Raw genomic sequence first — 71,694 nt, forward strand, 5'->3', positions numbered from 1 at the left:
CGCGTCACACGCCGCGCGCGCGCCGGGGCCCCCTCCCCCCTTCCCCGCTCCGCCAATCCGCGCGCTGCGGCGCCCGGCCGAGAGGCGCCGGCCAATCCCTTCCGCCGGCGGGGGCGGGACTTCCGCCGGGAGCCGGAAGCGGGTCTCTCATGCGAGCGGGTGGTTGAGTCTCGGCTCGGAGACGTTTCGGGCCCGGAGCCGCCGCCGCCGCCCCCCCGCGCCCCCCCCGCCCCGCCCGCCCCCGGCGCTGCCGCCGCCCGCGCCCCCTCGGCCCCGCCCCGCGCTCCGCTCTCCTCCTCACGGCATCCGGCGGCGAGGCCCCGGCGGCGGCGGCGGCGCGGCGAGAGGCCCCGGCGCCCGCGGGAACCCGACAGGAGCGAAAGGCCCCGCGCCGGCGGAGCCCCCCCGCCTCCTCTCCCGTGCCCGCCCGCGTCTCCCCTGCCGAGCCCCGGCCCGAGGGCGGCGGCGGCTGTTGGTGACAGGTGAGTGCGAGGGGCCGCCCGGCCCGCGCCCTCCGGGCGGCGGCGCCCGCCGGGGCCGTTCCGCACCCGCATCTCTCGGTGCGAGGGGACGGCGGGGCCGAACGGGGAGCGACACCTCCCGCTCCGCCGCCCCCTCGCACCGGGGAGGCGGCCGGAGCCGCCATCTTCCCACCCGAGGCGGTTCCCGGGGGAGAGACGGGAGGGAGGAGGAGGATCCCGGCTCGGGGCCGCGGTGGCGGCGGGGGTAGGGCGGGCGAGCCGCCGGGGCCGCTCCCGCGCCGCGGCCTCGCCGCTCCGGGCACCGCGGGTGAGCTTTGCCCCCGCGCCGGCCGGGCCCTGCGGGAGCGCCGCGTGTGCCGCGGGCCGGGCGGGAAGGGGCGAGCGCCGGGGGAAGCCGCCCGCAGCCGGATGGGCGGCCCGGACCCTCCGGGGCCGCGGGCGGTGCCGGCCCTCGGCCCCGCGCTCCGGGCACGCCGCTGACTCTCCCCGGCAGCCGTGTCCTGAGCAGGTGAATGGCCGGCGGGCCGGGGGAGCGCCCGGGCGGCACACGGGCTGCGGTGCCCCCAGGAGTTAGTTGTTGTTGGTCCTTCGGTAGCTGCTCCGGCCAAGTTGTTTTCACTCTCGGTTTCAGTTTGTCCAGGTGCTCGAAATTACTACGTAGCTTTGTCCGCAGTTTAAACAGATGTGCGCTTGCCAAATAGTGTTTGTTGTGTGAGATTCCTGTGTGGCAGATAAGTATAATTATTTTTATTCTGCAGGTAAGCGAATTGAGGCAAAGTGGTTAAGACTTGCCTGTGGCCACAGAGAGAGAGCTGTTTTCAAAACCACTGTTTAAACTTGAGTCACTGTTGGGGTAAAACCATGGGAATTCTGGCTTCCCATTCTGCCTCTTGTCTCTGGCCTACTTCTGTTGGCCTCTGAATCCTTAGTAAAACTGGAGAAGAAATCTTTGTTAAGTACTGCCTCGAGCATTGCTATTGTAAGGTCTGTCTTGTGGTTAAAGTTTTATGTCACATTTATCTGGTTTTTACAGATTGGATAAATTCTCAAAGGTCAAAGCATGTTGTATTTTTTTTTTTCAACTTGCTGGGATTTCACAACTCTTGGGTTTTGATTCTGGTCTGGTAACTTTTTATCAGTTGAACTTTCACTTCTCCCTGCTGATTTGTAAGCATTTCTTCAAGTCAGTTCTCAAGATATGAAGCTGATCAACTTAATCACTCTAGCTATTAGAACGACATTGATATTTTTATATTTTTAATTTTTTTTTGTGGGTAGTGAAAGGGAGGTGAAAACTAAACTGAGGCCTGATAATACACATACAGAAAGCAGTGTCTATTTTATGTATAGTGTCTACAGAAAATCTTATTATTCTAGACATGTTGTCATTTGTGTGTGTATGCTCTTCATACGGAAGCCACGATTACTCCCACGTTTTATGTGTCTTACGTTTTGGGGGAAAATAATCCTTATTCAAACTGAGGTCAAAGTTTTGCTTAAATGAATTAATTGAAAGCATTTGATCTCTTGGATGTTCCTTAATATACAGTTGTATGTAATTGGGTCCTTAAGCACACAAAATGTTCTGGGTTAGATTGAATTGTTTACCTTGTAATTTTTTCCAGGTCTTTTTTACCCTTTTATGCACAAAACCTGTGAGGGAATAAAGGTGTCAGTGCAAGTATGTGCTGCCTTGGTTGCTTTTTGTGGCTGGCTGTAGTGCCAGTATACACATAGAAAGTACAAATGACTGATATGTCTTTATTATATTTATTGCTTAGATATGGGGCTGTATCTTAAATTTGTTTCATTACAGAGCTAAACAGAAGATCTGGAACTGGAGGCAGTTGTGGGGGCTTGGGGATTTTGTTTGGGGTTTTTGTTTCTTTGAGACCTACAGAAACCATGTAGGCACTTTCTGATGATGATGTTTTATTTTGATTAGAGTGAAGTTAAATCCTTGGTTTATTTACTGAAATGCAAAGTCAAAGCAGTCAGGTTTGTCTGATCTCCATGTTCTGTACTGCTCTGTTGCTGCGTCCCTTATTAAGTCTCATATCTTGCAGTGGCTTTGGCTTTAAATCAGTTGAGAGCTTAATTGGCATGGTAATATAAACTCTTTGTTAAATATTTATTACATTACCTCACAAAATGCACATGCTAGACACGGAAAAGGCATGTTTGTGACCATAGTGCATGACAAATCTACAGTGACAGCTTTAAGGTAGCAAAAAAGGAGTTACAAAAAACTAAGTAATTAGGTGTAGATGTGTTCCATCAGTTTGATTTTTTTTTTTCTTTTAAACGAGGTGGCTTTTAGGACCTTCAGCGCTATTAATGTTTAATTCCATGGCGTCTGTATATATTCATCAGGCATTCACCTTCTCGTAAATTAACAGGAAAGGCACACAAATAAGCACATAAAGCACTTGACTTGCCTTTTCTCATGCCTGTGTTGGAAGAAGCAGGTTTTGCAAAGGCCTTATTGATCTTGAAGAAGAGCACCCTTGCCTTGGAGGTGGCTGTGGAGGTAGCTCACAAATGCAGTGTCAGGGGGGCTGTCGCTGGCAGAAATAGATGAAGCAAGCAAAAAAAAATGTATTCTGGAGTCTGGAGAACATTCAACTTTGGGAGTGTGATTTGTTTGTGTGTGCATGTATGCACGCCTGTGAGAAGCTGTTACATGACGTAGTAAATGTGGTTTACAAGGTTCTCTGTTCCTCTCAGCACTTACTAGCAAAATGACGTTTTTGGAGAACAGGTTTGTCTAAGTCTTAGACGTAACTGTAGAAATAATCTCAGGCTGCATTTTTTTTCCTGCATGTAGTCAGTGATACTCAGCTACCAGGATTATTGGAAGTCTCGTGCATTTGCATTCAGAATGGGCACACAGGTATGAGTAGGAAGGACAGGATGTTACAAAACAGGATGTTGTAAGGAAGAAAATTAACCCTCTCCCTGCAGTTTTGAAAGAGGCCATGATGTGTGGAGAGCTGTGTAGAAGGTGAGAAAAGAAGCTACTCTGGTAGTAAAGGCCCTGGAAAGGTGTTTGAGCAGTGTTGTTCTGAAAGCAAGGTATGCACGTCCTGAAATTAACACTCTGATTTTAGTCCATATACAAGATCTAGAGTGGTGGATTTCACCACAGAAACCAGTAATTGAATTAGGGAGAGGAAAATGATGTAAAACTTAAAACTAGCACTACTTCCAAGTTTGTGATCCCTCCAAAAAGAGAAGGCATGCACACACCCTCTTCCCCTGAACTGAAAATGTGCTTTGTCAAAGGCACCAGTTCTAACTGTATTTGCATTTTCAAACTAATGCTTTGGGAAAGCTCTGTTTTCTTTGCCTGTGCATTAACTCCTCTGTGCAAAACTCAGGGAAGGCTACTGTATCATAACAGTCAAACACAAAAATTGCACTCTGAAGCAACTTCTCTGCATATAAAATTGGTATTTCACTGGTTAAAAAATGTTTTGGTACTTTAAATACCGGATGTTTGAAGAAGACCCGCTGCTATTCCAACAGTCTGTTTCATTCCCTTTAAGAATAATGACTTTGACTGTCTAATGATAAAAATGTGTCTACAACCAACAAGTTTGAGGAACTTGTTAGAAGCAGGAGACCAGCAGTTGATTTCTGTTCCACCCGTTCATCTACTCAAGTTCCATAAAAGTATTGCAAGATAGAAACAATTTCTGTTAGTTGGTTCTCAGCTGGTGGTACTTAAATTTTGGTGATGTGATGGGGCCAAGGATTTATAAAATCACTGGTGTTTGACATCTGTGTGTGGAGCTGTTGCATGCCCTTTCTAAAGGAAGCAGGAGCAATACCTGCAGACAGCAAAGGTCCTGTGGAGTGCTCAGATTAGGTGTGACTGTAACACAGCACAAGTGTGGCATTGGGATGGCTGTGACACTGTTCATTCTGTGAGGTGTGCTGCTGCAGGTATTTTGTGTCTGGGTATGTGTTTCAGGAAGAGCAATTAACTCTAAAATTGGAAGTCTGACAGGGGTTACTAATGTGTGGCTCGCTGCTTGGCCTAGAACATTGCCGTGAATTGGGGAAGCGCTCTTTTGACACCCTGATGAATCACCAATTTCTTTGAGTCTTAATCTTTTCGAATGCTCTCATTTACCATGGAGGGCTGGGCTATGCATATTCTGGATCCTGTCAGTCCAGCTCCTTAATGGGTAGTTGAATGATGTAATACAAAAGGAATCAGTTGTTCATAAGCTGAATGGATTGCCACCTCTGCACTTCCAGCAGCTCTGTTGTTATTCTCATAAGGCTGCTGGCATGTAAGGAGCTGGTGTCCCAGAGAGCATTTCCTACAGTGAAGGTTTATTCTGGATTGCCTCTGTGGCCATGTAGAGTTCACAGATGTATTGAGTTCAGTGTACATGTATTTTAGGTAGTGGCAGGTACACACAACTTTGAGTTCTGGACTGTTGCACAAATACATAGAAATACAGATACCTATGGAAATGTATAGACATATATCTACCAGGGTAGCCTGTGATGAATTGAAATACAGATACCTATAGAAATGTATAGACATCTGTCTACCGTGGTAGCCTGTGATAAATTGGACACAATGGCTTTATCTGTTAGGGATTCTTTTCTAAAAATGCCAATATCACTTTCATTATTGGAAACAGCCAACACTGGCAATACAGACTTCAGAAATTACACCTTCAAATGCTATCAGAATTTCACATGTAATATGTTCAGGAATACACTGAATTTTCAGTGTGAAGAACATAAAGTTGTTTTGTCTAAAGCTTGTGCTGGGCTTTTTGGAAGTCTAAATACTGTATCACCTTATTTTGCTTTTAGATTTCTTGTGGTTTTTTGCACAAGTATCTGAACAATATTTTCCTTTTGTATGGGTTAATTCTCTCTCAGCTTCATGCTGGCCCTTCCCTCCTGACTTCTCAAAGTAAGCAACAATGGTGAATACTTCAGTGGTACTATTCATAAGGCAGAGTTCCATCTGTCTTGATAGTGGAATTACAAACTTGCTTAAAACACTGTGGATTTCTGTTATTCTGTTAAAAGTGTTTTTCAGTGTTTCTCGGCAGATCTGATGTTCTGCAGTCTGTTTTCAAGTAAAGTATTTTAGAATTGCAGGATGCCAGTGATCTGACAGGGAAACCCAAGAAACAAAATATTAGTTAAATAGTAACTACGTTGAGGAAAAAAAAATCATTTCATAAATCTCATTTGGCAGAAACTTAATGAAAGGTTTGAAAGCTTTACAGTGATGTCTCTTGGCAGCTTTATGGTTTTGTTTTCGGTCACTGTTGGTATCCATATGCGTATTTTCACAGGTTGTGATGCTGTCACAGGTTGCTCCACAACAGAGTCTGACTGTGACTGTTGTTCAAACAAGGAACTGATGAATCAACAGGCCAATGTCCAAAGTAGCTTGCTTTTCCATACCCTAGTGCTGGGGGTTTATGCTCGAATGTTTGGATGTATCCTCATGGTTTCTAATCCTTGTTCTCGGAATTAAAAAGTAGAGCAGAAGTGAAGAGCGTAGTGGGGCACAGCTACTTTAAGTTCTGAGCTACCTGTATGTGCAGAATTTGCAGTCTTATCTTGGAATTTCATTCCCATTCAATGTCGTTGCTGCTGGACAGAAAGGGACAGAAAATGGTCACCATGTTGCTGTTTAAAGCAGCAAGGCAAACAATTTGGTCAGAATATCATTGTCTACTTTGGCATCTCTCCAGAATCTTGGGTTTGTGTCCCTGCTCACATTTAAAGCTTCTTTTCCAGTTCTTCATAATGAATGTCCAAAAAATTCTGCCATAAAGGACGGGCTCTTTTTAATGAACATATGTTGCAGCTTAGCTTATAGTCTGTTTTTTATGATTATAATTTTCTTAGTTAACATTGTGTATTCTAACTGTCTGGATTCAAGGAATCAGTGGAATTCTTAGAAGGGTCTGTGCCCAGTTATTTTGACTTGCAAGGAAGGATTATTGTCACTAAATCAAAGCTAAAATATTGGCAGTCCATCCTTTAACTATGAGTCAAAACCTGAATTACCAGTAGTTTTGATTACAGTGATACTCTGGGAAGGTAGGGTGCTCTAACTGTGAACAAATGTGCACCCAGGAGGTGATAGTCTGTCATACAGTGTTCTAAAACTAAGCAAGTGTTGCTTCTGGTTTCGGTGAAGCTTGTAATGGAGGATGGTAGCCTTTATTAAAAGAGGAAGTAATACTAAAATGACTGGATTATTGGGGTTAAACTCTATTTTTGGCAAAGAGGTTAATGAAATAATCATTGGCAAAAACATTAGCTTCCTTTTATTTTGCAAAACCTTAAAGTTAAATTATGCTTCTTCTGTAAGTAGTTAAATTTCACTTTAGGTTTGGTCCTGAACATGTTTAAAAACTTGAACTAAAAGTTTAGGTCAATGAATGATTTTCCAGTTATCTGTGGGAAAAAAACAAACAAACAAAAAACCCAAAAAAACCCCAAACCCACAACAACAAAAAACCCCTCCACCAAACCTAAACTAAACCCCAGAGCTTGAGGGGAGTTCATCCCAAGCTGTTTATGTTGCAGAATGACTTTTTATTGAAATAGGCTTTGCGTTGTCAAGGATTGCTATATACATTCGTGTTAGGACAAAAATTGTCGCTGTACCTTTTTGCTTATCGCTGGCATTATCAACATCTTTTTTTTGGTTATATATGCCTCTCAGTTGGACTTTATGTGGGTATAGATCCTTTTCTCTCTTAGTTTTCTCAGGCCTCTTGTGAGGGAAGATATATTCCAGGAGGACCGTAAGGGTTATCCCATTGCTTTGCATCAAATCTTTTCCAGAATTCTAGTTCTGTGTGCATTTGAATTTGAGATCCTTGGTGTTAGATTTCTGCTTCCCTGAATTGAGAGTTTATTGTATGGTTCCAGAATATCATGATAAAGAACTTGGCAAATTTGCTTTGAAGCTGTGTATGTGTCTTAAATAATAATTCAAAGCACTAAAAATATCAAGGGTCTTGGAAATTCCAGATGTAGCTTTTGACCTCTTCCTTAAGTGCAACACTGATTGCAGACTTGAAACATGGAATCCAAGTAATAGCAATATTCTAAGATAAGACTATTAAGATCTGTTAAAGAAGGTCAGATTTCTAACCTCACCCTTGGAACTGCACTAAATGTTAACCCTATAGCTTCAAGTGGTGTTTTTAATCTTGTCTTTCATCATAAAATACTGCATCTGCTTCTGCAACTTTGGAATTTTTCTGAGGAGGATGATGTTCATAAAATCCTGCCCAGCAGAGCTGAGTTAGTTATTTCCTTTACCTTTGCCAAGTGTCTTGCCTGGAGTCCCAGGCAGGCTGTGAGTGCCTCAGCCACTCTCTGGTTGGCAGTGGAGTGAAGAATGCGGAAAACTTAAGAGCTGGTATTGGTAAATCGTGAGGAGGAACATTCAGTAATTGAAACAAGGAAGTTTGTTGTTCCCAGCGTTGCCAAACTGACACTCTTCATGCACAACATTTGACTTTTTCCCTCTAAGCAAGTGCTAAACCTCCTGGAACCTGTCATGTGTTACAGCTTTTGAAGATTTAGTGTTTCTTTGAAGACCTGGGAAGAGCCAAATAGACCATCAATTGCTGCCTCTTAGCTTTAAAAACTTGAAACAACTAGTAAAATACTGTAGAACTGTTGTTTTGTTAAACATAATTTATGAAATGGCAGGTCTACTTACAGTGGGCCTGACATGCTGAGATGCTGGTGGGTATGTTATCCAGCAAAATTCAGTGTCTTTCTAGTTTTCAGTCCAAGTCAGGGTTCAGTTTGTCTTAGACTGAAACTGTCTCTCGTAGTGAAAGTGCAACAGTCTCTAAACTTCATTGCTCTGTGTGAGCTCTTAACATGCTTAATTGTTGCTTCCTTCAGCAGAGGAATAGGAAAATTGATCTCATACTTCCCTTCAGTAGCTACTTAAAAGGAAAGCAAACACAAAAAAAAAAAAAAAAAAAAAGAAAAAAACAACAACTTCCCACCTCATTGGTTAAGTGACAGCAGGCCAGTTATGTGGGGAAGGAAGGGAAACAAAGAAAATACATTATTATGCAAGATATTATCTTTGCATAATAGTTCCTCATATGTGCATAAATTCAGAGAAGGTAGGGTAGGATGAGACAGATTTGGTGTCCAGCGGGCCAGAGTAAACCTACCTGCTGAAAATGTGTGTCAAAATAAAGAGCTATAGTTCATAGAAAAAGATATTGGAGAAGTCTTCCACGTGGCTTTTTCTGATAGACATGTTAATCTCTTCCTGTGGTGTCGTGGTTGGCTCTGGGAAAGAGCAATACAGGCCCATTTTGAGAGTTCAAAAGTTTAATGTATCATGTAGTGTTCTGTAAATGACTATTTAAAAATAGTACAGAAATGAGCAATATTTGTGAAATCCAGTCATTAGTGCTAACAGGTATTTGCTCCTGTCCTATCTACTCCAGGGCAAGCTTGAATTTTCTTGCCAATTCAATTTACTGTTTCTAATCAATTGCTCTTCTGCTTTCTGTGTGTACCGAAGTGTTGTGCAGTTTTAGACTCATGTAACATTACTACAGACAAGCAAAAGGGATGATGGTATTTGATTTAGGTGAGGTTTTGTGTTTCATGTTTGTGATGCTTTCCATCTTTTTTTTTTTCATCATTTAACACTTGCATGAAATGACAAAATTAATTTCTGCATCAGTGAGCACTATTTGATATTAAATACTGGTGTTAAATTAACGTCCTGGAACAGTCTCCCTGCTAATTTGTTGGAATAAAGATCTCTGAAGTTATTGAAAAGCTTTGACTTTCAGAGAAAATGCAATTAGCCTATCAAAGATGACCCCAAGCATCTAGAATTAATATGTGTGGAAAGTAAACAATTTTAGCAGCTAAATTTATGCCTATTAGTAAAAATACCAAGACTTTTCTTTGTATTGTCTCAGCTGTGACTTGTGTTTGCAGATCAGAATCCTACAGCACTAGATACAGGAAGCACAGGCTGTTGCTTTGTAGTTAGGAAGTGTAACAGGTAAATGCAGGTGGATGGGAGTGTTACAAGAAATTAATGTGAGCAGTGGATTAGTATAATATGTGATGCCTATGCTCTGATGAGAACCTAATCAGTTATTAAAATATATATTCATTAAAGAAAAAATCCTGCAGAAGGAGGGAGCCTCCATCACCTCTTGCAGTTTCTTTCAGCCCATGTTAGGCACAAATATAAGGGGGTTTATATACTTAGTCATTATTTAGGCTGGCTGGTTTTAGAAGATTATATGAAAAATTTGTCTGCCTCTATGGTTAGACTCATTTAACAAATGTATCCCCAGTGTAGTTTGGAAGCAGAGGCAGATAGGAAGTGCTGTGCAGAGTGTGGGGTCCAACTCCAAGCTTGTTATTCTGTAGCTGCTTTAAAGCATTGTTTGCCCTGTATTTAGCCTTAACTGGTTTTCTGATGATTTCAGTGCAGAGAAGCAGTGGCTTGCACTGGCCTGTCCTTTCACTCTTTAATTCAGTGCAGGCAATTGCAATCTGCTGGCCTTTCTGTTGTGAAGGTCCTGCGGGGATGTTACTGTAGCCTTTACTTTCTTTTTTTTTTTTTTTAAATTAGTGTAGGAACTACCTGTGATGCTTTGTAACAGCAGCTGCAGAGTGATGTGGACCTGAGCTGTTCAGTTCCACTCAGGTTTGCAGTGCTCTGTTCCTCTGGTTTCCTATAGAAGGATTAATGCCACCAGGTGTTCAGCTGGAGGTTCTCTCTCCTCTCCTGCTCTTCTGGTGGTCACAGAAGTAAAGTGCACGTGCAGGCAACCACTGTGTAGTTCTCTTTTTAACTGGAGAAGGGGGTGTTCAAATTTATTCAGATTCTCTTCTTGCTGGTGATGTTTTCTGCCAGAGCTGGGAGGTAGGGAGGAAGTCAAATGATCACAAATATAAGGGAGGGCAGGTGATGGGGCATTTTAGTGGAAAATCATTATACTTCGTGGTATTCACCTAATCTACCTGAGTAACAAGTTCCTGATCTCTTTCCTGAGGAAGTTAAAAGATCTTTTTCATTCAATGTGAGATGTTTTCTGCTTTTTGTAAGCCTTGGTAATGAATGTAGAATGTGTGATTCTACATTCAGCTTATCAAGAGAGAACAGGGTTATGGAGAACTATGATCACAATTTATATTACGTTGGCATTCCACTTTTCAGAATTGTCATGATTTGGCTGAGCTGCTAACAGTTTGACTCTGCCGTTTGTGGGGTTTCTTGGAAAATGCACAAATCAGAGAGTCAAGAGATGAATTTTAATTAAGTGTGGTACTTTTGAAATCATCATCTGATAACATATATCATGATATCTAACATGATAGTTATAATAGAAATTAAATATATATCTTTATGAATAACCTGCAGGGTGTGTGCTGTTAGTCCACTTACAGTGAGGAAAACAAGCTTGTGGCTTTGTGATGGATATGCAACATGAAGCAACTCCTGTTAATTAATGAGTTGGGTTTCTTAATGTAATGTGCTTCAGCCTGCAGTCAGGAGAGTGCTGCTTCAGACTTGGAAACTGAAAACAAGCCATAAGCAAACTGAAAACTGCTCATGACACAATCACTCTTGTCTTCAAGGCACATTCCTCCCAGTGGCTTATTCCTGCTTGGTAGGCACTCCTGGTGTTCTTAAATGGTAAGGTTTTTGTTAGATTATGGACCATTAAACCTCTGGTTTATTGCATTACTGAGGAGGATGTGATCCACAGGATTCTTGGTCATCTCTGGAGTGGTGTTTGAGTGCGTATCAGGTAGTAACGGCCTGTGAAGCTTCTTGGCATGCAGGAAGGCTGCAGAAATTAATTCTGTTAGAGACCATAAGCACATATATTTAAATTACAGTGCATAAAAGGCTAGATACAAGCATGATAAATATAATTTTTTGTTGGTGGAGGTCATCCTGTTCTGTGCACTGTTGACATCGTCTTGTTTGAGATGGTAAGATGTAACTTTACCTTCTTCCCATTTTTCTTCCTCTTCACTGAAAGAGTTTTTCGTATGCCTCTGTGCAGAGTCCTTATCATTTACCAGTATCAGGTTTCTTTGGTATTTTATCACCTTTGTTTAGTAACTTGCTGCTTGGCATCTTTTGAACAGCTAATTACTGTAATGATCTGGATTTCCAGACTTGCAGAGTAATCAGTTCTGGTGTGCTCTTCATTGCATAGGTTTCTGTGTGAGTGAGAATGCTCAGGAAATGATGAGAGTTGTGAATTGCTTGGGAGGCCTAACACAGAAATGTTTCATAGATGTTTAAATAAAGAAATTCAGCATTACTTTTAAATAGTATGATTTACTATTTCAGCCTTTCTTAAAGGAGAGGCTACATTTTATGGGATAATTAATAGAATTGCAGAACAATTTTGGAGGCTGTCAACGTTATAAACAACAGAAGGGATTTTAAAAAAACAAACTTGTGAAGTAGATGCAGCAGCAGCTTTAAATGATTTGTGCTTGTGTTTTCTGTTGAAGGATGTTAAAAAAGTGCAGCATTAAGGTTTAGGTTCTTCTGACACTGTATTTCTTACTAACACCTGGTTGCCTTGTACATTTTGAAGTGCCTTGAATCTGCCAAGTGTTTGTTGAAGGTTTGCCCCCAGTGCTTATGTCCATGTTCCTCTTCAGGAACCCAGAAGTTGCGTTATTCTGGAGAGTTCTGGGGCATAAGTAATTTTCTTGGCAGGAAGGAAAACTGAAACAAATCCAATGGTTTTTTCTTGGGTTTTTTGAAATCTAACTTTCCAGCCACCATGCTGGCACGTACACTGGATGCTTGTACATTTTGAAACCTTCGTCCGACAGACTTGCATAAATCACTGGGTCTAAACGCTAAGCTCTAGCAGTGAATATTCAACTTTTCCCCCAGCTGTTTAGCTAATCAGCAGTTAAACAAATTGAAAACTTTGTGATGATTTTTAGTAGTAGTGCATTCAAGACTTCCGTAGACACATGCTGTGACTAAATATTTATGTCGTGTCAGCTTTTTAATTGATAAATTAAATGATACAACTTGATGACATTATTCATCATGGTAATATGTGCCCCATGCAGCAGGATGATGGGTCAACTCTAACAGCTGAGAATCTTTTTTCGAAAGTATTCTCAACCAACCACCTGATGAAAACTGAAAGTTTGTATCAGTGCTTATGACACTTAAGAGGGAAACTTCCAGTCTTTCAGGATGAGGGTTTTTCCAGTTTTTCTTGATGACGCTGTCAGTGTAAGTTTAACCATATATCCTGTATCTGAGTTGGCACCTTTACTGGGACTGATTAACTCTTTACATATTACATATGCTTTGGCTATTCACAACGCTGGGGAAACTAATAAAGAAAGGTTAAACTTCATTTAAAGAGGAGCTAATGTCTTAAATTTGTAGCATATTTTTGGAAAAGGCATCTCTTATTTCTCATAAATGTCTTACGTGATGTCTTCAGCAGGTGCTAAAACTTTTCAGAGCTGAGGTCAGAGGTAACTCTGATTCCCTCTGCTGTGGTGTTGTGACCCTTATGGGTACACAAGTGTGTGGTAGATGGTGAGAAAGTATGTTCTCTCACAGCAGAAAGAGAATTTCTGGCTTGCAGCTGGACTTCTGCTATGAGACTCAAGTTAAGCAATGCACCTCTGTTTGGAAAACATTTTAATCTTTCTCATGTTACTGAAGTGTATTTCTGTATTAGCCTTACGAAAACTCTATCTTAATCTGTGTTTAAAGTTTCTAAAATGTTTGCTAGGATGAATTCTGCATAAAGCCAAACTCAAATCTATTTTTGTTTATACTTTTGCTGGAAGAGCAGTGAAAAGTGCTTTTATTGTAGTGGGCTTTTTTTGTTTTATGGTGTTGCTGTTTGCAGGGTGAATGTTAGTTGTCAGCACTTGCATTTGTAAATCTCTTTTTAAGGGCTGATTACTCTGGGCTTAAAGTTGGCATGCAAGATCACAGGCCTAGAGCATTGTTTGGGGTTTTGCATGTTTTTAAATAACAGGTCTATGTGACTGATTTGATTGAGAGAATGCATGCTGCTGCTGCTCAGACTGTAGTAACTCTAGACAGTGGAACAGACTGAGAAAAGCATACTTTGAATATGAATTAGAAAAATTGGAGATATCTGCTAATGAAAGCAGGAGGATTGGGGGCTACAGTCCAGGGAGGTTTTAGGGAGGTCAGCAAGAGCAGTAGGGCTTTTGTTTGCTGTGTAATAATCAAGAAGAGAGATGTCTTTTCCAAACTATTTGCAAGGTTTTGGTGTGTGTGGATGCAGTGTGTTTATAAATACCTTCAGACAGTTGCACATTAACTCTGCCCATGCTAAAATGCAGTGTAAAGGTTAGTCTGATGTTGGCACCACATTAACACACACATGTGGCTTTTGGATGAGAGCAGTCCCAGCTCCGCTTGGCTTGGCACCCAGGCAAGAGTGATCATGTGGTTGTGTGCACTTATCTGTATAGTCATCCTGTGGGCCACTGCTGGTTTGTATCTGGTGTCTTCTGAAATGATGGAATTCTTTTAACTAGATGGTTTTGAAAATACTTGACAGTAAAGAACTATGCTGTCAACTTTAAACCACCCAAAACCCCCACAAAATCCTCAAACAAACAAAAATCAACCCCTCCTTCCCAAACAAACCCCATATCTTTCTATTTGTGAAGGTGGTTGTGGATGTTGCAGTGACAGTAGGCTGTAATACTCATGTTGCTTGACCAGATGGTCACAGTCCCTCCTGAAAATATTCTTGTAACTTCTCAGGTTAACCACCCTCTCAGGTGTCCACAGATCTGTACAAGTGAAGGGTGACTGCCTCCATCACCCCTCAAACTAATGAGGAAATGAGCAATAAGGCGCTCTTGCCCTTGCTGTTGCAATTGCTAGTTTTGCAGATGGAGCAGTGTATTACAGTTTTGGGGAAAGCAAGCGTGGTTGAATATTGTGCCGTTTCTAAAGAAAAATATTTTTACCCGTATTTTAAACTTCTCTGTCTTGCCTATTTGCAAACCGAGTTTGGACTACTTTTGCTAAGTCTCAATAAAATCTAGGCAGTTTCTTTTGGGATAGGTAGTTGTCAAAATAAGTATTTGAACATCTGTAGTAAAGTCAAGAACAGAGTTACTCTCAAGTTGCTGAACTTGACTTATCACTCTGTGATGACCAAATGGTAATGGTCATCATAGTAAATGATCTACTATATGTATGTGCAGAATTGAAATTAATGGGTGCTTCTAAATCAGTGAAACACTGGCACAGGTTGTCCAGAGGTTGTGGATCCACCATCCCTGGAAACATTCAAGGTCAGGTTGGACAGGACCGTGAGTGATCTGATCTGGTTGAAGATGTCCCTGCTTCTTGCAGAGGAGCTGGACTAAATGACCTTCAAAAGGCCCCTTTCAATTAAAAAATGCTCTGTGATCCTGTGATGAAAAAATTGTCATTTGATTGTGATAGCTCAGTGTTCTGCTGTAGATAGTGCTATCTCTATCCTAAATGGGTTTGCCAACTTGCATTTTTCTCTTGAATGTCTCCTCCTTGTTGCTGCAGCATTTATTTATGCAAAGATACATTGAACTGCTGACTGGTAAATTGTATCTTTTAAAGTAGTGGACAAGTTAACTCTTCAGTTGGATGATTGTTTTTGTTGCTGCATTAAAATGCTCCATTTACCTTGTCACTAATTTGGCTTATAAACCCTTGCAAACAGTGAGTCCGTACCTGTGGTTTCTAGAAATACTACCAGCTACTGACTGTGGTTTGTATAAATAAGCTTTTATATGAAGATATATATCAATACAAATGAAAAACCTGCTAAAACATATCCTATGGAGAGCTTTTAACATTCCATGATTCTTACTGGTTTTCTCTTTCTGAAGTATCACTGCCTTTTCTACAGCCTTTGTATTCTCTGACATGACTGTCGTGGGAGTCTGCAGTCATATTTTGTTCTCTAGGAGTCCAATAAGTGGCAGCTCTAGAGTAGAAAAGGTGGCATTAACTTACCAGAGCAGCCCTGCATGTGAAATCATTTTGAAATCTCTCACAGCTGATGGAATTTTGCAACTGAGCACTTAACATCCTGCAGACTTGTAGCAGTGGGATGCATTAAGTGAAGAAAATTGCAAGAGAAGCTCCCTCCTTCTGTGTTTGGGATCTTTCTGTATGCCTTGCCCATTTGCAGGAAGGCAAAGGCTGATCAGTGTTAAAATAATGGGATTTGGAAGGCAGGTTTTATCCTCTTCAAACAAATTCTTTTATTGCTGTTGTTTGGAGTGCCATTTTGATCCTTAGTGATCAAAATTCAACTTAAATATATGGGTTTGACATTGTAATTACTAAAAATAATTTGTTTACAAGGTCAGTAGTATTAGTATGGTGTGTATCGCAACAAATCTGTGTATCTAATGAGAATATGATTATTAGTCTGAGTAGTGCAAACAAAGTTACCTAGAGCTTCAATCTAGACCTGGTCTGTGATAATCACCTTGCATAATCTCATCTAAGGGACTTCTGAAAAGCAGTAGAATGGTATGCTGCTCTAATTGCTGGTGGCTTGCCACAGGAATTTGAAGTTGCAATGTGCCCATTGCAGTTGTGTGTTGTCAGGTTGGATGAGAACTTGTCTATCCTCAGCTGGAATTAATGATTTAGCTGGGTATTTTGTGTCAGATGGCCTGTCAGTGAGTGCTCTAAATGATGTATATGTTGTGGAACTTTACTTTTTGTTTGACAGATTCACATGAATGTAGTTGTTTCCCTTCCTTTATCCATAGACTTACCAAGTTCTGGTGCAAACACTGTACCAGAGGATGGAAGAGCAGCATGTCTCTGGACAGGCTGATCCTAGAAGGGAATGGGAATGTCTGGGATAAGTACGTGACAGAAGGATCCAAAGAGGTACCTTAGCACTGATATGGGAATCAAAATGCTGAGTAGATATCACCATTGCTGACTGAAACATATCTGTCCTTGTGTAAAGTAGTCTTTAGCTTATGAATCTGGAGTTAAGTGTGTGCCCAAGTGTGAACAGCAGTGGAGGTTACATGCAGCAAACATGAATTGAGTAAGGAGTCCTGGGCTCTTTTTAGGGAAAAAAAAAAAAAAAAAGTCCAAAATTTTGAATGGCTAAACACAATTTCTTTAAAAAACATGAACAGACGTGTTCTCCAAGAGGCTTAGACACTTCACACAGTGTTAATGTGTCTACCTCTTCCCCTGCGTGGCTTTGAGCAGCACAGAGTCTGGCTATTTAATACTGCTTTTGAAAAAATGCTTTCATGCTAAGGATGAGTTTTGGTTATTTTATGAAATACGAACATCCTGAATGAATTCCAGATTTTTTTTATAGAACCTGTGAGTATATTTGTGTGTAACACTATGTTGAGGGATAGTGTAACTCTTTAGTTTCACTTTAGTGTGGTTTTTTGTCTGTGCCAGTTCTTCCTTAAGTAGTTTCTATTCCAAAGTGAGAGACAGAGTGTTAGGAAAAGAAACTTCTGAGAATGTAACAGTGACACAGTACATGTGTTTCTTTTGAAAACATATTTTTTGTGCTGACTTCAGATCAATAGCACAAAGTGGTAAGGAACTGTTCATGTAAGCTGAAATTGTTCATCTTCTTGGGGATGTCATTATATTTGTTTCCTCAGCTGTGTGTACAACATACCTTTTACATAATCCTGTAATACAGGTGCTTGAATCATTCCATAGCTGAACATAATAATTTTCTTTGAAATTTTTGGAATATATTCAGACAGTTGTATTTGGCATTTGCTTTTGTCCTCTTCAAAATACAGCTTAAAGGAGGTTCCATGGAAGACCATAATGCCGTAGACTGAAAGAAAGTCTTCTTAACTCTAGTCTTGGAGTCAAGGTAGCCTAAAAGAAGCTTATGTTCCTAAAGAATGGAACAATACCATTAACTTCCATGTGCTGCAAATCTTTACATTTTCATTTTAAGGAGATTACATGTTTGGTGTCACCAACTTGAAGGCAATAAATCTCTCTCATGCATTGTGACAGATGCAGTACTGGAATTTCTGTATGAATAAAAAACTAAAAATGTAAAAAGCATTTTACATCTTTTTAGAAAAGAAAAGATTTAAAAGCCTGATTTTCACACCTCAGCATTTACTTTGAGATTTCATCCTTTAAATTAGCTTTTATTGTTTTTTCAAGACTTTAAAAAATAACAACATTAAATAATAGCATCAAATTTCAAAGCAATGTCAATGTCAGACTTTCAACTCTACTGAGTTTTTTACTTGTTAAATAAAATAAGATTTTGGGATTGTAGAGCGGAAGAACTGGTTGAGCATTACTAGTCCAGCAGAACTGTTGTAACATGCTTCATACATTTTGCAAAGATAAAGTGATCATCAAAGTAGTTACAGAAGAAGGGTTAGTTTGTGACTAAATGCTTTAGTGAGTGGAGTCTGCCGGGTGGTGTGAAGAAGTCATGGTTTCAAATGCAGTCTGAATAATGAAGGTGAGAATCGAGAGAAACTTTCCCAATGGAATTTCCCTGCCCAGTGTTGTGGCAAGTGTTCATCTGTAATCCCAAGGCAGTGACTGGGAGCTGAGTGTTTCTGCAAGGTGGCTTTATCCTCATTTTGTGTTTTCTCTGGACGCATAATCCCAACTGTATTGTGTGGAAGTTCTTTGGACCTTTGGTCTGAATCAGAGTGGTGTGTCTGGAGTGGCTGCAGATTCTCAGGAAGTTCAACAACCACTTACAGAATCTTTTGTCTTCTTCTTTCTGCAGCTTACAAAGGTGACCAGTAAAGTTCTCTCTGAGCAGCCAAAAAGCAGACAGCTCATGACTTCTGATCAGGACACTAAAGTTGTGGCTGAACCGCAGGTGCAGCAAGTACAAGAAGTTAAGGACGGTTCTCATCTAGTAAGTATTATAATTGCATGTTCCCCTGGTGTCAGTGTTGTATGAAATGTGTTTTCTCAATGTCTTACTCAAAATTGTAGGTCAGAGCATTTTAGAAGACAGTTGGCTGACAGACAGCATTGCAGCATTCAAGAGCCAGAACAGAGCTATTGGAGGTGGTTCATTCTCCATACTGACTAGGAACCCCAACTTTGCTTCAGCCCTGTGGGGGAATTTCCATACACTACAAGACATGGCAGTTTGCAGGATTAGGCTATGCAGAAGTTGTATCACCAATCTTGAATTAGGTCCTTGCTCACACCTTACCATGTGAGGGAAATGCAGGGAATGCACTTTGTGTGTATGTGTAATTGAAAAAAGCGCAAACCCATATAAGCAGGAATTTGCAATCTGTAACAGGAATTTTGCTCAGTCAGTTCTGCCAAGTGGCACGTGCTGCTGTTGCTGTGCTGCTGTGCAGGGTCCAGTAAGTGCCTGTATGGGAAGCTTTTGGCAGATCATGCAGTAGATTGTACTGTGTGCGTATATGTTGTAGTAAAGATAACATATGTCTCCAAGAAAATTGAAGACTTGATTTTTATTCAAATATATTCTAATTTTTGTCTTTGTTAACTGTTTATTGGGAGGAATGTTTCCTCTTGGGACATCTTGAAGGGTTTGGTTTCAGTATTTGTTCTGCCAGGAACTTTGCTTGTGCTATGCTAAGCAGCAGATACTTCCTGCTTCCAACTTAGCTCGAAGCAAGCACTAAGGAGCATTCTGAAAAACTTGTGCTTTTCTTTTCTAAGCAAGCTAGTTCACTTTTTGTTTGTTCCTCTCTCCCTTTTTTTTTTTTTATTCTGAGATCTCTTCTCTGTTTTGCATTTTTCAGACATGAATTATTACTTACTTGACAGTAGAGGAAAAAACTCAACCTGGTTTTCTGCCATATTTATGAAAGTTGAACTTTTGAGATTTGCTGAGGGGTTTTTTGTTTTGTTTTGGGTGGGTTTTTTGGGGTTTTTTTTTGGGAGGGGGTTTTGTTTGTTTGTTTTTTGGTTTTTGGTTTTTTGGGTTTTTTGGGGTTTTTTTGTTTTGTTTTGATTTTGGTTTTGTATTTTTTTTACCTGTACCCAGGGCATTAGTGCCAATAAACCAGTGTATAAACTTGAATAAGAGCAGCTTGTAGATTTGCTTCAAGAGCTTGGAGCTGTCTATGCATTTCAACAGGTGCATTAGCATTAAAGGCAATTTATCAGTCTTCACATGGATGCTAGTTCTTTTAATTTGGCATCCTAGAATTTTTATTTAAAAAAAAAAAATTGTATCTGAATCCTAATTCCTGTTCTCCCCTACTTATTTGGGGAGAGAGCATAACCATTTCTGTATATTTCAGAGACCTTACTGTTCTTTTAATGAGAAGAGAATGCTGATGTCAATTTAGATATCATGGAGTGTATCCATAGTGCTGTAATGGTACATTTCAACTAACTTATTCTATTGTGATTAAACTTTTTCTTTGGCTGAGTATTTTATCTGAAAAAGATGAGGCCTGTAGCTTACTAGGCTTTAAGTTATACCAATGTGACACTCTTATATGCACAGCATCAGAAGGTCATTCTGTTGTATAAGCATAATTACCAGTATATTCTGTTAACAGTGGTCTTTTCAAAATGGTCCGTTCTGCAATGCCACGCTTACACGAGTGGATTTTTGCCAGTGCTTCAGGACTTCACTTGGGAGTTTTGGGAACAAAGGTTATAGTTGGAGAAAAACTTCACGGAGTGCAGGAGAGAGTTAGCAAACTAAAATCATGAAGACACTTCCATCTTTCCATAAATGTGATAGGAAGGAGAAGAACTTCTGACTATTGCCTTTAGCAAGTACATACTTCAGGTGAAGTGAAAATCACCTGCACTTTCTTGTGACTTAATTATTTTGAGATCTGAGGGCTAGACTGCAAAAAGACCAAGGTGCATGTTTGTGTTGATCATTATTTCAGTGTGTATTTGATCTGGGGCCATACTGCCATGGCACCTAGTGAGCTCTCTAGGAGTCTGTTTTTGATAGACTTAGAAGAAATGTGCTGAATTGCCTTCGCAGCTGTTTTGACTGTGCTATTCCACTGGGATTTCCTGATAGACCTTGTCCAAATGCTTTTGTTCAGGAAGAAAGTTACAGAGTTTCTATGGACAATTTTGATGCACTTCTCTAGATCCTGTAAAAACAGGTATTAGGTTAGTTCATAATCTGACGTGGCTATATGAAGTTTTTTTTTTTTGTTTTATCTTTGAACATTTGCGAAATTTTTCTAATTACAAACAGTCATTCTGTTATTTGGCAAGAACAAAACTGGAAGACATTGTTCTGTATTGTTGAATAGGTGATCAGTAGTGACTAAATTAAAATGCAAGTTTTGATGTGATGGAACTCTTCAGAAATCACTTTCCGGGATTGCTACTTAAAAGTACACAGGTCATTTGTTCACTAACAGTTTTCCAAACCTCAGAGTGTGGGAGACAATCTTTTCTTCTGCGTTGAAGTAGCTATGAAACTATGCTATTTAAAGCATAATGCAGATCAATCGCATGTCTAGTGTGGTTCATTTCTAACACAACCATTCTTGAGTTTGGCTGATTTTAGTAGTATTTAACAGCAGAATTTTAGTAGTTTTGCACACAAGTAATTCGAAGGAAATTGGCATCTTGAGGATCTTCATGGATTTCTTATCAATAGTCCTTAGATTTACACATTGGAGGTACGTAGCTTAGGGGATACTAGCAGATTTTTAACTTTGATGGTTTTCTTAGCTTTGGGAGTTAAATGTGCTATTTTTTCAACTTCTTTAACCTAGAAGTGGTCTTTGTCACTTCAGGTGACATCTGCCAATTGATTGTTTCTATCCTGATTGACTATTACTCTTTCTGAGAAAGCCTTTGTTAGGCTGAACTCGGGACAGTCAGCGTTTAAGAAGCGGTTCACTCCATTTTAACTCGTTTCTGTGTTTCCTTTTCAATAGTAACTTTTTTTGCTGCTAGAAATTAGGTTACTATGAGGGAAGAGGCCAAGGTGCAAATCCTGATCTGGAAATTTGAAAACATGTTTAGAAGGGATTTTTGTCATCAAGTGACAGCAAGTTCTGCAAATTTATGCTCCAGTGCAGGGTATTACAGTGGGGCCATTTAAATTTGCCGTCTGATTGCAATATTAGCATCACCCATTCTTTCCCTAGCTGAAAAATTCCCAGGTGCTGCCATGGGTTTCTGTTAATGGGAATTCAAATCTGTGTGGTACACTGATTTTTGTCAATCTTTATAGGTACTGTAAATACAAGTTCAGTCATACTGTTGTTCTAAGCAGGGGGAAAAATAACTAGAAATTCATGAAAGATGTCAATTAATTTTACTTCCCAAAAATGTTTTTCTTAGGAAGTACTATACAAGGGTATCTCAGGCTTATTGCTGCTTGATTATGTTGTTCAAAAATCCTTTTGCAGCCCATTCAAGAATAAGCATCAGAACAAAAAGGAACTGAGGAAATCAGGTTTACTAGTTTAATACAGGACCATGTGCTCAGGGAAAATTCAGTTTACCATGTAAGCCTCAGATCATTTGACAGTACACAGTATTACATGCAGTATGTGCCCATTTAGTATTAAGCAGCAGTTTATATAATGAGTAGGTGGTATTTAATAATTCAAGAGATCATTACTAGCTTTAAACAAGAAGTGGGAGAATTAGACTTTAAACTGGACATGTACAGTATCAGCATCATGAAGGATCAATGCTGAGTCAGTATTTGCTCTTTCTGTCATGGTGTTCTAGATTGAGGCCATAAGAAAAGTGAATAGGCCATAAGAATAGTTTTATGCATGTAGATGATTTCTAATGCTCAAGTTTAATTATTTGAATGTGTATTTAAACTCTTAGCAGTCCATTAACCATGATCTGTTGGAGGGAAAGTTAGGCAATTTGACAAGCTGTTTCCAGAAGCCTGCAGTAGTGTCACTGCAAAGTCGGTTGTGGTGCTGCTCTTCCCTGCTCCCTTAAGTGGTGATGGCCATGGCATCAGGTGTGGCCTGGGAGTGCAACATAATCACTGTTTCATCAGGGCTTGTTACAATTGCATGGTTTTATTATAGGGAAAGAATAAAGGGAGTTAGATTTCGGTAGGTTGTCAGGACTGTTATGACTTGTGTTACTGTAACTTTAAATTTAGATTGTGTTTTTAAACTTAAGCCCATAAGGCTATATGTGGGATAAACCCTTACTCCTTGGCAAAGAATAGGTACGTGGAGAAATGAAAGATGGGTAAGTATACTCTAGTTAATAAGCATTTGACTTCTTGCCTTCTGTGTAGGTGTGTGCAGGGCATACGACTAAATACCTATTAAAAAAAAGTAATTGTTCAGGTTATGAAAGTGCTGTTTCAGAGCACTTTTGTTTCATGCAGACAGAAAACCTGTTTAGGCTTTGAGTAGATGAGAAATATACCAGAGCTGAAATATGCATGAATAAAGGAAAAAAAAAAAACCAAAACAAAATAACAACATTTACTCCCCAGTCGAGTTGGGCTCTGAAGCAGCAGAGCGTGAACTCTGTTAAGTGCTTTTCAAGTCAGTGGCAGTGTTAAGCTTAGCCAGAAGGTGTCTCGGGTGATGTAGCATAAGAAGAGTGGCATTTTCTGCTTAAATTCATGTTGACTTCTTTTTTTAAAGTTGTGATCCCCCAATAAATAGTATTGAGAAATTTGACTTAATGAATGTGCACTGTAGCTTTAAAATAGAAATTTTCCCTGGAACCCTAAGATAAAAACAAAGAAACGAGTACAAAATGTGCCTTTGCACATGAAAAGGGTATGGGAAAACTGGAATAAGTTTCTGCTTGCCTGAACTGCTTCACCCCTTTTCTTCCCATTAGTTGATAGGAGAAGTGGTTGTTAAGGCACTGGAAAAGTGGACTTTGCCCTGGTCTGTCTCTTAAAGACACTTAGCTCCTCTCTAGAAAGCACGAGGCAGTAATGGTTAGATCACAAAGGGAAAAATCTTGCTATTTATTTACCTGATAAGAGAGTTTTCTGAATAGTTGGGAGCTTTCTAAGTATTATTGTGACTTTAGGCTGACATTAAAAACAGTTAAATTGTTTGCTCATGGCATTTCTTCAAAAAAACTATTATAAGTAACTCCCTCCCCCTTTCCGTGTTCTTGGTTCCAGGGAATGCTAGAGAGAGGAGTGACTTGGCATAGTTTTCAGTCTGGATCCAAGCATGTTGAATAACTTTGTCCCAGGGGAGAATTAAAAAAAATGCAGCAGATGGCAGCAATGATGCATCAGACTTCCTATCCTTAGGAACAGTGTAGCTGCAGGCACTTGGAATCTTCCTGGGTTGGATAAGGGGCAGGGGGAGGGTAGATTTCCTCTGATCTTACTTTACAATTTCAAAGCAGACTTGCTGAAGAGGGGATATACTTCTTAGCCAATTCAGCAATCTTTTATGGTCAGAGTTAATGGAATAAGGTGCACAACCAATGAAATAAATGGCACAGAGTTCGATGTTTGTCTGAAAGAACATTTGAAACAGAATTTAAGGATCTGTCTTGTCTTACACTCTCACATATTTTCGGTATCTTTTAAGTAACAGAGTAAAGTGCTGCTCTAGTTGTACACTCTGTAAGCTCTCTGAAGTGTGGGGTCCAAATCTGAAATAATAGCAATGCATTTGAGAGGTCTGGGCGATGTGAGGTAATGGAAAAGCAAAGAAGAACAGCTCTGTTTAGAGGAGAAAAAGATTGCTGGGTGTTTTCAGCTTTTTTGTTGAACTTTTATATTTGAGGAAACAGAACCACTTTTTATTAGCAACTACAGGAACTTACACTTATAGAAGTATTTCAGTATGTAAATGCATGTGTGTTAAAATGGTTTAGTTGTTCCAAGGTCAGATGGAATTTGTTTATGTACAACAACGAAAACTATACTGAGGACAGACTTCAGGAAGGAATAGCATTCAGTTAAATTACTAATAAATATTTCTGAGTTTTTACTAAAAGAATACACATTTTTTTCTGAGGTAAGGGTAATTAATCCTGTCACAGTACCCATATGAGGTGGGTAAATGATCTTGAGGCCCCCTTCAGTGCTGTAAGACACTGAGGAATTACGTTGGGTTTTTTTTTTTTTTTCATGCAGATAACAAATTTTAAAAAAAGGCTTGGAACAGAATTAGCTTCTGATAAGGTACAATGACTGCTCAATGGAATACATGAGGTCTTATCTATCTTTAGCCTGTTTTTCCTAAAGAAGTAATTGTGGTGTAGGTTCAGCTCTGGGGGAAGGGAGGAGAAGGAGAAAATGGTCCAAAATGTGTTTGATCTACGTGTCGGATTTAAACATGTAAAGCCAGAATGCATTTAACCCTGTGCAGAAGGTGGGAGTCACATTAAATATTAAAATAAGTAGTTTCTGGCACACATGGGCATTGTGAAAGATGTCATTTAAATATTTTAATAATTTGGATGAACAAAACTTTTTAGGAAATTAAACAATAGAAGTTCATAAAACTCAATAATACTCCTAAACAGACTGTAATCTCACTGGAAGGAGTATTTGGCTTGAATATTGCAGTGTATATGATGAAATACTGAAACATTGCTCAGCAACTGGGATTTGGACTTTGAGTGGCAATGACATATGAACCCCTGCATGGTTTTAAAGTGTGCTATTTTTGGCAGTTGGGTGTTGGCTTGTCTGCTCGGTAGCCATAGAAAGTTAGTGTAAAGAGGAAGGTGATTTGCAATGAGAAGACCCTCTGACACTACTTGTTAAACATGGGCTGCTGCTTCAGTAAAGAATTGAGTAACAGCACGAGTGAGGAGAAAACCAACTTGTTACAAAAATCTGTGGAAGAGGAAGCACCAAAGTCAAGGATAAGTAAAACTTTATCTTCAATTTTTGGAACTGTGGAAAGCCAGGATCTGCATACAGTGGGAAGGACAGTTAATGGGGCAGCTGTGACAGTCGGCACTGAACGTGTTTGTAGTGATGATTGCGCAGCGTCAGATTCTAAATCTGGCTTTTGGGGTAGAAAAGCAAAATATTCGTCATATAATGGGAATACTCCCCATGCGAGCCCTAGGAGGACGTATGGCAGACCTTTTAGCTTCTTTAATTCCTTTAGTCACCTCCTGAAAGTCTCTGGTACGTATGGAAATCTGCAGAGAAGTGAGGAAAAGAAAGATAAGATTATTAAAAAAAGAGCACCTAAAAAACCTAAGAATAATGGTCAGCATGTGAACAATATAGAAAATAATAATAGCAATATTAATAATGAAAATGCAGCTGCACAAGGGCATTGCTTGTTTGATCATATTCCTAATTCACATGTACCAGATATCATAGACAAAGGCTTACAGAGTGAAATTTCCTTAAATAGAAATTCTCTGGAGGATTATGCAGTTACATGTGACCATTCAAGGCAAAATGAAACAACAGTAAATGCTGAAGACAGCAAGAGTGACAGCTTACAGAAAGTTTCGAGTTCATATAGAGAGATGCCTCCAACATTTTCCTGTCTTGATGTAGACAGCAGTCAAAATGTCAAAGACAAAGAGTTTTACAGCATTTGTGTTGTAGATGCCGAAGATCTGAAAGGGGATGAAGAGGTGCCAGCTACTGAGCATGAAGAGACTGCAGCAGACATAGATAACTCAGCTGTTACTGATGAAGGAATGTGCACCATGGCACGACCTCTAGACAGAGGGAAGGAATTTCCAATGCAGCAATTGGCACAAGTGGAAGCTATGTTTAATTCACAGAAAGAACTGTTTAAGAAAGAGGCTAAATCAAACATGGAGAAAAAGGATATAAAGGAAGATTGTGGCCTAGACATCCAGTGTTCTTTTGATAACTTACTGACTGACAGGTGTCAGGTGCATAGGTTAAATACTGACAGTATAGTAACAGATGTCTTAAAAGCAAAAGTGCCTGATGAAATCATCCCTGAGAATCAGCAAGAGGAGGTATATACCCTGGGTAGTGCTGCCAGTTGGAATGAATCACTGCATGCAGCTTGTGATCCTGTAAAGCCTGTGGATGCTGCTGGAGAGGACCAATACAGCCCTAATTCAGAAAAGATGGAAAACAGTGAGCTTATTTCCAGTGTATTGTTAAACACTGGAGTATCTAATTCAGGAAAAACTGAGGAAAGTAATCATTCTGATGTACCACTTGTTGTGCCGCTAACTAGGCATCCCTCAAGTGTTGTGGAGCAAATAAATACTAAAGAGGTGGTAGAGAACATGGGGAGTAACTTTAAATTGTCATTAGAGTTACATGAAATGGACAATGCAGGAAAACTTGATGAGGAAGTCTGCTTTCTAGAGCCAGAAAATAAAGTGAACTCAAATGTGGAAAAGAAAACACTTGAAAGAGCATATGGTGATAGCCTAACATTTTCACCAGACTGTGGTGAACTTCACAGCAGTTTTGAAGAATCCTTGAAAGAGGAAGAGAAATGCACGAGTACAGTTTTGCATAGCTGTGAAGCTTTGAACATGACTGAAACTCAGCTAAACTTGGAGGGAGTTTCTTATTTTCAAACTCATAGTAAGGATTGCACTGAAATCAAGGCATCATCTGAAGCTGCAATCCACAGTGGCATGGAGGAAGATATCTGTGTGAGTGCCACTGAACTAAAAAGTAACTTGCTTGAGAAAGCTGGTAACTTGAGCAGAACTAGACCAGGGGTAAGTGATGGCACTGTGACATCTCATGCGTATAACCCAAGCACAGATGAAATGTTCCTAAAGGAAAACAGCCTAGAGTGTCAGGTTCCACAAGAGAATAAAGGTAAAGCATGCAAATATTCAATTTCAGATAACAAAACCAGTGTCTCTTCTGTTTCTGTGGAATGTGAGCGTATGAATAAAGTAGACGTGAACAGCAGACCAGATGAACAACAGGATGTATGTTCCTTCCAAACAGTGGAAAATCAATGGAGTGCAGAGACTGAGTCAGCCAAAATAGCTGGGCATGTACTAGAATCTGTAAAACAGACAAAATTTGAAGGTCAGCTAAGTGAGTCCATTGATAACAAGGCAGAAAATGTAAAACAGAATCTGGATGTTAACATTGCTGATTGTGATAAAGACATCTTCAGCTGCAGTAAAGGCTTGGCTGACAGTCAGAATGCTCCCTCTGACTCCACTGTACCTGCAGCCAAGGACAGTTGTATGTACAGGAGTGTAAAATTAAAAGATGCCACTAAAAATCTAGAAGATGCCAGTAAACTCTTAAATAAAGACCATAAGTTTTTGCCTTTGTTTTGTCAAAATGCATGCTCTCATGAGCATGAGAAATCAGCAGAAGAGCCTGAGTTGTGTCACTGTGCCAGTCCAGAGCCAGAAGTTGGGAACACTCAAGTTTCTGTTGGGCCTTTAACTGAAGAAAGATCAGAAACTCGTGAAAAAAGTATGTGTGATGTAAATGAATGTAATCTTCAGAGTAGTGAAGTAAACCAGTGTGTCAGCATCCATGCAAAGGAGGACCTCACTGGTTTTGGTTTATCAACTGAGACTCTAGAACCTTTTACCAGGGGGAATTTGAAGCTGTTGCAAGCCGAGACTACTGAACTGAAAAACACCAGTTACATATTAAATGCTCAGATGAATGACTTGACCACAAGCTGGGAACAGATTCAGCCAGATCACAAGATTTTCTCAAACAAAGAGCTTGGAGTTTGTGTTGACCCAAAGCAGGTAGACAAATATGCTGCTACTCCTTCATATGAAATACCCCGTGCCTCTCCTGGTGCAGCAGGATTTCAGCAAGGCAGAGAGCAGTGCGTGTTAGGTCTGATGGAAGATGGATCAAGTGACCAGAAGCACTCCTGTGACCTGGACAGACAAAATCCCCACATTGAAATGTGGTCACATTTCATCAATCTTCAGACTGGCAATGCCGATTGGACAAATCAGCTGCTTTCTGACACGGTTCCTTCTGGTAATGGTGAATATCTAGTGGGCTTTTTATGGAATAATGCAGCTTCCAATGATACCATGAAGAGTGACAGACTATGTATAGTTGAAGAAAACTTGCAGAATGAATCTGAAAATTTAACAAGTGCTTCATATCCAGTGGAAACTTACCCATATCATCTGCTAGCACCAGAGTATGCTGGTACATGGGGATGGCACAATAAAGATGAACTTGTAAGTATTTTCCAGAAGTGATTTGCTCTTAAAGCCTAAAGCTGAAGCTAGGAGTTTGACTAAGCCAAGTCAGACTGTGGTTTCATTAGTTAAATAGATGTTATTTTGTCCTGAACCTGATCACTCCCTTTCCTTTGAAAAACTGAATGGTGTACAGAATGCAGAAGTCAAAATTTCTGATGAATTTCTTTTTTCATTCTGTTTACATTGTGTGAAAGTTCAGTCATTGGCAAAGTAACTTGATTGCAGATTCTCAGTTCCTGTTGAACTTAAGATAAACAGTGTGCCAAAAGGAAGCTTGCTACAAACCGTTCTTAGTGCTCTTTAACTTTGTATAGCAAGAAATGTTTGTGGATTTCCTGAAGTTCTTGTTTGGTAGCAATTAGGAAATCTTTTCCTTATTTCTGGAGGTAAGTGGTGGTGTAGAGAGGAGTGGCTGCAGGGGAAGTGAGAGGAAAGAGCTAGGCTGGATCTTGGCTAGCTGGGCTAAGAGACAAGTGAGGATGTCCGGACACAATCCTGAGATGCTCTGTGGACCCTGCTCAGGCAGGGAGGTTGGACTGGATGACCTCCAGTGGTCCCCTCCAGCCTTACTCTGCAGAAGTCAACCTGTAGCAGCTGCTGCTCCTTTTTCTTCCCTGCTGAGCTTCCCTGGAATTGTTCCCCGCACTAGCTGTGTTGGAACAGCTGCTCTGACCTTGCCCAGCACTTGCAGTGTGGGCAGTGGATTGTACTTGAGGCTCTTGCTGTCTCCTGGGGGATCTTCTTATATTAAAAATGGAAACTGATGGATCTTGCTGTCATTTTTGAATCCTTACTATGCAAGTAATGTCAAACACTTCCAGTTTTTGAAAGTCTTCTCTGTCATTCAAGAGATGTGTTTAAGTGAATTTTTTGAAGTTCTTTTATTTTCTGGATATATTTCCTATGCACTATGATAATAAGTATTTGAATGCGTGTGTTTCAGAAGATTTAAAGCTTCATGGGGTTGTGGAGTGCCTGTCTTTAAACACTGTAATGTTCCTAGCATCTGTAAATTTAGAAAGCAAATTTTTAATAAGCCTTTTTAGCGTGTCTTATCATGAGCAATATTCTTTCCCAGTGTAATTATATTGAAACCCTCAACATGTATTCTTGTTATGGAATAACTCAATGCATATTGCTCAAACATTAGCAAAACAAGTCTGATGGTACTCTAAAAAAGTATTGTAGTACATGTTTGCACTGCAGAGAGCAATCTCCCTGAAGCACAGATGTAACCATTTATATGATGGTTGTATATAACCATATGTAATCATTAAATGTGTCCATTTCCAATCCAGGTTAAAAGAGATTATTTTGAGATGATTTAACTTGATCTGGTTACTCATCCTTTCTGTCCTAATGCTCTGTTCCTCCTCTAGAAGTAATAACAGATGTCATGCACGTCTTATTGCTTTCAATTTTCCATATCATTAAAACTGTTACATGTTTATATAATTTCAGAAAAATCCCTCTACTTTTGTATTTTCTTGATTTTTTTAAAATAGTATTTTGAAGAAACTGATACAGTAGCAATATGATCGACATCAAGTAGACATGTATATTAGAGAACTGACTGAAGTCTAGGTCAAGGACAGGCTGAGTTAGTCTGTCAAAGGCAAAGAATGAAATGTTTGTTGTCATTTGCTCTGCTTGGATAGCCTTTTCTGGTAGTTCTTAATCAGGGAAATGAATACTGTGCACAACAATTCAGTTGTGTTTGTACCTGAAATGATTATGGGAATTCAGTTAATATATCCAGATGTGAAAAAACATGAGAGTAAAATATTGAGTTGTATGTCTGATATTGTTATTTGAAATTGAATGTATTTGTGTACCAGATGCCTGCTGTGCATCCCCAAAATGCATAATCAATTTCTTTTTGCAGGAGTCAACCAAGGTTTCTGAGCTAAACCCCAATGCAAAGGTGTGGGGAAATCATATGTTACACTTGGAAGCAAGTGGTGCCACTGATGGTAGCGTGAGCAAAACGTGGGAAGAAATACCTGACCAGCCTCCAGATTCTTGTAAAGAAGGTATGAATAAGAGTTTCTGTCTGTTGCTCAAGAACGTAAAATTAGGTCCAGCACTGTCTCTATTTTAATTTTCTGCTAAAAATTTAAAGCAAGTATGTAAGCACCTTTATTTCAGATTTAGTTGCAACTGTGGTGTGACTGTGATTGTGAAGAAGGCGTTTTGAGAGTGTTTGTGGTGTGTGCTGCAGGACTGGACGCCGATGGCGACAAAAAGCCTCAGAACGCGGTGCTGACAGAGCTGCCGGAGCCGGCCCCAGCTGCTCCGGGCTCCGAGCACACGGACATGAACCCCTTGGCTCTCGATCATTCCGAGTATGAGTCTATGCATGAAACCACCCAGACAGGTAACAGAAAACTAAGATGTGCTTGGACTTACTTTAATAACAAACTAAACGCGTATTTTGAGTTGAACAGTGAGCATCTGAAAACAAAAAAAGCCCCCCGAACTATACCAGTTTTCTTGTTCAATAGATGCATTCTTTAATCAGACGCTAGGAATTCCTGTATCTTTTTCAATCAAACTTAGACATGTTCAGAGACCAGTCACCTCCTGGTTTAAGTCTTTCAAAGTGATGCACAGAATCAAACAAGTGTGTGTTTCTGGTTGGGTCAGGTACTGACTGGGGTGAGATTCACATACAGTTTGTGTCTCAAGTACTAATGTTAGTCTGGGGAAAGACCTGTTTTATACTTGAAATGCTAGAATAAGCAACATTTTAGTCTTAACTTTTTCACACTCTTATTTAATGAACTTCCAGGATTTCTCTTCAGTGCAACTGTTAGTAGCTGTAGTTTATACCAGATGGTATGTTCTAAGAAGCTTCTGGAAACTAGCCTTGAGATTCGCCATGCTTATATTTCATTGAATGGGACAGAAGGTCTGCAAGATGCATGTGGGATTACTACTTGAACTGAGATGAGGGATGGGAAGGAGAAGAAAATGTGTTGGGTGTTTCTTGAGATACATGACAGGTCTGTTCATTGTGCTTAGCTGATTTTGTATTTAAAATTACCAGTATAGCATCCGTAATAGCTGGAAATCAAGGCAACTGAAATCAGACACAGTTGCAGCATCATCCTTGCTTATATTTAAAAACTGAAAGTTCTCATTAACTCTTCTACTTAAGGGTACTGTTGGGCAATATTAAATAATAAATAACTGGCAAACAGAAAATTGTATTAATAGTGCCTCACACTCAAGAAGGGAACACTATTCTTCAGATTATTGCTGGGACTTGTCGTCCCAGTGTGTCCTTTATGTGCCCAAAATAATTAACTTTTAACAGGAGTCCCGTAGTGTTGTAAAGAGCTGAACAACAGGTTGGGTCTGGTGCACTTGATGAGAAGTGACACATGGTCCCTAGTCTGAAATCTGATCTTACATATTTTAGTCATTATTTTTTAAGGTGCATATAATTTTGGTCCTTGCCAGGTTTTGGACAAGAAAGAAAGAGGAGACAGGAAATAGTGGTTGGAATGTGATACATGTATTTCTCAGGTGTTGGCGTTCTCTTCATCAGAGTAGAACATGTGAAGGACAGCATGGTGGGAGGAAATTAGGAGTGAGTTTAGGAAGAAGAAATGCTAAGGAGAGCTGAATAAAAGGATGAAAGTTAGTACAGGGAAGGGTATAGAGGACAATAGTTGGTGTGAAATACTTCTAAAAAGCTAATTTACATTTACATACATATATATTTCCATGAACAATGTGCTACTAAATGTTTTATATATCTCTAAAGGCCGCACAAAGCTTCTACCCTTTAAACACTTCTCCCACTGACCCATTGAGTTTGCTCTCTACTGACATTGATATATTGTGTCTAAACTAAAAGGAACATGAAGTTCCTGTTTTCCCCATAATACTTTGTAAAATTCCACATATAAGAAAAAAATTAATTTCACCTTCTTAGCCAAAAGATTGTAAATTGATTACATGTCTGTTGTTAGTAGATTGGATATCTGCTGATAATCCATAACTATATTTTTGAAAACCTTCTCTGAATTAATGTGTTGGTAATTTAGAGTGAGACCAGAAGTACGGAGTGCCCTCCTTTGCGCTGTTGCCTTGCATTGCATTAGTCAGGGTTTCGTCAGCTAGAAATTGGTTACTTTCTTGAGAATGGAACACAGATCCACACGCCAAGTCACTTCAATATTTACTTTGAGATGTGCTTGTAGCTGTTCTTCTAAAGGAGCTTGAGGTTTTTATTTATTTGGAGAACAGAAGTTAACAACTAAAGTCAGACCTGGTTTCTCTTTTCTGTCTTAAAAGGCGTTGCCATGCAATTTCGGTAGTTGGTAACTACTACATACTGAACATCCATTGAATTTGAAAATTCGTTAATAGTTATGTAGTCAGGAATGACATGATGGCTTGTTTAAAATGGATATTGTGTAATATAGCAGAGCTACTTTTTAATCTGAAGTATTTTAACTCTTAGGTGGAAATGAACAGTTGCAGCCAGAAGGTCAGGAAGATTTACGAGAATTACTGAAAAAGACACTGGAATTCTGTTTATCTAGGTATGTATTTACCTGAATGTACCAAACTGGAGGATGACTAACAACTTGGGACGTATGTTAATCTATTTCTTCGTTGTTACTTAAAACTGAGTGGAAAGGATGAGAATTTGGAAAAAGTAACACACAGATTTCAGAGTGTTGTGATGATGTGCCTCTTAAAGCTTACCTGAAACCTCTGTGCCTAATGGATAAGCAAGCAAATATATGGGTTTGAAAAGAGAGTAGTTACAAGCAATTATAGATCAGGTGAATTTTTGTGATCTTTACTGGTCATAATTAAAACTGAGTAATTTAGACATTTATCAAGCTTTGTTTAAACCAGTGATTTTCATTAATTAGCAAAAATGCTGAAGGAATATGTCTTCTACTACGTGATGGATTTTTGTTTCAAGTTTATTGGACAGAGTTAATCTGTGACATTTCCCTATTTTTTTTTCTCCCAACAGAGAAAATCTTGCCAGTGACATGTACCTTATATCACAGATGGACAGTGATCAGTATGTGCCAATAATGACAGTAGCAAACCTTGATCATGTCAAGAAACTCAGTACTGATATGGATTTGATTGTTGAAGTGCTGAGATGTAAGTAAAAGTTCCTCAGTGCTAGAAAGCATTTTGGTTATTGGTGCAAAACTATTAATCTGAATTTTTCTTCTTTTTTCTTATTGTATTGCAGTAAAATGCCATTATTTTTCTGTACAGCATTAAGTAGCTCAAGCAACTGAAGACCATCAGAGTTACAGGACTGTAGTTTTGTCAAAGCTATTCTGTATTCCAGCTATTGAATAATGATCTGTGCAAATAAGGAATTAATGATTTTAAACTGTGGGGTGTGGTGGGACAACTCACGTGACTGGAGGATCATGATGGATATCTCTAGACTGTTCTGTAAAGACGGGTGGGGAAAGAGGGATGGAGGGGTCTTACTCTTTAAGGAGAACCTCGAATGGATAGAAATCAACTGCATTAGTCATGGAAGCTCCATGGAGTGCCTGTGGACCAAGACCCTGGGGGTTGTTTCTTGCTGTTGGTATCTGCGACTGACCTAAACCAAGACAATAATGCCAACAGAGCAATATTTGTGTCACTTAAGTGAGCTTTGGGTCAGCCAAACCTAGTTCTTACAGTGGATTTCAATGGCTTAGATATTTGTTGGAACAACAGTACAGCAGCTCTTGTCATCCATCAAGTTTCTGGAACGTGCTGAGGACTGTTTCCCCATACAAGTGTTAGATATGCCAACCTGGAATGAGGCACTGCTGGACTCACTACTAAGAAACTAAGAAAACCTGCTTTGTAATATCTCAGTCAGTGGAAGCCTTGGCTGCAGCAATCACAGAACTGTGACGTTTGGGGTCGTGCTGAGCACACTGAGTGTTTCTAAGGTTTTAGATTTTGCAAGAGCAAACTTGAGCTTGCTCAGAGCACAGCTGGGAGGCATTCTGTGGGAAGTTTCCATGGAGGATAGAGGCACTAACTATACTAGTGCTGGGAGTTCTGTCCTGGAAGCACAAAAACATTTCATCCCCTGTAAAGGTAAGGGAAGTAGGTGAATCAAGAGACCCCCTTGGCTTAACTCTGTGCTTCTGAGTCTGCTCATAACAAGAGAGAGGCATACCAGAGATAGAAAAGTCGATGAATACCTGGTGAGAGCTACAAGGGCATTCCCAGGGTGTGCGGAGATGCAGTTATAAATGCAAAAATCTCAGCTCAAATTGAATTTGGCCAGAGCTACAGGTTTTGTAAAAACTAGAAAACATTCTTCAGGCATGTGAATGATGAACAGAGGAAACACTGTCTGCTTGTTTCTTAATGTTCAAAAATATTTGAGGCTCTGCATTGTAAGCCTGCGTTCACAGCATTTTTTGGAGTGCAAAGCTACTAGGTTTGCTGACAGCTAAAATGCATTCTTGTCTTTTCTCTCTTAGCGTTGCCTTTAGTTCAGGTGGATGAAAAGGGGGAAAAAGTTCGGCCAAATCAGAATCGCTGTATTGTGATTTTACGTGAAGTACCTGAATCTACTCCCATTGAAGTAAGTGTTCCCTTTTCCCTTAGGACTTGGAAGTTAAATTTCTTCTAGATTTCAATAAGCACATCACATTTTTTACTACACTTTTAGTTTCTAACAGAGCTTCTTAAACTTAGTTTATTATTAGTTTGTTTGGATAAGAAATATTTTTGATAGAAGAATGTTGCTCACAGGAAGACTGTGGGAGAACCTGTAGTTCTGCAGAGGGCTGAGAAAGTGATAGTGCTGTCTTTGGTAGAGATACATCAATTTCTTGGACTTTGTCTTACCTATATGCATTCGGTGCTCAGATCCTTGGATAAATAGACAAAGATGAAAGAGGATAAGTCTTAGACTAGAAAATGCCACTGTTGCACCTTGAAGCTTGTTCAAGTAAAGTAGTTAAAGCTTTGTAAACGTTTCCATAATGCTAAGGTGAGAGGTGTCAATACGTCACTAAGAATCTCCACTGGCTTGTGGAATGAGTGCAAGACTGGAGAACTTTGTTCTTTGAAAGGTACTTAATGCCACTTTGATGGAGCAGGGACTATGACTGATGGAAATATTAGAAAAAATTATGGGGTCATAATTAAACCATCTTGTATATTCAAAGAGGAGAAGGTGTAGATTCTTGATGATGGGCATATATTTTAGTTTCTCTTCCATTTAATTTTACATGGAAGACTAAAGATTCTGAATGAGTTGCTCCTCTTAAAAACCATCATACAAAAATCAGAAGTACTGCAGTGTAGAAACTGGTAACAAAAAAGTAAGTGGCCTTAATAAACAGGAGCATGAAACAAAATGTCAAAAGGAATTGGAGGGAAGAAGTTGGATGTATGCTATGTACATAGCTTAAAAATAGTGGCTATTTCTAGCTTTCGAATTGAAACACAGCCTTTTAAAAATTGCCTAGCTTTTAGTATTGCAGATTTTTAAAAAATTTTTTTTTCTGTCATCAGTTCATCAGGCTGGATATATTAGCATTGGATGTTCACTCTTAAATGTTGGACAACAACAAAGTTCTGAGGAGTCTTTATTTTCAGAAGAGTTGTCTCCAGTGAAATGTTTTATACATTGTGTTTAAATTTGTTGTGCTGGAAAAATCTGGACTTAACTAACCAAATTTAATAGCCTATGTTTTCCATAAAATTCCATAAAATTTCCATAAAATTCCAGGATGCTGTGGGGCCTCCCAAGTTGTGTTGCCTTTTGATGCTGCTCACCTCAAATCTGTGACAAAACAAAAAAAATATGCAAATGAGTTAAAACAAATAAGAAATCCAGGGTCTGGTTTTTTTCTGTAGAAACTAGCCAGTAATGTTTGAGGTGACATAAACCCTGTTTTACATGGATCTGTAGACATACGAGTTAAAGTTTACCTGCAGGTTTCTGCTGAAAGGGCAGGATTTTCCTGTCCCATCCCATATGCGCAGGTTTTCATGTGGCTCCATGGTTTTGGAGACAGGGGAGAAATAGACATCTTTCTGCACTTGATGCCAGGTTTTAATGTCTTCTGTGGCCTTAATAGCTCCCAGCTAAACTTCTCTTGCAGTATGGCCTTAGACAGTGCTAGTTTGAATTCCTTCCAGTGGGGAGATCAGAGAGAGCTGACACTACTGCAGAGGTTCTGAACTACTCTATTATGTTTTGTGAGCCCAACTGTGCTTTCTCTCTTTCTCAGAGTGTCAGAGTTTTGCATTTTATACTTATGTTTTCTTTTCTCTATCCTTTCCCCCTCACCTCTCCACCTCCTTATCCAACCACTTTCCCCAGGAGGTTGAAGCACTTTTCAAAGGAGACAATTTGCCTAAGTTCATCAACTGTGAGTTTGCCTATAATGACAATTGGTTCATCACATTTGAATCGGAAGCTGATGCACAGCAGGTAACACTGTTTTTTGAAGCATATTAGAATGTAAAAGTAAATAAGGATGATATGAAAGTGAATTGACAGGTCGTAAACTGTATTATGAATGTGTAACAACTTAGAAAAATACCCCAAACTGCCAAAACAATAATGCTTCCCCTTAGGTAGTATCAATTTTTCAGTAACTATTAAACATAACACCTAAGAGGTTTTTTTTATCTTGTTCACATCCCTGTCTTTCTGGCTAAAGCTATGATTTTTTTTTGTACTGAGAGTGTTGATATTTTGGGTGACACATTGAAATGCTTCAATCATAACCATTAAGAGTCTTATTTTAATGCTACTGAAGCACTTAATGATAAGTTAAATGTTGCTAAATGCAGATGATGTATGAGTTTGCTATACTGTAACATTAGTAGGCACTCCAAGAAATACTTTTAGGCTTACCCTGTCAAAATTTAAGTTTCCTTTTTTTGAATTACATTTGACAGATCTAATGATTTCTTTTTTTTTTTTTTTTTCTTTAAAGGCTTACAGATACCTTAGAGAAGAAGTGAAGACTTTCCAAGGAAAACCAATTAAGGTAAACAGAGGTTTATGATGTTAGGTGTGTTTATGCTCTGGGTTTTGTGGTGCTCACTGTGATTTCCAGTATAAATTCAGGTGGTCCATTCTCAGCAGCCATTTGACCTGGAGGTGGGTTTAGAAATGTAGCACATACTACTTGACTTCTCCTTCCCCCCATTTCTGGCGGTGGTATATCCAGCCCAGCATCAGGCAGCAGGGAAGCATTCAGCTGTTCCTGCTGTCCTTGGATGACAAAGCAGTGGCTGATAAGTGTCCAGTAAAAGTTTGAGAGCTGCTAGTTTGAACCATCCTGATTTAATTTGAAAGGCTGCTTGTAATAAATAATCTAATCTCCTTTGCAGGCAAGGATAAAAGCAAAGGCAATAGCTATAAACACATTTTTGCCAAAGAATGGATATAGACCTCTGGATATGAACCTCTACACGCAGCAGCGCTACACAACATCCTTTTACATACCTCCAGTATACAGTCCCCAGCAGCACTTCCCACTGTACAGCTTAATTGGCCCACAGACCTGGTCAGCCACGCACAGCTACCTTGACCCTTCGTTGGTAAGTCTCTTGGTTCTGAAACAGTTGTATTCTTTTCAAAGATGATACTATTTTCTTATTGAGATGTAGGAAACATACCTGTCCTGAAGAGGGGAGTTTAAGATTCCAGTTCTTCTTGAGAAACTGTCCTTCAAAATCCTTACCATGGTGTATAAGATGGATTATTTGAAAATTATGTCTGATCTCAGACTGTAGTGTGATTCTCTTCCTAAACCTTTTAGGTTTTGAGGCAGTTCTTTAGTAAAGACTTGTCAAGTTATCAAGTTATCTTGATCTTCTAACAAGAAGTTAGGTTGTAGGTTAACATGCAGAATTGCCCTATTTGGCACATTCTTAAAGCAGAATATTTTCTGTGCAATAGTAACATCTCTTTTGACAATGAAAAGTAAAATTGCTTTTGCTAATTACAAAAATCACTTTTAAATTGCTTTTTAAATTATTTTTCTAAAGGGGCTGTTGGTAAGGCTTGAAGCTAGAGTGGTAGCAGTAAATCCTTAAATACTCTAATGAGACATCTTCTGTATCCTGCAATGCTGCTTCCATCTTCTGCATTTTGACAGTCTCATCAGAATTACCTTGGCCCCTTTTAGTTGGCCTTTGTTACCCTACAAATTCACGGACAGTTTCCTATAGTGACTGGGAGGTTCAGGCTTCCTAACTGGAGCCTCTTTCTCCCCTCTGGATATGCCTCTTTACTTGTGGCTCAAAGAAATGAGGGGAGCAATGCTCAAAATTAGAAGTTCTTTAGATGTTTTTTTTGGCAGAGGATTAAAGTGTCCTTGAACAAACTTGAGCTAACATCCTCTGTACTGAACCACAGCTAATTAAAAAGTTGGTGTGCTAAACACTTCACACAGGAAAGGGAACCAGAGCCCTTGCAGGGGGAGGCTTTCTGGGGGAAATGAAGAATGTGGACGAGACAAGGTAACACAGAGAGCAGTGTTATTCCAGGAGAAAGCTGTCTTATTAAGCTGCAGTGAATGTGAATCTGCCTGTAGATAAACAAAGCCTGACTATTGCACAGTCTTGCTCTGGGATACTGAAGGAGCTGGATGGGAATGGTATAGAAGATGCAGGTTAATAAGCCACAGGTTCAAGCACAGCATACTCTGTATCTACCTTATGTTATCCTGTAACTAAATTTGTATCCAAGAAAGCTTACTAGTCCTGTCCTTTGGGGCAGACACCATGAGTTTGCCAGTGTTAAAGATCTCATACTTTCTTAGTCAAAACAGGAAATCTACTATCTGCACTTTGCTTTTCACTGTTTTGCAGTGTATTGTCATTGGTTAGCTGCATTTTATGTACATGACTGTAACGTGATGTTTCTTGATTCTTTTGTAGGAAGAGCTATATTTGAATAGAAATCACTTGAGGAGAGCAGGGACCATGAGGAATCATGACACAGCAATAATTTTCATGAGACAGGGTTGCAGTGTGCATGTAGAGACTTGTGTGAAAATACAGCAAAGTTTCTCTATTCTGCTTCAACATAAACGCTACTTTCTCTCATCTCAAATTTGAGATTGAATGCCCTAGTAGTGTGGGCATACCATTTTAGTCCTGAAATTTGAAAATGACAGCACTTCCTTAGGATTCTAAAACTACCTCATTCTCCATCATATACTTAAAAGTATTTGAGAAAATACTTTTTTCCTGTTTTGGGGGGAAAAAAAAAAAAAGAAATTGGAAAGCAAGTGTGTTTGAACCAGTTGACTCCTGTGGATATGCTTTTGGTATTATTGTAAAATGGGGGAAAAATATTTTGTTCCTCCAAAAGAATCACACTTCATTATAGAGAAAGAAAAGTTGAATATTGCTGGGGTCCCTACTATATTCGATGTCTTCTCACTTTTCAGGTTCAGTGGTTGCTTAGTACCTTTGATGGAATTCTGCAGCATTCATGTTGTAACTCTTAAACCAGAAAGCACTTCAAAGTATTATTTTGATGAAACTTTGTTCCTTGAGGAGCTTTGTTGCAGGCCGTTTTTAATGGCTTTTTTGTGAAGCCTGAGGTAGCATTTGCCGTCGTGCATGCTAGGTTAGGCTACAGTAGTTTTATATGATAGCTTTGGGGTTAAATTTTCTTTTCCATTGATTAGTGATTTATCTTGCACAAGAAACCTTTCTCAAATTTAAATGTACCTTTATAGCAAATGGTCTTAATCCCAGCTGTTTCTCACTGTTAAATAGAATGTAGGAATAGTCTTGTTGTTCTGCATTGTAGCTGTTTTCTGGGGGAGAAGACAAGCAAGCATTTGCTGGTGCTAGCAGTAACATTTCTTAAATGAGGCTCACTTAAACATTTAAATAAAAAAGACAAAAGTCTGCTAGTGAGATTGGAGAAATTACTTTGAACATGCTTCAGGTTTTGAGGCATCTTGCTACTACAAGACATTGATATGCACCCACCTCAGAAAATGTTTTGCTAATGTTGTTTCTTTAGACAAGAAGACAGTGTTTCACATGTAGAATAAGGTGGTAAGATCTGAAAAGCATCAGAATTCCACTTGATATCCACTTATTCTCTAGGCTTTATTTAGATTTCACATGGAAGTAGAATGAGGAACTAAAAATAAGTTGTTGGGGTTTTTTTAGGGAGGAATTCACATACAATAATAAGAGAAACAATTTCAGGCCATGTAGATTAGAGGCTCTGACAAAGGAAATATCTCGGTACTCCCAAGTTGTCTGTAGTATGATGTGAAATAGGAGGAGAGCTGTTCGACTTAAAGCCAAGAATTTTGGCTTGATGTTTTTCAGTCCTCTTGAACTGTCATGGGTTGCATATGTGTAGTGCCTGACTTCTCAGAAAAGCAGAAGCTTGAGGTGTTTTTCAGAAATTTTGTAAGTTAGCTACAATGCACCAGACAGATGCTCAGTTGCTGTTTGAGACAATCTTTTGAGTACTGTCCTGCACAGAATACCATAAAATATGGGGTTAAGAAAAGTAATACTCAGTTTGTGTATAATGATGAGCATGCAATACGTTTTTTTAGGTAACACCATTTCCAAATACTGGATTTATCAATGGGTTCACATCTCCAACCTTCAAGCCTGCTGCTTCTCCACTGACAACACTCAGACAATATCCTCCCAGGAACAGGCAAGTTCATTTATCTTTTAACAATACTGTTGTATTATCTGGCACATGGGGTTTTCATCTGCTTATTTTAGTAACACCAGCTAGCTTGAGAATACTTGTGAAACTGAAGCTGGTGCCAAAGGTGAGGCCAAAGGGCGGATGGTGCTCCTGATGTTAACGGATGTAGTGTATCAAAATGTAAATGGGCAGTCTGAAGGCTGAGAACTTGTTTGTTCTGTGATTTAGGGTATTCAGCTGAAATATTCTGAAAGAGGACATGTCATCAGCAGGGTTATTCATATAGCAAAGGTCTAGTTGAAAACAGACAGGGAAAAGGTTAATTTTGATAATTCACATGACCTGTTATAATGAATGTTGATCATTCTTATAAATGAAATAAGTGATAAAGGACTGAAGATCTTGCTTCTTCTGAATTCTGTGAATAGGCTTAGGCCTCAGAAGATCTCTGATAGTGTGCGTATGTTGAAATGACTTTTGAATTTATAGGAATCCTAGCAAGTCACATATACGACATACAATACCCAGTGCAGAAAGGGGACCTGGGCTTCTAGACAGTCCTACAATATTCAACTTTTCTGCTGATCGTTTAATCAATGGCGTCAGGAGCCCACAGACGCGGCAGCCGGGACAAAGCAGGACACGGGTGCAGAGCGCTACCACCAGTTACACCAAGAGGGAAGTGGGGACTGGACGGATGGAACAGACCAGCCTTGACTCGTCCCCTGGCTTAGGGAGAGGAAGGTGAGTGTGCTCCGTAGTTGTCTTCCAAACAGCCGAGTACTGCTGCTTCTGAACGACTCTGTTTAGTGGAGGTGTGGTATTGTGACTGTTCTCAGTGCTGCTTTAAACTCAGACTCTCTCCTCAAACCTAAAATCTTGCTAAGGGCTTCACAGAAAGTGTTAAATACAGAACAAAGGCAAAGCGGACTTGCATACTTTCCTACCAGATGAAAATCATTATTGGTAACTGATGAACAACTTAGATCTGTAAGATCTAATCCTCCATCCTTTCTTCATCTGGTGCAAGAAAGTTTTTGTATATTATTTGACTTTATTGAAGTTCTGCCCAATTCCATTGTTCAGCATTGTAGATTTTACACTTGAATGTGTATTAGCAGTGCTCATGCTTAACTTTTGCAGCTGAAGGATCAGAATTTTAACTGAATTGGACATACACAACAGCAAAGATGATGGATTGCTGTGGAGGGATGAGAAATGGCTACAGGCAACTAAGGAAACTATTGTTATGTTGTTTTAAAAGCAACCAAACAAAAACCACAACCAGCGACCTGGGGAGCTGAAAACTGGCATATTTATAAATACAGTTCTAATGAGTGCTTCTAAAAGTATTATGGGGCTTTGATAGTGGCTGTATTTATGACTCCAAGTAAAGCACATTTTGAGTGACTTACTGAATTGGAAGATAACTCAAGTGTTTTGCAGATGATCTTATTTTAGACTTGTATCATTGCAAAATTAAATGGATATTTTGTGCAAGGGTTGTAATACTTTTCTAAATCTAATTTACCAAATTGTGTTATAACTAATGGATGAAAGTATGATTAAGAATTCAGGAAATATGATTGCTCAAACCATAGACTACAGAAGTGTGCAGGAATAGTCCGTACTTAAATTATATTTTGATGTTTCACCATTGAAGACATTTAGAATAATAAAAATCAAACAAACTTAGAAAATACATTAAAACTGAATGAGAATGCACTGCAAATTTTACAATGCTGCTTGGAGGGGCTTTACCTGAAGCAGGGCTGGGAGCATAGTGCTGAAAATGTTTTGAAGGAGCCTTACCTGGATTGAAAATAGTTATCTGCATTTGAGAAGTTACATTGGTATACAAAAATTTCTGACCCCCTTATTTAGATACTGTAATGTTTTGTCTAGTCCTTATATGTAATCTCTACTGAGATGCGTTTAACACAGGAATTACTTGTAACCAGTATATTCTTACACTGACTTGCATAAGACCTATACCTGTATTTTAACAATAGCTTGCTAGGAATTCTTCCCTAAAACATTTCTTAATAACCTGTGTAGAATGAAGATGGATGAAATAGCATTTGCAATTAATTTCTTCTGTTTTCATTAACCACTTTCCACCCAATTATAGTCAAGGTTCTCATATTTGTATTCTTTCCCTTAGGAAAAACTCATACGGCTACCGGAAGAAAAGGGAGGACAAGTTTACAGTGAGTTTTCATGATCTTATTTGTCTCTAATAAAACTAGGGTAATAAGGCAATGATGTGGATATTACGTGGAGTAGCGGGTGACATAAGTTACGGTAGGAGCAGTTGTGCATCACAGTTGATTAAAGACAACAGCTCATTAGTCACTTGAGTTTACTGAATTTGGTTGTCAGAGATTTTCCATTAATGTAGAAAGTCAGGGAAAAGTTAAAACTACTCTTACAGTAGCAAAAAAATTCCATCTCAGTTTTTGTCAACATGCCAGTGTTAACATTCAGGAATAGCTAAATGGCTGAAGCTGTTCAAAACACTTGATACTTCATTATCAATCATGGTGTCAGTGAAGAACATCTTGTGGCATAACGTGTGGCAGAAATTTTTGTTATGAAGTGGTCAGTTCATTTTCTTAAATGTCTCTTCCAAGTGCCATTTGGTAAGGGTATACTAACACTATTAAAATACTGTGGTTTTGGGAAACTGAAATTCAAGGTTAATACCAAAGTAGACTTGGTACTTGAAAAGGCTGCACTAAGTGTTGAAGAGAAAAAACATGTTTTTATAGGATTTAAGGTGTGATGTGATAAAACCAGTCATTTCTTTGCAGTTCATTTTCGCCACACGTGGCATATCCATGAAGTTGAACCAGGTTGTTTCATTATTCTTGTTACAATTGTAAAGTACCACTACTGCAGGAGCCATAACACTTTCCTAAAGGTCCAGAATCCCTGCATTTATGTGTTTGTGGCTCCTGCTGTTGAGTGGCCTGAGTGAACTTAGATAAAGGAGCAGGAAAGTTTAGCAAGTGATTCCTTCCTTTTGATTGCTTTTAGTTCTCATCAAACTTCCCAGAGGCAGTGAGACCACATTGCATGTAGGATTTCCAGTACTTCTTCCTTTGGCCCTTAAAAAGCTGCTTGAATTTTTAGAGTGGAGTTTTCCTGTTAACTTTTTTTTCTGTATTTCAAAGAACAAGGAAGTGGTACAGGTTAGGTATGAGTGACTGGAGTGAAAGGATCACCTTGGACGCCTCCCTGAGCAGAGTAGCACTTCTGACAGATCTGACTGCAAAGATTATTTGAACTTTGAATGTAAAAACTGGTGGATGTGACTTCTTTGGAGACCCATGGTTCCCTTCTGTCAGCACCAGGTTGTAATTACAGCCTGGGCAGCCAGGTTTCTTCAAGTTTCTTCTGGGCCAAGAATATTTAGTCTATAGTGTCCAGTGCTGCACCTCGAACAGAGGTGAGAGCTGCTGCACACCCACGACTACAAGGAAGCATGCTTGGAAGCAAAAGATTAAAATCTCCCCCCTTTAGACTGTGGAAATAATTTAATCCAATATCCTATTCCTTGTATAATGCTGTAGCAACTAGATAGTGTACACAGGACACCACTAAAACCAGTATATTTGAATGGAGTAGTGCCTTCTTTAGAAGCTTTTTCCTTTTAAAAGAAAAGTTATAGAGTTGTATGCACGTTTGCATGAAAAAGAGCATGAAACTTTCTGATCAGATTGAGGCTATAGACGTAAGCAAAGTACTGAACCTACTAGAAGTCAGCTTGGTAAATTTTATGCAGTTAACTTAAAATTCATTGAAGTCCTCTCTCATCCTGCTAATTTAAGATGTTAATGCCACTCTTAATATTTTGAAGGTTTTAGGACTCAGCTGTGTAACTTAAAATGTAGCATAAAAACATTAGCTATTGCAGAACTTCAGTCCCCTTTTAGAAGAGCAAGTGCTGCAATTTGAACAATGACTTCTAAAAATTTGAGTTGTTCCTCTTGGAGTTTGAGCTGGATAAGTGTAGTCTTTCTCCCTGACCTTTGACAGGTCATCTGACTTCAGTTTTGGAGATTTGCAGTCTCCATTGCTGTAGCATTCTTCCAGGGGGTGATGCTGAGTCAGTGGTAGTGCTGGGTGTTGCTGTTCTTGCCTCTGTATTTTTTCTTTCCCTACTTCCCTCCTGACACACAATTCTGTGGACATTACATATAGTTTGTGAAAAGACCTCAAAGGTAGTCTTGTGTCAGTTGTTTTTGTTCAGAAGCATTGTTCTCACATTCATACTATCTTGACTATATACTGATATTTTCCTTTTCAAAATAGGAACTGTGTCAAAGATTGCTTTGCATTTGGTGTTTTGCAGCAGAGATCATCTTAGCACAGGCCTCAGCACAGTCAAGAAACAATTCTTTGAAAAAAAATTTTGTTTACATGATGTAGGTGAAGTTAATTGGTAACTTCAGTTACAGCATATTACAAAGGAGTTTTTTTTCCTGTGTAAATAAAACTTACAAATAACTTACCAGCGGTTCTCACAAGTGATCTTAAACCATGGTACTTTTAACTCTAAACTGGTCTCTGTAGTGCAGAATAGTTGTGTTTAGCACACAGGTGGGTTTTTTTGCTTGAGAGATTGGTTTTCTTCTTAGTCTGTTTCAAAAATAGTTTTGACATTACCTTTCTATTTTTACACAGTGACAATATAGATTAATATTCATTAGATATATATTGTTATTGTCTGTGCTACTTACAAGGCACGCTGTCTTGCCCTTTCTTCATATATCTAAAAATAAGATTCTTGTTGACTCCTGTCTTTTTATTTAGGATGTTACTAACTGTACATAAATGGGCATTGTATTTTCATCATATCATGATACAAAAACCGATGTGTTTTCCTTTCTGTGTCAGTGTGTCTGTCCTCAGGAAGAGTCAGTGAGAAAACTTCTTACTATGCTAGTATCCCTAAAGCTTATACGTATACTGTGGCATTTATATAATAATTAAATATTTTAAGGGCAGCACTGGAAAATGAAAGCATCTGTTCCTCCGTACTCTGTGGGTTTTTTGGGAGATGAGATGGGGGAGCCTTCTCCAGGGGTTTGCTGATACTAATAAAGTGCAAAATACAGTTTAGAATTGCAAATCTTTTCTGTCATGTAGTGCAGTAACCCCAACATGCTATTTCTATTCCAGAGAGGCCAAACACAGTCTCCACCACCCCCAAAACCTCCATCTCCCAGCTTTGAATTGGGTTTATCTAGCTTTCCTCCATTACCCGGCGCTGCTGGCAATTTAAAGACTGAAGATCTGTTTGAAAACAGACTGTCCAGTGTGGTAATAGGAACGTCAAAAGAAAGAGTGAGTAGTGGGTGCTCATTTCTGTTGGGAAAACAAAGAATTGCATACCTCTTGTTTTCTGATTTGGTGGTTTCTATCAAAAAACTTGGTATAAAGTTGTGGAAAAACTTGTGGGTTTACATGGGTTGCAACAAATATTCTCAAAAAACAGCTCTCAAATGATGTGTTGCTGCCTTCTTCACTTTATATTTTAGAATTGGTTGCGTAATCTCTTTGAAATGGTGTGGAATATGGGCACCAGTGTAATTTAAGTAGATGTTAATAGCAGAGATTAGAAAATATGCTCTTTGTTGTTCATAACTGCCTCAGGCATTTTGATAGACTCAGGTGAAGAGTATGTGATACATTTTCACTCCTGCTTGAAAGTAAGACTTCTGAGTTGTATATAAAGCACTTTAAAGTGACTGAGACAAACTTCTAAGCACTAAAGTAAAGAAGCTGCCTACATAATCTCAGTACACTAGGCGTCATAGCTGGAACTAGAACTGCTACCAAAACCATCTAGATCCCGGTGTTGTCTCGTCATATTGCTCAGAAATATAAAAATACACCAGAATAATTTGGCAACCACTGCAGTATAGATGTAGTAGAGATGCAGCTGAAATTAATGTAAAGTAGCTTTTCATAGATTTCATTCTTAGAACTGTCTCTGCCATGCCATCTGTGAGTGACAGTATGTTCTCCTCCAGCAAGACTCACATAACCCTCTGCACTGTGGAGCGTTCTGGGCTATGAAAGTCTGTATTGGCTTTTTTTGTTAGCTCAAATTTAGCTTGTGTTTTTCTAGCTGTACCACAATTTAAGAAGTTAAGCCCTGGATTAGCAGTGCAAAGCGATGTGTGGTGAACCACCGCAGTCTCTTGCATCTTCTCCTGCTATAGGCTGGGTTTAGAAAGTCTTCTTTGGTGTCTGTGTATCAGAGGTGGGTAGAGGGTGTTTGTTGGTAAAGAAAGGAGGAGGCAGCAGGGCAGCCTGCACCTAAGGCAGTGACTGTACAGGCAAGCCATCTACTCAGTCTCCTGCAAGGGGTAGGAGGGGCAACTACATTCCAGGATTGCATTTAGGGGGAATGTACAGTTCAGAGCCACGGTAAGAGCAGTGTTTACTTACTGTCAGCCAGTACTACAGATTGTAGGTTATTCTTGGCTAAGATCTATTAATTTTGAAGTATTTTACCTCTGTTACTTACGAAGTGGCTTTTGACTATTGTATTTCTGGTTTTAAATACAATTCCAGCACTTGCTTTTAATGCTGCAGCTGAAAACCCTTTGTTCCCCCATTACAGATCTGGTACTTGTTTTTCACTGTACTTATGGCAAAGAACTTAGACTCCTCTTCTGTAGAGGCAGTCTTCATATCAGTCAGGCACTGAGGCTTTATGATACCTGCAGTGCACTGTCACAATAAAAAACATTCTTTGATTTACCAGTTTCGTTTTCCAGCATGCAGGAGTTATTCTGTACCATTGTGTGGAAGAAAGGGATTATGCTACCTTTCCTTGCTGGCATTTAAATAAAGAGTAAGATAACAGCAGCTGGTTCCAAAGAGTGATTGTGTTCTGCTCAAAGCTGTTTGAGCTAACATCAGTCTTGCCAATGTATACGGGCTGCTTTTCACCTTGATCGCAATGTTTTTTCATGTCACTTGATGTGGTACAAAGCACTGAAGTAGAGTTACACAGTGCTTCCCTTGTTTTATATAGATGGGCAAGTCCAATGTATGGAGGCTGAGGGGACTAAACGTCTATAATTTCCAGCTGTTGTTATCCAAGCATCATATATTTAAACTCTTTCCTTACTAATGCTCTTCTAGATGTAGCTCTGGGGAATGGTAGGTAATAATCATCCCACGTTTTGTAACTAAAAGTGCAGCACTGTCAGATCAAGGGCTGAGTGTTTGGGCAAGGAAAAGCTCTTGCATGTCTGCTTGTCTTGAAGCTATTCACACTTAACCATGTAAGTTCTGATGCACTTGGGACAGAATGCTCAGCAGCTTGCAATTTCAAGCCTTTGCACACACGGTTACAATGGATAAAACTACAAAAATTGTTCTGTTATTTCTAAACATCCACCTTTTGCAGTCTTTTACTTTGAATCAGTCTAGGCTTAGATCTTCTGCAGTGGTCTATACTGCCTGATTTTAAAACAATGCCATCAAATACCATTTTCCTTTATAAGAGTGACCATAGGAGTTTAGGGTTTATGCCCTTTTGAATGGTGGCTTGACTGGGGGAAAAGGAGGGTTATCTTGTTTCTTCTGAGCTTATGTTCTCCCATTGCTCCTTCTGCATACCAGAATCTCCTCAGGGTTTAGAGTTTTTTAGGATGAAGACAGGTCAGAAGCAATACAAAGAACATAGCACCCTTTAAAACAAAGAAAATGGTTATAAATGTGAGATATATGTTTTTCAGGATATGAAGTTGTCTTTTCTTATTTTGTGACAACTTAAATTAATACATTCATCTTGAACCTATTTGGCATTTATCTAGAAGCACAGTACCACTTGGCACTAGAAGAATCTTTTGAGCGCTATAGAAAAAGCCTTTTGCTTAGTAGCAAATCATTATATTGGGATGATGCAGAATTAGAGCTTTGAAGAAAACAGTTCTTAGTGCACAGCACTAGGAGACTTCTGTCTTCATAGGCTGCCTGTGGTTATGTGAACAGGTGCAAAGCCTACTTTGTCACCAGCAGGTACAAAATTTCCAGGTGGAAAGAAGTCCAGTCACTAGTGGTATTCCCCTGGGTTCGGTATTGGGGCTAGTCTGGTTTAATAACCTCACTGGTTGTCTGGACACGGGGGTCAAGGGCACCCTCAGTAAGCTCACAGACAGCACTAAGTTGGGCAGGAGTGTTGATGTGCTGGAGAGTGGAAAGGGTAAGGTCTGCGGAGGGTTCTGGACAGGCTGCGTTGATGAGCCAAGGCCAATTGTGTGTGGTTCAATAAAGCCAAGTGCCAGGTCCTGCATCTGGGTCACAACAACCCCAGGCAGTGCTACAGGCTGGGGACAGAGTGGCTGGGAAGTGGCCGTGCAGGAAAGGACCTGGGGAGGTCCCAGCTGAACATGAGCCAGGTGTGCCCAGGTGGCCCAGAGGGCCAATGACATCCTGGCTTGGATAAGCAATAGTGTGGCCCAGCAGGACCGGGGCAGTGATTGTCCCTCTGTACTGGGCACTGGTGAGGCCACACCTCAAATCCTGTGTCCAGTTCTGGGCCACTCACTACAAGAAAAACATTGAGATGTTGGAGAATGTCCAGAGAAGGGCAACAGAGCTGGTAAAGGGTCTGGAGCACCGGTCTGGTGAGGAGCAGCTGAGGGAGCTGGGGTTGTGTAACCTGGAGAAAAGGAGACTGAGGGGAGGGCTTATCACTGCCTACAACTGCCTGCACAGAGGCTGTAGCCAGGTGGGGGTTGGTCTCTTTTCCCAGGCAATCAGTGATAGAACAAGAGAAAATGGCCTTAAGCTGTGCCAGGGGAGGTTTAGGTTGAAAGTCAGGATTTTTTTTTTTTTACTGAAAGGCAAGTTAAGTGTTGGAACACGGTGCCCAGAGAAGTGATGGAGTCACTACCCTAGCAAGTGTTCAGGAAATGACCAGATGTGGCACTTTGTGCCATGGTTTAGTTGACAAGGTGATGATTGATTAAAGGTCTTCTCTAAACCTTAATGATTTGAAGTGATTTTTGTCATTCAGATATGTCCCAAAGGGACCTGAAGCTTATAACTTCTTTTGTATTATTTGTCTGTGTTTCTAAATAAATGAAAAGGAAAAATAACATATTCATCGCAATCACATATTGCCACCTCCTGTATTTTTCTATAGTCAATTTACCAGTATAAACTAAACTATGAACTCTTTCCTGGTTGTGCTAATTTTCAGGCAGACCATATTAATTGGATATTTTGATTGTTCTTCTGTGCCTTTTTTCCTCCTTCAGAACATTAATGTGGATGCAAGTACAAACACTATTCCATCAGGAATTCCTCGAGAGCCGTTACCAGTTTCTTCTACATTGCCCAGGACCTTTGAAAGGTCTCCTTCGCCACCCCAGCCTACTGAGTAAGCACTTAATTACATGGGTATAATTATTCTGCTCTGGATCACATTTGCATTTTCTTTCATCAGGCAGAACAATGTAAATAGCTATTAAAATCTTAATCAATGAAAGAAGTAATACTTTGTTGTACTTGTAGCAAAGGCAATAAAGCTTAATTTCCGAACAATATCATAATAGCGATTCAATCATAACAGTCATTTAGCAGAAGAAAATTTAGTGTCGTGATTTAGTTTCTGTGAGTAGAAGTAGTTCAATGAATACCTTCCTGTCTTGTATTTAGATAGCTTTGAAACACAGAGAGTAAACCCATGACCCAGTGGGCAGTACTGATGTCCATACCATAAAAAAAGTTTTTGGTACCTGCAAATCAAATAGCTGAGTAACTAAATGCTATTAGAACATGACAAATTACAGGTAGTGTCACATTGCACAGGAATATATTTTTTCTATTTTTGATAGCATTTTTGAATGTCATCATGAGCTAGGCAAATTACAGCTGTAACTATTTGCAATCATACTGAAACTTTTTAGACCTATTATTAAACCATTCATCTATCCTGAAGTTTCACTTTTGATGAGCCTTGCTTCCTGCTGGATGCTTACAGGGACTCCAAAGTTGTGGATAAACAGCAGAGAGAGACACAGAGTACAGAAAGACTTTCTTCTTCCACACTGAGTACTGCGTGTAAATCGGTACAAGTCAATGGGGCTGCCATAGTAAGTGACCTTATTACTTCACTTTTTGTTAATGATCCAGTTTGCATTTAACAGAATATTGCTACCCAGTGTTGCCTAATCATGTGAGCCCAACATCCTAGAATTTGTCCAGCAGCTTTAAATTTGCTTACTGTGCTTCATGATTACTTGCATGATAGAATTATGCAATTAATAGTGCAAAAGAGATCTCCTTATCTGAATCCTTTTCTTGGTATTATCTTTGAGGTAGAAGTATTAACACATATGTCGATATTGAAACCAGAGTATTCATTGTGTTTCAGCTGGTTTACAGTTTGAAAGGGAAGTATTTTGCCCTATGCCAGTACGCTGTTTTTCTGGCATACTGTTTTAATCTTTTCTTCAGCTTTATTGTCTATACAGCTTCTGTAAACTTCTCACTCAAGCCCTCATCTGCATATTTAAGTGCAGCAGTCTTTTGGGACAAGGACTTCACCCTTTTTTGTTCATAACAGTATTTTTTTTTTCCTCAGGATGCTTTGTTTAACTCTGTCCTGTTTGTTTCTGATTTCCCAGGAACTGCGAAAACCTAGTTATGCGGAAATTTGCCAGAGAACAACTAAGGATCCTCCTACATTGCAACCCCAGAAAGAACAGAAGCCAAACACTGTAGCATGTGGGAAAGAAGAAAGAAAGCCCACAGAAACAATAGAGAAAAACAGAGAACCTCCTCCTGCAAAGTCACATCCTGGACAACCCAAAGACCAGAGGAGACAGTCAGGACGCAGATCGTCCCCTCCAGCCGTTGGCAAACGCTTAAATAAAGAACAGAGTACCCCTCCGAAATCTCCTCAGTGAAAATAACACCTGGGAGGGTTTTGAGAAGAGGTCTGTTTCCCACAAATTAAACCCATGTTCCCACTAAGATACCTGAGAATGAGTTGCTGGTTAGGAGCTTGCAGTGATACAAGGCATGTAACAATGCCTGCAAGTTATTTTTCTGTGAAATACTTTTCCCCCTCTTGAACAAACATTCTATTTTTCTGGGTATTTCTGGATAGTTGTTCTAAACCTTACATTTAGATTGGTGCTTAATTGGAGGTGAAGCTTAGTGTGATTTTTTTTTTTCAAGGTGTAAAATATTTGTCTTTAAAAAAATCAACTTTTTATTAAGCCTCTCTGTGGCTGTGTGAGTGCAAGCTCTGTATAGTGAGTTTTTTCTAAACTGTTAAGCAGAAACATGCTGCTGCAATATTTTTAATAAACTGGTCTGCAAGTACATATCTAAAGTGTCCAAAAGACTGATAACGGCAGCTAGTGTGTAGAGTGCAAGAAAGTAGATATATTTTACAAATTAGTATGTGACCTTAAAGATTTTTTTTTTTATTGGGCTGCTGTACTAAGTGTCAGCAAATGAACTTGCACTTTTAGGTTAAATGAGTAGCTGTTTCTAGCATTTTTAAAAACTTAATCTTTTTTTGATGTTTTGCACAGAAAAATTCTACAGGGCACCATAGCAGTCTTTCTGAAATATTTCCTTTTTTGACTTACTGCAAGCAAGTAACCATCTTCTCACTCCAGAATAAAACTGATGTTATAATTTGCAAATACAAAGCACATTGTGAATAGAAAGAATCAAGTCTGTGAGCTTCTATGGTGGTGAAGCCTGTTAGTGGATGTTATCAGGAGAAAGCAGAGTAGCCTTCTTGTGATAACCTTAGCTTCCCTGTGCTTGTAAGGGAGTTAACTGAGTCAGCGCTGTATATTCTGGTTACCCCTGTGCTCTGTGTAGACTTTTTTTTAAAACTCTGCCCCAAGTGCTCTTTGAAAGAGTTCATATCTTAGTCAGCCTTGTGTTGACATCTTCCTGTAACTACAAGCATTGGCATATGGATTTAAATTTTTCAAGACGTGAGATAATGGTGTTTGTTTTGTGTGGTGGAGGAAGAGATCCCTGGTATTTACCTCTGGGATGAGGTTTCTCACACTTATTTACTTTAGAAGTGATGCGCTTTCTGAAGGACAAGGATGCACTAAATTAGCAAGTTTCTAATAAAGTTGAATATAAATTATTTTTGTTTTAAAATGCCTGAAGCTTTTCTTTAAGTGTTTAAACTGCAGGAAGTTCAGACAAAACTCATTCCTGCTGACTATGACAGTACAGTTTATTCCACAAAAATGTTTATTTAAACAACTGATTTTTTTAAAGAATTATTTCCATCCAATATTTAAAGACTTGAATTTTATTTAAACTTGAAAATGACTTTGCCTTAACTTTTGTACAAGACAGTTTAGAGTTAATGAGGTCTGACCCCGTGGAGGGTTAGCATGAATGGCATACAGAATTACTCAGTTACAGTATGTATCTATTGTCACTGGTCTTACTGGGTAAACATACTGTAGTACAGGAACTAGCAGCAGTTTTTGTAATATACATTAAAGATCTTAAACAGTTGATCTTTTTCAGATTGTTGAAAAACCTGTAAATGCAAATAGTCAATACTGTATTAAATATGTGCACTTGGAAGTGTGTGCTTTGCTTGTACAGTTGTAAATAATCAGAACATATAAAAAGGTACCCTAAAGAAAAAAAATCTGATAAAAATTATTGATATTATAAATGTTGCTGTTGAGCTGGATGTAGATAAACTAAATGTTGTGGTTTGAATATTACTTTAATTTGTTGTTTTTTCTTTTTCTTATTTTATTCTGGTGTGTTGAACTGACTCTGCCTCTTCACTGCAAAAGGGAAATGGAACGAAGGTCTTATTTGAAAGCCCTCAAGTGTTTTCCTGAAGTCCCTTTAGAACCAAACAATTTAACCAATTCAAAAATGTTCTGCAATGTAAATAATGAATTTCAGCAGTCAAATTGTAATTTTTAAGTCATTAATAAAAATCAAGTCTAATTGGGGAAAAACTTGACTGCTGCAAAAAATATACACTTGAAGCTTACTTTTCTGCTTTCAAGAGTATCAATGCATGGTTCATAGAACTGTAAAGTAACTATAGAAGTTGACTCCTGATAAATTTCCTATTACAAGCATCAATTGGTAACTAGTTGGCATTGTAAATCCAGCCTGTTGTATGCTGCAGAATTGGTCAAAATAGGGCACGTGGAGTCTGTTGATTTTTCTTGTTTAAAAAGCGCACTTTGTGAATGCTGTGGAAGGAGATAGAACCCCAACACCATCACCAAAACTGCTCAACTACTTCTGTCATTGGATTTTTTTTTATCCCCTTCTCCTTTCCCCAGCGGCAGTGAAAGCGGTAGCTAGATTTGTGTATGGTTTAGGCCAGCTGTATGATTCATTTTGTTTGTCTGCTGCAAGTGAAAGGCTTTACCAGCTGCAAACAGTGGCAAGTGGTCCCTTCCAGCGGCTGTGAGCGGCTCGTCCTGGTGCTCAGCCGGTACCTGAGGGGATCTGTTGAGACCAGTGGGATGTGTTGTGCTGTTCTAATGTACTCTGCTGCCATTTGTGATAGGTCAATACACTGTAATTACTGCTTACCCAGCAACAGTCTGTTGCATCTGAAGTTTAAACCTTCCTCTGATGTGGTTTTATAGCTTTTTTTTTTTTTTTTTTTAAAGTGACACGCCAAATCGCTGTGTAATATACAATACAACTTCTCCTTACTGTATTTTACTTTGAGATTTATTTCCCCCCCACAGTCAGTGACAAAATGGAGTTTTCGGAGTAGAGTTGTGAAGTTGCATGCAGACTGTTGCTACGATACAGAGAGGGATTAAAACATGGCTTTTAAAATGAAAAACCTCCCAAAAGCAGTAGCTAAGCTCAAGGTTCAGGGATACAGTAATTAAAATTGGCATTTTACCCTGTTAGAACTGTGTGGTAATGCTTTTCATTTTGAAAACAAGTCAAAATGGGATCTGAGATTCTTCCAGGAATTTATAAAAAAAAGGTTGCTTTCAAAAGTGAATGTAATTTCAGATCAGTCCCCACCCTGTGACACTGTCACTTAGAATTGCATGAGCAGTGGCAAATTTTTGATGATGTTGCGTTATCCTTCAAAGCCTTGAGCCATTGGCATGGAAAGGCCCTTGTTGGAGCATGGTGCAGTGTATCGGGAGCAACAGCTGGCTGTAATGGTGCACACCTATCTCTGTATCTCCTTCAGCTACAGGTAGGGGTTTTGTGCTTTGTAACCTATTACACTAATAGCAGCAGACAATCCAAGATTTCTAAGGAGACCTAACAGCTGCCAATTCATGAAATAGAAGTGTAATGTGGGAGCCTTTTTGAGGGTTTTTGTTTTTGTTCTTCTTCCATTAAGACTGGAATCAAGCTTACATGTAAACTATCAGTAATTTAAGTTTCCTTTTGTGTCATAAAATGTAAAACTGTCTAATTTGAAAAAAAATATGTAGGTTATGAAAAATAAAGATTTAGGCACTGTTGAATTCCTGATTTTTTTAATTAAACATTTCTCCAGCAGTATTTTTCATTACCTTTTGTCTTTTGCTCCCAGTTTTGGAAATTGTATATTTCTAATTTTGGGAAAAGAACCCACTTTTGCTCTCCTGTTCAACACAGCTCTTGTAACCATCACCTAAGGCTCTGTATCAGCAGCAGGAACCCCTGTGATATATCCCTGTAGGCTGCAGTGTCTTTCTCTATTAGGTAACTATGACTGGTTAACTTTTTAAAAGCAAACACAAAAGCTGATATGTTGTTTACTGAAGGTTCTATTCATTACTGGTTTCATCAATTTATTAGATGAGGTATTGGCTTCATCCAAAATATGGATTTTAATGTTTGGGTTGGTGCTTTGGTTGCATGGCGCTTGAATCTGGAGATGTCCTGGGAATTTTTTTTGGCTTTAGCTGGTTTTAGAAGTTCTTCTCAAAGAAGGTCTTGCATCTAGGAGAGAAGAGCTTCTGGGATATCCTCTGCCTATATAAAAGAATATTTTGGAAATAATTCAAACACCACCTCACCACCCCCTTTTTTGTTGTTGTTGTTTTGTTGACGGTTTTCTCTTATGCAGCTGTATCTGGCGAATTATAACAATGGATGTAAGCATGGAATATTAACAATTGCTGTGGTTTAGATGCATCTTGGGAAGTATTGCAGTATTATTCCTCAGGCTGATGGTTCTGTAAGCTCCTGGATAGGTTCGACTGTTACTGCTCCTATTTCCTCACTTCTCTCTGCTCAGCAAAGCAGGCCAGCACAGGAATACCAGCCTACACTGGGCACTGTGAGCATCTCCAGGCTGGAACATTCACTTAACCATTGGGAGTTGGTGATGACCTGGGCCACAAGCAGTTGAAGGCAACCAGTTTTCATTTGAGCATGGAGTACTCAGTTCTGCCCTTGGGACAAAGTTTCCTGCCCATTAATGTGTGAAAATGCATGGAAATTTGTCAGCAATGTTGCCATAATTCTAATCTGGCTCTGTAGGACCACCCCAGCTCTGACGGAAATCGGGGATCTATTTGCATAAAAAAACTGGGCAGTATTCTCTTTGTGCTGATTTTCCTCAATAAAAAGTCATGTTCAGTGTTGGCTGCAGCAATGTTCATGCTAAACACATGGTTTTGTGTCATCTTGGGCATGATGAGAAAAAGCGAATGTAGAAAATTATGTGCAATTTGAGCATCCAAAGGTTACTTTTTGTTACAGAAACCGCTTCATTACATTTTCATCCTAAGGGTTCTTTAGAAAATAAGATTTCTTGAAGTTTTAAGTTTTCTAATACGCTTTTGCTAAACAAATCTTTATGTTAAAACCTCCTGTATTGGTATAGCTGAGCTTTTATGACTGCAACCATTTAAGTCGGGAAAGTGATTGAATTTCATATTTTGGTGGTGTATAGATGAAAGCAACGTTACTCACTTCATCTCTGCTTTTGAGAGAATAAGCTCTGTAACGGCCTGGTGCCATCTGGTTATGGTAGCTCGGTTACTGCAGCCTCCACTCATCATAGATATACATCTTGGCATATATTTCAATGCCCAACATAAATTGATCAGGTAGAAATTTAACTCCTATGGAAATGGCACATGTAATACCGTTCCTGAGCTGTTGTGCCAAATCAGCGCAGAAAGGCTGCAAAAGGGCTGGGTGGCCTCATCCAATCCTGCCTGTGTGCTCCCACACGCCTGCACACTGGCTGCTCTGAAAAGTACCCAGGCAAAAGGAGGGCTTGGAATAGGTCAGCAGCTTTTCTTGTACCAGCAGTACAGTGGAGGAAGGAACAGGAGTAGAGTTGATGCCCAGAGAAGGGTGGCACGGTGATGGTCCTGGCAGGAGCATCTGCCAGGTGCAATCAGCCAAAGTAAACTTGAGTGTTGGTACAATTGGCTTACAAGAAATGGATGGCAGAAATCTTGGCTTAAATGTTGCTTTGCTCCCTCCAGTGAATGTGGCTCCAGTCATCAAGCTTGGTCAGTTTTGAGCCCTTTTCTCACAATGGAGAGGAGAAAGGGTCCAATTTCTACTCTAGTGTTTTTGGTTATGTACAAGCTGTAAATGTGCTGCTAAATCTTAAATCTCTCTTATGATAGACTATTAAAGGTCTTTGTGCATCTTGTCGACAACTGGTTTGGGAGCAGTTCACTGTTTTGCGAAGTGGAGGGCAAAAGGAGTGGGTGTGTGCTGGGGAAGGGAGTCAAAAGATAAAATCACTCCCTAATTTCTCTAGATTCCCATCAGTTTGACGAGCAAATCGCTCTGTGTGCTTGTGTTACGCACGTAGGGTGCAGAAGCCATCCTGCGGCCTGATGGCTTCACATCCCATTTGCTGGATGCAGACGGCGTCTGCAGAGCAGTAAATCTGCCATGGTTAAGGGTGCTCTGAGGGAGGGTGAAATGAAAGAATTTAGAGTTGTAAAACATGCCAAAGCTGGACGGATCTAAGAAATCTACATGGGCAGAATTACTGATGCACAATGAAATGTGTCCATTGTCTTCCAGAACAAAGTCACGTGCACGCTCTCGGTGCAGCTTGTGATGTCAGCCCAGGTAGAAGAGTGAGTGAGATTCAGCAGGTCCAGCCTGTCACCTCCAAGGAGCCCACAGTTCATAGTTGTGACTCACACAAGAAATCTATGTCACTTTTGCTCTTTTGTCTCTGACTCCAATGTACTTAGCTCAGGTTTAGGGCGTCAGCATGGAATGGAGCCGGCTCTGCAGGGCAGTAGCTCACAGCCCCCACAAGCAAGCCCTGTTTGGAGTGGGAGACAGCTGGTGCCTCTCCTGCAGGGGGGGCAGCAGGATGCACTTTGTGATGGGAACAGAGGTGGGCCGTTAAATAGGCTTTGTGGGGGAGAAGGCCTTTTTCCTAAATGGAACTTCTTGGGATCCATGGTGCTGTGTTTGGCCTGACCTACTCAATCTCTTACTCAAGGATCTTGTTCTCCTTTAGAAATGGGATGTGTAAAATTCATAGTCGTTTTCCCTCTCTTGTTACGTTCTCCTTTTCCTCTGTAATCATTCAGTGCTTTCTATTCTTGGGAGCTGTATCGCCTGTGGTAGTTGGCAGCTCCCTGCTCCTAAGAATTGCACCTGTTTCCAAAAATACAGTAGACTCAATATTTTGAACCATTTCAGTTTGCTGAAATTTTATGCTTTGTCCCACTCAGTAAAGCAAGTTTGGTACTCAGAGGAGGATTATCTAGGTATGTGTTCAAAACTATAATGTATACAATAAATTCAAGAAAGTATGCTCTGTCTTTTAATATTTACTGTTGTTGCTGGGTTTTTGGTGTTTGTGTGATACTTTCTTCATTTCTGTGTTTGCTGGAGTCTGTGTCCCTCCTGTATACTGGCATTGTGTCCATCTCCTCTGGGATGACTCGTGCTGGTGCTGAGGGAGGATTCCTGCCTTGAGGCTGTGGCAGATAAGTGTTGGAGAGACTTGTTGATTCAGACAGTGGACACTGAAGTGACAGATTTGCTAGAGTGATTTTCTCAGGGGATTTTACTGCTTGAACTGCCAAACAAATGCCTCCTTGGTAGCAAAGTCTGTTTCAGATAAACCTTTGTATTTTACTGTTCATTTGAACTAGTGATTCCCATGGAGACAGAAACTCAGCCATGCTGGCTGCCATCCTTAGTGCTGATCCATGCTTTCATCCCAGCCTAGGAAATCCAAAGGCAGCCACACTGGCTTGGACACAATGGAAGTTATGTGCCAGGTTTAATGTACACTGAACTTGAAAGTTAAAAAATAATAATAAAAAAGGCGATATATGCTCTGTGGAACTCTTTTTTAGTTCTGACTAGACACAGAAAAGGAGATGTAGGTACCACAGATGGTTCTGGAGTAGGAAGGCAAGGAAGTACAGCAGAGCTGGACTTAGCCACACGCCTCATGCAAGGCAGCACACCTCAGACTTCACTGTTCAGCCTCAGCAAGTGCTGCTGTCTCAGTGGTTCTGACAGCCCAGCATGCAGCAGACATTAGCATTGATTTGGTGTGAAAAGTCACTACTTTGCACCAAATTAGGTAGAATTGCCTGAAATCAGGTGTACAATCGCCTTTTCCTGTAACTTCAAGTTGTAATTTCTGTTGAGGGTTGCTATTTAACTGTAAGAGGGTGAGTTGCTGATTGTCTACCATATTTCTGGCCATGGTTTATCAAAGATTGGTTTTGTTGGATGTTGTAGAGTTGGTGACCTCCACACCAACTGGAGAAATAGGCACCAACAGAAATCTTAAAAAGTCCAACAAAGAAAAGTGTCAAACCCTGCACCTCCTGCTGCAGGGACAACTGCATGCACCATCCGGGGTGTGGAAAACAGCTGGAAAAACAGCTTTGTAGAAAAGGACCTGAGGGCACTGGGTGGGTTATAAGTTTGACATGAGACAGCAATGTGCTCTTGGAGTACAGGAGGCCAGTGGCATCCTGGGCAGCTCTCAGAGCATTGCCAGCAGGTCATGGGGCAGTGATCCTTGTCCTCAGCTCAGCACTGGTGAGGCCACACCTGGGCTGCTGGGTCCAGCATTGGGCTCCCCTGTCCAAAAAAAGTCATGGACACATTGGAGTGAGTGCAGTGAAGAGCTGAGAAGATGAAGAAGGAATTTGGAGCATCTGTCAAACAAGGAGCATGTCAGAGCTGGGACTGTTCGTTCTGGAGAAGAGACAGCTCAGGGAGATCCTGTCTGTGTGTACAAATACCTGAGTGGGGGAGAAAAGATGCTGGAGACATATTCTTCCCTGTGGTGCTCAGTGATAGGACAAGAGACAGTTCACATGAACTGGAACAGGGAATTCTGTTTGGGCAGAAGAAACCCCTTTGGTTTTTCTAAGGATAATTCAACACTGCTGTGGGTTGCCTAGAGAGGATGTCTCCGTTTGTGGAGATGCTTATTGTCACCAGAATCAGCCTCCCCTGATCCACGGCCACCTTCAGGTGTTTGGCAGCATTTCTGGGGACATCTAAAGGTTTTCTGAATCCATTTCTCTGAGAATTGGTGGTTTAAAAATTCCTGTGCACCAGGAAGAGAACAGCAGGTTGAGCCAGGTGACTGTAGGGGCTTCTTATGCTCCATGGAGGCTTGGGCACCATAACCACAAGACACTTCTCCATCCCCCAAGTTGTGTAAAATGTTGGTCCTCTCTGCTTCTTAGAGTTGTCTTCCCATCCCTTGCCCACAGCTGCCAAGACAGACTGAGCTCAGCATGGTAAAAACTCCCAAGCAAATGACACTAGATTGGACTTGTAAGCACTTAAATGGGGGGTCATGTTAGGCTGTGGTCTGCTAATACAACGTAAAAGAGCAAGGGATGTGTATATAATACACAGAAATTAAGTTACAGACCACTAGGCAGTGGCTGGGACTCAGCTTACAGATGTACATAAATTGAATTGTCTTCTTGGTCCATGGAGACTGGATCAATAGCCAAGGGAGCCTGGAGAGCTGTTCATCTGTATCTTGATCAGCTGAATTTTGGTTCTGTGTCTTGGATCTGCTTGAGTAGCTCTTCAGCTCTGCTGAATTATGAGGACACACATTTACACAGCTTGTATGGACACCTGCACAGACACCTGTAGCTTGAAAAGACACCTGTAGCTCATAAAGACACCTGTAGCTCAAAGGCTGGATCTTTCATATGTGCAAGTGGCCAAGTGATGCAATTCTTTATTAATAAAAACATGCATACATGTTTTTTATGACAGTCTTTGTTGGAAAGTGGCTGCAACTCATAGAATGGTTTTCTATTTGCTATTAAATGTTTTCCCATGCAGCACAAACTGTAGGAACATAGAGGAGTTCTGATCTGAAGAGATCTCATGAGGTATGTGGTGCTAATAAGGCCGAAGAAGTGGGTTCAATCTCCCCGTGGGCCTTTCACTGAGAGTTGGACTTGTGGGTCCCCTCCAACTCAGAATATTCTGTGATTCTGAGGTCTTTGGTTCAATATCTTGGCCAAAGGAGGATCAGAGCTGGTTTCTTAGGGCATTATCCATTTGGGCTTTGAAAGCCTCTAAGGATGGAAACTGTACAACCTCTCTGGGCAATCTGCTCTGATGTTTGACTGCCCTTTTGGGGAAGGACTTTCTCCTTAAACCCTTGTGCCTCTTCCCCCTTGTTCTCCCTCTGCCCTGCTGTACAGATCCCCACTGTTTCCTAGATGGCTCCCCATATGTATGGAGGGGGCTGCAGGTAAGATTCTCCAAAATAATCCCACCTCAGTGCTGACCAGCACCAGCTCCCTCAGCATCTCTGCCAGGGCGAGTGCTCCAACCCCACCTTGGTGATCTCCTCTGGACTGCCTCCAATTTGCTGGTTTTATTGGCCCAAAACTGGAGCCAATAATCGAGCTGTAGTCTGCCTTCCAGAACTTTTCCACACAAAGGAGAATTATTCTAGTTGTCTTTTGCCTTTGCATAACAAGAGACTTGAAAAATTTCAGAACTCTGCTTCTCCTAAGAGGTGGTGTAATGCTTGACCAAGTCTGAAGTGAGACAAAGAGGCTGCTTATAACCCTCATCACTGCTCCTCTGGGTTGATAAGTACTTGTTGATTGGGGTTTTTTCTAGTACCAAGTGGCTGCTATTATGAGACAGTAAATTTTTGAAAGTATGGATTGCCCAGTATAATAAGGAATAAAGTTCTAGAAAACCTTCAGAAAATTAATCTGTTGACTTCCTTTTATTCCCTTAATGCCAGGCAGATTATTTGTTGCATTCATTTTGTTTCCACAATGGAAACTACCTTCCCAAGCAGTCTAGTCCAGTGTTGTTCTGACCTTATTACCCTTTTCCCAGCCTCTTCCCTTGTCCTACTTCAGCCAACCATCCTGGCTCTTCTCCCTGCTCCTCTGGGGCATGGGGAGGGAGTCTGAACTAGGAATGAGCAGGGGCAAAGGAAGGGACAGTCGGGGAAATGCTGAATAAAGCTACAGTTCCTCAGAATTAGGAGGGTGGGGAGGGGTTTGGTGCTCTGTACAGCCTTATGTGCCAGCAGGGCCATGGCCAGCAATGGAGGAAGGCTGCACAGCCTGGCTTGTTGCCCTGGCCCCACCAGCCCAGCCCTGCTGGCACCAGTGTGGTGTTTTTGTTTGGAGTGTCTCTCCCAGACAGTGCTGGCTCAAGTGTGATGCTTTGCTGGCTTTCAAGTAAGAAGATCATTCCCTGTTGGAATCCTACAATCCAGTTTATAAAAAATAACACTGTAGTTTTGGTTTGCATTGCAGCTGCTATTTAATCTGGTCAAAGAGAAGCAGCAGAGAACTTGTACAACATGATCTATGATGTTGTCAGTGTTTTGGCACTTATTTCAGCTGTGTGAGTTAGAAAACCAAAGACCACGTCTCTGCATCCTGAAGAGTGACTCTTGGCCAAAGCTGTATTGTAGTAAACTAGTGCTCTGAATGCCTTTTTGACTGCATCCAAGAATACTTTGCTAGATGGAGCAGTTGCTTTCCCAAAGTGTTCTCTTTCAAAGACTAGCAAATTATCCCTATCTTATAAATACCATTCCAGTGCATTAAACCATTGACAAATGCAGGGCAGCCATTTGTTGTGGTTTAACCCCAGTGATCAACCCAGCCCCACACAGCCACTTGTTCACCCCCACACTGGCAGGATCAGGGAGAGATTCAGGAGGGTAAAGGCTGGAAAACTCCTGGGTTGGGATAAGGACAGTTTAATAGGGAAAGCAAAAGCTGCACACACAAGCAAAGCAAAACAAGGAATTGATTCAGTTCTTCCCATGGTGGGCCGGTGTTCAGTCATTCCCAGGAGGGCAGGGCTCCATCACACATAACACTCACTGGGGAAGACACAAACCCCATCACTCCAAACTTCCCTCCCTCCACTCCTTCTTCCCACATTTTATATGCTGCCCATGATGTCACACGGTCTGGAATATCCCTTTGGTCAGTTGGGTCACCTGTCCTGGCTGTGTTTCCTCACAGGCACCCCCAGCCTCCTGGCCACTGTGGGTATACAGAAAGCAGGGAAGACCTTGGCTCAGTGTGAGCCCTGCTCAGCAATAACAAAAACGTCTCTATGTTATCAAGCCAGTGTTCAGCACAAATCCAAAACACAGCAACTGTAAAGAAAATAACTTCTATCCCAGCCAAAACCAGCACACTATTCTAAACTTATTCGTCTTAGTTGTCATCTGATGGCTCAGTTTATCTGAACTTAGATAACTGGACGTGGCTCAGCTGCTCTGTTTGAAGCAAGTCATCTGGATGCATCTGCTGTTCTGTTCTCCCAGCCCTGGTCTGGGACTGGACGAAAGAGGGCTGAGCTACCTCAATCACAGAATCATGGAATGGACTGGGGTTGGGAGGAACCTTAAAGATCATCTTGTTCCAAACCCCTGCCATGGGCAGGAACACTTTTTACCAGCCCAGGCTGCCCAAAGCCCCATCTAGCCTGACTTTGAACACTTCAGGGATGGAGCAGCCGCAGCTTCTCCAGGCAACCTGTTCCAGTAACTCATTACCTTCACAGAAATGTGTGTTCCAGTAACTCCTAACCCTCACATTGCCCTTCCTAATGACTAACCTAGATCTACCCTCTTCCAGTTTAAGACTGTTACCCTTATCCTATCACTATACTCCATGATAAAGAGTCCCTCCCCGATAAAGAGTCTCTCCCCATGTTTCCTGTAGATCCCTTTTAGATACTGGAAGGTGTTCTAAGATCTCCCTGGAGCCTTCTCTTCTCCAGGCTGAACAGCCTCAGCTCTCAGCCTGTCTTCACACAGGATGTCGTGTGGGACAGTGTCAAATGCTCAGCATAATCCCAAGTAGATGAGGGCAGTTGCTCTTCCATTACCCACCAAAGCTGTGGTGGATATCCACTCACTCCATCTTAGAAGACAGTCACATTTTTCAGGCACAATCTGCGCTTAGTGAAGCCCTATTGACTTACCAGACACCTTATTATTTCCCATGTGCTGTAGCACAATTTCCAGAAGAACCTGCTCCATGATCTTGCCAGGTGCTGAGGTGAGACTGACTTTCTCAGTCTTCCTTCTTTTCCTTTTTAAAAATGGGGTTATATTTCCCCTTTTCTGCTCAGCCATGGACTGCCATGACTTCTCCAGTATGATGGAGAGTGGCTCAACCACTTGATCCAACAGCTCCCTCAAGTCCCGCAGATGCAGCTCATCAGGTCCAATGGACTTGTGCACCTTCAGGAACCTCCTGGATTGCTTGTGCCCTGCTGTGTTGTCCCTCCAGCAAGTACTGGGGTGGTTGAAGACCCCCAGGAGGAGCAGGGCTTGTGAGGCTGCTCCTGTCTGTCTGTAGAGGGCCTCATCAGCTTGGTCTTCCTGGTGGAGCAGCCTGTAGCCAACAAACCTCCTCTATAATGACACCTGTCTCTTCCCTCCCTTTAACCCTGACTCTCCTCCACCCCCAGGCAAAGCTCCAGGCACTCTAACATTGACATCGACTCCTCATCTGCCCTACCTCTCCTTCCTAAAGAGCCTCTATCCTTCCACTCAAACACTCCAGTCGTAGGAGCCATCCCCCCATGATGCTGATAACACCACTGCCCTGCTGGCCTGTACAAATCTCTAACTAGTGATGAACTCCTCTTTGACAGAGTCAAAGAGCACAGTGTGGTTGATTAGTCCACATTGCCTTCTGGTGACTGTGAGTCTCAGCCCAGAGGTCTGGAGAGAAAGCAGCATCCCTTTAGAGGAGTGTCTTTCAAAAGAATTAGCCACCAGTGTTGCTAAATCAACTAAGTGTCTCTCACTCACTCTGCTTGTACTTAAATCCATCGCTGGAAAAGGACTTGACATAGATAGCAGATTGCTGCGCTATTTAGAGTATATTGGTTCTTAAAATTACTAAAATGTGGCATTAAATACTGAATTATCCGTGTCAATTCTCTTTGACCATGTGTAATGTGGTTTTTACTAAGCAAGAAATCTGCAGAAAAAGATTGGTCGGATCCTCTTTATATTTTACCGTACCTAAGAGATAGTCCAATTTCACAGATATTCTTGGACAGAAATTTTCCCAGCAGCCTGGCACACCAGCCTTCTCCCACCAGCTCTCAGTGGAGAACTCTGCATGTTGCTTCTTGGTGTTCCTGTGCCTGGGAGGCCCAAGTGAGCCACCCACATGATGCTGGTTCTACACAGGGAGATGCTGGAGCTGTTCGTGAAACACTCCACAAATTGCCTTTTTGTCTCACAGAGGTGCCTGCAGCATGTTCTGGTGTGCAGATACCTAAATGAACACCATGTATCACACTGTCTTCTACTAGAGACTTAACCTGTGCTGGGAAAGCTTTAGTGATGTTTCAAAAACAAAGCACCAATTCCTTGATTGTTTTAACAAAAACAAAGAAAATAAATACTTCCATGCAGATTCTTAATGAGTTTGCATCCATTAGCTTCTCTTGCCCTTTATGCAGGGAGATAACAGGCAGATTAAATCAACCCCCTCAAACCTCACCTCGGGCCCTGGGGTCAAGGTTAGACCTGTGCTGCTGGGCTGCAGCTTTGGATATTTTCTTACACCAAGGAGGGAATTCCCAGAACTCTCCAGGCTAATGTTATTGTTGGTGATCAGGGCTATAATTAGGTTTTTGAGAACACTCACTGGGAGATCTGTGTTGAGCCAGGCAGAGCAAGGTTTTCGATAGTGCCAAATAAGAATCTACTGGTTATGGTTCTGCGAAGAGGAGGCTTCAGTCCTCCCTGCATTTGGCAGCGTTCCTGGAAAGTGGAATTAAAATGGAGACTTGTAGGACACCACACAGAGCTAGGATTGGGCAAATACCCCTCTGTTGTTGTGTACCCCCTGGCTGGGGGGAATAGAACATGGCAGGCTTCCATCTAGGTTAAGGTTTTTTAGGTTCTTCAGTCACCTGCGGATGAGGAGTGGTGGCAATGCTTGCAGGTTCGGTGAAATGACAGCTTTTTGGTGGCAGGGAGAAAGCCGGATCTGTGCTTAGGGAGGCACAGCTACCCAGGATGGAGTATCCTTGGGGTAACCTGAGTCAGGGGCTGGACGGCCAGGTGGAGTCTGTTCCTGCTGCCCTGGTGCTGTTACAGCTTCTCCCAGCAGCGTTTGGGCTGGCACAAGTGGGAGGGTCCCATCACACAGCTTTGGGTTTATGCCAGGGGTGAGTTTCAGCACAGCACGGGACCTGGGTATTTTAGTGCTCCCTGAGGAGACAGGTGTCAATATTCACTGAAACAAAATATTTAGGAATGTCAACATATTTTATGGGATAGAATTATTTTCTAATTAAACTGTGCAAGCTTAAAATGCTGTTTGTGTGTACTTGTGCCTGAATAACTGCTGCTCTCACAGGACTGCAGTCTTCCCAAATCTGGTCATTAAGATTTCCAAACCTTAGCCACTCTCTCCCTGTGTAGTTATATATTTTCCTAGTACAAAAAAATACTTTAATTAGTGTCACTCAAAAGAAAAAAAAAAAGAAAAAGAAAAAAAAAAGAAAAAAAAAGAAAAAAAAGGGCAGGAAGGCTGGGTCTGCACTGGTTAGGGATAGAGCACAGAGTGATGGAGGACTTGCTGTGGGAACTGCTGCCTGGTTGTCTGAGGCATTAACTATGCCACAGATATAGATCATGCTGGTTCTTTCCGGCCTTCAGTCTCCAAATCTCTGCAGAAACCCCCTGCCCCACGCTCTCTCAGGCAGATGGTGAGGCAGATGAAGAGGAGAGAGGCACCACTTCAGCCGGCACCTTGTTGGTGCCAGAAAATTTAAAAAGCAAGTTGGAGGAAGGAAAATGTGCAGCAGCATGGGCTGAAACTTCCCAGTGAGGAGCTCTGTGCTGGAAGGACACACAGGATGGTGACTGGGGAGGACTGGGGACTGTGGATCAGTAACTTGACTCTAACTGGAGGAAAAAGAGGAAAGGAGGGAGAAGTGCAACCCTGAGGTGCAAAGGGCTGGGATGGTATTTTCCACCTTGAGCACATTGTTCTTCTCGCACTGGTGTGGGGAATGGGGAGTTTGCCCTGCTTCCCTGTGTTAGATGAGGATAACAGCATCCCTTGGGAATCCCTGTAAACACTGTGGCACAAAGGACACAAACATCTCAGAGAAGTGCGAATTTCGGCTTGTCAGGTGAGAAAATCAGAGTGACAGAGAAGGCATCTGAGAAGAGGGTTGGGATCTGGGATTCCAGTGATGTCTAACTGAGAAGAAAGGATACTGACAAGCCAGGGAAGAATCAAGGATACAGGGAGTGGCTTATCAGCTGAGACAGAGGAAAGCCCTCTGTAAGTGCTGTAGATCTGGTTTTCCCACGAATTTGTGAGGCTGGTGATTTATAGATGCTCTTGGGGTCTCCACGGCAGGAGAGGCGATGTCTTGCCCAAGACACCTTCAGCACTTTAAATCCAAGTCCATTAATAAATACGACAACACTGTAAGTATCCTGCTGTTTATTGGGGGGAGGAGAGAAGTGACCTTTCTGTGTTCTTTTCCTCTCCCTGGGAGCCTGATGGGCTGTGATAACCCACTTAGTGGGTGCGTGGGTGGCGGGTGATGGCGTCAGAGTGACGAGAAGGAAGCTGCTCATTCCATATCCTCAGTGCTACGACACTCTAAAAATAAACACGTCTCACATGGGGAGTCTCTGGCTGTGCTTGGCTCCTCTCGGCTGTTCCTCTCCCTGGCGTGTCTGTCACGGCTGCTCTGCAGCAGCTGATGCACTGTGCTGCCTCTGAAGCCTCCGAGTCCCCAGGCACCAGGCTGCAGGATGGATTTGCATGGCAGAGAGCACAGAGGAGCCATGGAGCAGTCATCAGGCCCCACTGCCGGAATTTCAGGGACCAGTGCACCCGCAGCAAGCAGCTCCTCTGGGTGCCAAGCTGGGGAGCAGAGATCTGGCCTCATCCCAAATCTACACCAGCAGCAACGAGAACAGCAGAGTGGGTTCAGTTCAACACACCTGGCAAAGGTGGGCAGAACTGTGCTGGATGAAGAGAACATCAGCTGCTGCAGAGCAGGGGCAGGCAGGCAGCTGAGCTGGCTCAGGTGGGAGGATGTCACAGGCAGGGCCTGAACCAAGGATGGTACCAGGGGTGGTGGGAGCACTTGAAAAGGGGATCTGTCTCCATGGGTCACGTCAGGACCCTGCAGTACTCACAACTCATGCTGTGAGCAAACACGGCAGGGGCAGCCTGGTCCCGTGGTGCAGCTCAGACTGGCAGTGCACTCAAACACCTCACCATGAGGGAAGCAGCAGAGGGCATGACATGGGGCTTGGGCATAGCTGGCACACTCAGCTTGGGACAGGAAGGCTTGTCTGGAGAAGCAACACTTTGACAGGTGACATATTTACACATAGCAACTGTAGGATGGTTACTGCAAACACAAACATGAGAAGTGAAAGAGAACAAAACATGAAATAGAACTCTGGAGGACCTTGTTGCTGTAAAAAACCCCACAAGTGCCATTGCTGTAAGAAAAGCACACCCACCATCATCTCCCTTCCTTTCCTTGCATTTCAAGCATGGGCTCAGTGCATCACCTGCCCAGCACACTCCAGCCCTGGTGCCTATGGGAATCCACTGGAGCAGACTGGGCTGGGCTGAGAAGAGGCTGTGTTTGGGCTGTGATGTTTGTGCCACCAGTGAGACACCAGCACTGCTTAGTGGGACCTGCTTTTGATGAGGTCCTCCTCACCCTGCCCATGGAGTTGTCAATGGCTCTTTATCCATCACCTACATCATTCCTGCTGCATCATTTCTCCAGGCCTGAACTGGGACAGTTCAGTTTGGAGAAGAGAAACTGCAGAGGGATCTTCTCTGTGTGTAAAATGTGTCCTGAGGGGAGTAATGAGAGAAGACAGAGCAGGCCAGGATCTCCTCAGGGTGTCCAGAAAAATGGATGAAAGGCAATGGACTCAAACCAAAGCACAGAAAAGTACATTAAACAAAAGAAAAAGCTGGTTTATGGTGAAGAAGGTCAAGCACTGGATCAGGTTCCCCAGAGGTTGTGGAGACTCCATCCTTGCACATACTCAAACCTGATAATACACAGCAATGAGAATCTGCTCTGACTTATCCTACTTGTACAGGGGGTTGGAGTGGATGATCTCAAGAGGTCCCTGATCTTTCCAGCCAATGTGTGATTGTGTGGTGCTGCTCCTTCATCCCTCCCCCAGCTCCTGCTGGCTATGTGACCTGAGGCACAGCCATGCACAGTTTGCAGCAAGCTGTTTCTGGTGCTGTCTTCCTCTCCATGAAGCCCCTGGGTCCTCCCCTTACTGAGCAGTGTCAGGAGAGATGGATGCCTCATCTTCACTTATGCACAATAAAGTGGCACATCATCTCTGGACTGAGAGAGATTGAGTGGTAGATGAGGGAGAGGGGAGCTTCTCTCTTTTAATTGCCTGTGTGACGTGAAGGCAAAACTTGTGGCTTCCAACACTGCTCTCCTGAGCTGCTCTAAGACATTAACCAGAGGAGGCTTGGATTGTTTCTTAAATAAAAAAGGCTTTAACTGGTAGCAGGTCAGAGATTCTAGCATCATTTCAGGTTGAGATGGCATTAGAATATAGCAGCTTAGTGAGGAGAAGGGCATCAGTCTGAGGCTGCTGTAGCACCCCTTAGGCCAGGCAGATTAGTGATGGATGGGAACTGGCAGAGCAGGGCTGGGGTCAGTGCTGGCAACTGTCCTGCCTGTGAACCTGGCACAGCACAGGTGGAGCTGGAACTCCATCTCATAGGGAGGGAACAGAACACTGTCTTATCCTTCAGCATCCTCCAGCATGCTCCTGGGACTGTTCCCGTTGAAAGCAGCAGCCTGGACCACATCTGAAATGTTCTTGTGCAGCTGTAAGGGGCCCACACGTGTGTGTGTGTGTGTGTGTGTGCCTGTATTGCTCTTTATGGGACCTGAGAGTTGTCCAACCACACTGAGAACTGTTTCCATAAAGAGGAGGAAATTATGTTGGAAAGCTCATTTTCTGTGGTCCTACCCTGTTTATTGATACAGGATAAGCACACATGGTGTCACTGCATCACAGGAGTGACTGAAGTGAAGCTAAGTTTTAACCTCTAATAGGCAAAAAATGAACCTCAGAGGTGTTCTCCCTCAACTTTTCCATCCAAGCTTGCCTGTACAAGATGCCTTTTCTGTGTCCTCTGAAAGTTTTTTTACCTGTGTCACTACCTTCAGAGAACACCCCCTGTATCTTGTTTTTGCTGTGTTTTCAAGTGAGTTCAGGGATTTAACTGTGGAATTATGACGATTTTCACAACCTGAAACTGTAAAAGAAGGCTGGAGCTTCCCACAACTAGCTGGAAAAGGGAGCAGTGGGCATGCACTGTGCTTAGAGCACCCTTTGTGGGGGCTGTAACTTCCCTGAAATGCCCTCCTCTACCAGCCTGCAGCAGCAGCTGCCATAAGTTTTCATTTTCCATAGTTTCTTCCTACAGAGTCTATGTCAGATTTTAAGTCCCTGAGAAGAGTAGGGAGCAGAAGAAAAATGAAGGAAGACAAATGTCCTCCAGAAGCCCTGATTTTGATTTTGGAAGAAAGACCACAGCAGAGCCCGATTAAGGTGTGGGGTTTGTCCTGTTATCTCTTCTGCAGCAGCAACATCATATCCCACTCCTTGTGTCTTACCTGAAGCTGCACTGCTGTCCTCTCCTGCACCCCCTCATCTGCAGATCCCCCTGGATCCTGTTCTTGACAGGATACCCTAAAACAGCAGTGGCTTTCCTGAAGAAGTTTCCTGGCTCCTTGCACTGCTTGTGCCCTGTAGGAGCAGGAATCCTGCTAGTAGATATGAGGAGCCAACTGAACAGATAATCAGACTGAGAAAAGCAGAAATTCAGACCAGTTTT

The 71,694-nt window shown here is 41.0% G+C and overlaps 1 protein-coding gene across 4 annotated transcripts; it reads left to right on the top strand.

The window, feature by feature from the left end:
- Positions 1 to 206: 206 nt before the first annotated feature.
- Positions 207 to 55,833, top strand: LARP4B (La ribonucleoprotein 4B). Of its 4 annotated transcripts, none has more exons than XM_066200552.1 (17): positions 207 to 482; positions 18,308 to 18,442; positions 30,536 to 30,683; positions 30,872 to 31,027; positions 33,125 to 33,206; positions 33,653 to 33,789; positions 35,136 to 35,239; positions 36,992 to 37,102; positions 37,614 to 37,667; positions 38,014 to 38,223; positions 41,223 to 41,329; positions 41,816 to 42,070; positions 43,491 to 43,536; positions 46,514 to 46,678; positions 50,617 to 50,738; positions 51,342 to 51,453; positions 51,988 to 55,833. In XM_066200552.1, exons 2-17 carry the CDS (start codon positions 18,362 to 18,364, stop codon positions 52,267 to 52,269), a joined length of 2,172 nt encoding a protein of 723 aa, XP_066056649.1. In that variant the 5' UTR covers positions 207 to 482; positions 18,308 to 18,361; the 3' UTR covers positions 52,270 to 55,833. The 4 variants fall into 4 exon arrangements, with proteins under 4 accessions (XP_066056649.1, XP_066056639.1, XP_066056627.1 ...); XM_066200542.1 differs by lacking the exon at positions 207 to 482 and adding an exon at positions 16,111 to 16,440; XM_066200530.1 differs by lacking the exons at positions 207 to 482; positions 18,308 to 18,442 and adding an exon at positions 26,671 to 28,626.
- Positions 55,834 to 71,694: the final 15,861 nt, after the last annotated feature.

Source organism: Chamaea fasciata, unplaced genomic scaffold, assembly GCF_029207755.1.
Source record: "Chamaea fasciata isolate MVZ Bird 193981 ecotype frontalis unplaced genomic scaffold, bChaFas1.0.hap1 SCAF_1, whole genome shotgun sequence".
NCBI lineage: Eukaryota > Metazoa > Chordata > Aves > Passeriformes > Sylviidae > Chamaea > Chamaea fasciata.

Bases quoted from the DNA above. Each gene is read 5' to 3' on its own strand.
- LARP4B (XM_066200530.1), top strand. From the start codon at position 26,716: ATGGGGAGTAACTTTAAATTGTCATTAGAGTTACATGAAATGGACAAT. The intron at 35,240-36,991 runs GTAAGTGTTCCC...CACTTTCCCCAG, and splicing joins CTGAATCTACTCCCATTGAA to GAGGTTGAAGCACTTTTCAA. The intron at 41,330-41,815 runs GCAAGTTCATTT...TTGAATTTATAG, and splicing joins CAATATCCTCCCAGGAACAG to GAATCCTAGCAAGTCACATA.